This window comes from Zingiber officinale, chromosome 8A, assembly GCF_018446385.1.
Source record: "Zingiber officinale cultivar Zhangliang chromosome 8A, Zo_v1.1, whole genome shotgun sequence".
NCBI lineage: Eukaryota > Viridiplantae > Streptophyta > Magnoliopsida > Zingiberales > Zingiberaceae > Zingiber > Zingiber officinale.
Window position 1 is genome coordinate 30521370 of NC_056000.1, and position 59897 is coordinate 30581266.

The window sequence follows — 59897 nt, forward strand, 5'->3', positions numbered from 1 at the left end:
ATAGAATATTTATCTTTAGTAAGAATCAAATTTGATTCTCTTAATTGTTCATCTGTATTATCACTACACCACACTGTTTGAAATATTTTTTATTTCCATTTATCTCAAATCACTAATTTAAAATATCTTTTATTTTTAAAGATTTTTTTTCCTTTATAAATTTGTATTGAATTTATTTTCTTCACGATTATTTTTTTCTGGCATTATTTATTTCTTTATTTATTTGTATTATTTACGCTATAGTAATTTTGATAAGCATTCGACCAATTTTAATTAAATTAGACCTATTTTAACTAAATTAAAACAGTTTTTGTCAATATTTATGTAATTTTAATCAATATCAAATAATTTTAACTATAATTATTTAATAATTTTAGTATATTATAGCAGTTTTGGAAAACTGTAATAGGAGCATTAAAATAAGAGCATTTTGGGATATAAGAAATAAAGGCATTTTTGGAATAAATGAATTATTCTTTAAATAATAATAAAAATAAAGAATGCTTAATTCTTTTCCAACCCAATATACTAAATTTCAACCATCATCTTTTTCTGTAATTACTACTGATGGAAGGGTAAAAAGTGGAACAAACAAAGTCAGGAGGCGTCGGCGACCTCGCTCTCTTCCCGTGTACAACCCGCTGCCTGCTCAGCAAAGCTAACCATAACCAAATTTGTTCCTTTTCTACCTAAACCTACTGATCCATTGCAGCTTTACAACAAATTTTGTTCCTTTTCAGACTGATCCCTACCCATGTCGGTATTTCACGTCTGTTTTCTATCATTTAGGGTTTCATCTGTTTAGGGAATGATAAGCCACTGGAGAAAGGACGTGTTAATCCTTAGTTTCTTATTTATCGCCTGCATGATTGAAAATCCGTTGATTGATTTGTATCTCTCTATTTGTTCTTTTGATCCCTTCTTTTTGAATGTGATATGCATGATTCTGTTTGTCTGTTAACTTTTGATGCTCCATCACATCACATCACATCACATGCTTAAGTGTTGATGCTAGTTGAGTTTGTGAATCGTGGGCATGGTCACTGTCCTGTTTGCATCCGCTAAAGAAAATTTGCAGGATCCGACCGCAGTTCTTCCCTCCCAGATAACACGGTATGGATGAATGTGTAGGTCGTCCGTGGAGTTGACTCAATGCCTTTGACTTTAAGTTTTTTGTGAACTAGCAATTAATTCATCAAGAGAATCTCATGGCCCCTTTAAATATTATGGAATGTTCACAATTTCACATCCAGCGTCAACAAAGGAGTCACAAGTTTGAAACCTTGAAAAATTGCAATGAGGGAGAGATGTAATTGATCCTTATCCTACCTGATGAAAGTTATATTTACCGACTGAGGGCTGCCGTGCTGATTCGGGTTATGGCCGGCGCACAGGCTGTGAGAAACTCCTGGCTTTTAGCTCTTCCTCAGGTGAAGGATGCGTGGTGGAGAACCTCAGCAGTCTTGGAGCCTACCCGGTCGGCTCCTCCAATCGTCATGGTCTCCAATATTTTGGGTATCTGTTTTCTCCCTTTCTCTCAATTTTACCTCTGGCATGGACAGGAAGCTCAATATGATTTGAAATTATAAAAAATCATCCATTTGCAGAATTTGAAGCACCAAACTTGAGGTATGCAGCAGAAAATTTTCTTAATCAGCAAACCTTGTGAATTGTGAATGAAGAATCTTGAAGTTGTGTATTACTTACCGGCTCCATTCACTAGCTATGTCATCATTTTAGCTCTAAAATTTTGTAAGCTCAACTTGAACAAATCAGCTTTTCGATAGGAAACTAGCTGACAAAGTTGCTGCTGCTGGATTCTCGGTGGTAGTTCCTAACTTTTTCATGGTGATCCCTATATACCTAATCCTAACAAACCTGCAACAGCATTGGGCAGTATGTTTATCATCATCATGCTTTTATGCGATTTGAGTTTCACCATTGTATTTTCTCGCCGTCCCTTCTTGATGTGATATCTAGGACAAAGGTCTTAAAGATGTTAAATCTGTAATCAAACATTGGTAAAGGCACCTCTGTATTTGGGGCTGCAGGATTTAGCTGGGGTGGTGTGTTTTTCTCGCGTGCTACTTCCCTGTATGAGCCTTCTTTTTTCTACTATTTTCTTTCAATCTTATTGGGCAAGGTAGTTGTTAAACTAGCAAAGACTGATTATGTCACGGCTGTAGTAATGCTGCACCCATCATTAGTAACAACTGATGATATCAGTTCTATTGGTGTTCTTTCTTTATAGAGGTCAATCTAAATCCCATTGAATCAATTCTTTTGACTACAAAACTGATTATTGATTACAATTTAGAGAAATGATTTGACTTTCATTTTCAGTAAGTTATTGCATTTTTTTTCATATATGTAACTAAAATTTGACATGGAAATCAACAACTGAAGTTTCCTTCAGAGATTAAATGCCCCGCAGCGATACATGCTGCTGAGAATGACAGCATCACTCCCCCTGAGCTAGTGAAGCAGTTTGAGGAAATTCTATCTGACAAAATTGAGATAGTCTCCCTTTGAAATCGTCACTGGAATGCAAGAGATGAAAAACACTAAGATTCTTTGGTTTTGGCTTTGAAACTAATTGAAATACGACAAATGAATTGATGTAAATGAGTTTCTTGGGTCCAAGTTTAAATGATATTAGCAGTCAGGAAAAAAATGATATGTGATGCTTTCATGGAATGTTGCCTCAGGTGGACAGTTTTGAGAAGATCTTTGCTGGTGTTTCTCATGGATGGACTGCTCCATATGATGCTGCTGACGATGAAGCGGCAGTAAAGAAAGTTGAAGAATCTCATCAGGACATGTTGGATTGGTTCCTTAAGTATCTTAAGTGAATTCTCATAGTGAATTTACGGCAAGAAAATAGAATTTTAGAGAAAAAAAATCCATCTCTAATAGTATTTTTTCCATCTTTAAAGAAAGTTTGAGATGGGAATATTTTGTCTCAAAAATTCATTAATGAAAGTCCTATTGTTAGTTTTGAGATAAAAATATTTCGTCTCTAATTTCATAAATAAATTAGAAAATTATTTATAAATTTATTTTTAAATGTGACCAAATAAAATTAATTTTAAATATAAATTTTATCTCTAGTTTTTATTAATCTATTTCAAATAATATATCAAATATAATTTAAACCTATTTATAATTTTGTTTATACATCTTTTAAATACATATATAATTTTATTTTTAAATTTATCACTAATTTGTTATTATATTTTATTTCTATATTTCTCATATACATATCACTTTACAAAACAATTATCCATTTCAAATAAATTAAAAATATTTAAAACAACAAATTTTACCTCTAAAAGTATAATATAATTAATATTTAGATAAATAAATATTCACATCATCCAAATAAATTTAATCATTAATCAAATTATAAATAACTAATAAAATTTTAAATTTCATCACAAATAATTTAATCTTTATTTCATCTATCACAACGCTGATAGAACTAGACCCTTTTGAATATAAATATTTTGTATATCCTACTTTTTGAATCATTTTATAAATTATCATTTAGATTTTCTTTTCTTTATGTACCCTCCTCAATAAGTTTATCTTCCAATTGTCTATTTTTTATAACAAATTTTAATTTATTTTTTACTTTTAATAATTTCTTCTTTTATCCTCTTGTTAATAACACATATGTTTTCAATTTCTTGTGATAGTTTTTGTTCTTTTCATTAGAGCACATTTTATTGGAATTTTCATTGTATAATCTTTCAAAGTGTTGATTATATATATTCAAATTCATACACCCTCTCTTTACAAGCGCACCCACTACATCATACCATATTTTGATATTGAATGAAGGCTAAATAGAGTGATCGTCAACATTGTGTTTCTCTCTATATTATTTCTATTCAAATAACTTATATTAATCTAATAAATATAAAAATAAACAAGTGAGATGTCAATACAATATAAAAAAATTAATGAACAATTAATTATGTTGAGTTAAACTAACTTGAGTCAATTTATTGTTCACAAATTCTCTAGTACCTTGTTTCATTTTATGCATTCGTTCAAAAACCTCAAATTCATTAATTTCTCGTCTCAAATCTATTTTCTACAATAATACATAACTTTTGTCAATATAAAACAAAACAAATGAAATGCATTGAATTTAGATCTAAATATAAAATTTTAATAAATGTGATATGTAAATTATTGGGATAAATACAGAAAAGGAGGTTTGCCAACTTATCATGGTGTGCTCCAAGAGAAATTAAATCCTAATATATTTGGTAATAGATTCATCCTTTATTATCATTTTATTTTTACTTGAAATTTCATGATCTTCTTTATTTTAATGATTTTTAACCAAGCCATTGCATATATTAGCTTCCATCCATTTAGGTTCCCTACCTATTATATCTAATATATTAAGTTCCCTTCCTAAATCTTCTTAATTATTATCATATATCTCTCACTTACATTTTGTATTATATCTTTTTTATTTCTCTATCTATAAAATTATCTCATTTATATCTCAAATGTCTCAAATCCAATAAACAATCAATGGTTATAGATAATAACAAAGATGAATTAATTTATACAAAATGATATAATTTTTTTAGAACATAAAATATATTATTTATCTTAAAATTTTTCCAAAGCAACTCCTTAATATCATTAGGCATATTTTTCTATGTTGGTCATTTTCTTTAATCACTCCTGTAATATCATTTATAATGTTACTAGGAACCTCAATTTCAGTAATCTAAAGACAACAAAATTAACAATATTATAGCATGAAAAATAATTTATTACACAATTATTAAGACAAATTAAATTTAAAAGGTTGACTTATTTATAACCCCATCTATTTTGGTGTCTTCATCAATATTCGATGCAACCTGAGACCCTTGGTTAGGCCTTCTTCATCAAACTATTAATGAACTATCTTTTTCATATTTAGTATTATTAGAGTAATAGGTGATATTGTTCACCTTAAGTAGCATAGTATCACCAGTCTCACAGTGAAATATAGGCAAGTAAATCACGGAGGGTATTTTACCTTAGCGTAGTGACCCTTTGCATGGAGAGGTCAAACAGCCAACAAGGTATTTTGCACCCATTAAAAATTAACATTAAAATCTATTAAAGTAAATGCACATGCAAATATCAACTACGCTAACCTATTGGAGCATCATTGATCACATACATCATTTTCTAAAATTTTTCTTCCCTCCTCATTACTTATTCAAGTCCAATCAAAATCTTAATTAGAACCCTTAATCATCATAGTTCTATAATGACATCCTTCTACTCCGAGGGTTTAGCTGAGTTGGTACTCAAGTGATAAATTTATTGTAAGTATCACGGATTAGTTTTCATGCAATCAACCGAGTTAAGTTCAACAGCATAGCCAGAATTTGCATTCAGGGGGGCGAATTCAAGTTGACCATGGCACGCTGCTGAGGTCGCGTTGACCTTGCAACCTCGCTGCAAGGCCGCGACCAAAGTGAGACCTTGCTGTGATGCCACCGCCAAGCCGTCACTAAGAGAGGAGAGGGAAGGAGAGAAGATCGAGCATACCAGTGGGATGCATGCCGGTGCTAAAGATCGAAGAAGAGAGGAGAGGAGTGTGCTAAAGATCGGAGAGGAGGTCGATCAAGGAGTAAGATTTTAGGACGCTTAAAAGAAAATTCGAGAATGAAAACTTTAATTAGAAAATCAATTAGTAACGAAAATTTAATTTAATCTCTAAAATAGAGATGGAAACTTATTCCGTTGCTAAAATAGTGACGGAAGTAAATTTTCGTAGCTAATTAAATAGTCTAAATAAGTATAGAGATGGAATTGACAACGAAATTTAGTTTTGTTGTTAGATTACTGACCATAATTTATTTCAGTCGCTAATTAGAGATGAAACTTAAATTTCGTCGCTAATTATGAGTTTTCTTGTAGTGAATTATATGATTAGTTTGAATAAATAATATGAATTAATTGATTAAATTTTAAATGATCGTCAATGAAATTGATCACCGTCATATAATAAATCAACCATTAAATGCAATAGAAGATCTCAATATCTGTAAATATTTGACATACTTGACTAGCAAACAAAATTATAAATATATAAACAATTAACACTATATGCTTTTTCTAACACTTAAATTCATAATCGAAAGAGATAAAACAAGAAAATTTTACCTCAATCAAAAAGCGTTTGTTGTGGAGCGTCGACGAAGTGACGACGGGAATGCTAGCAGCAAACGACAATGGTGCTAGTGACAGCGACGTGCGGCATAACAACGTGGACGACGACGACGACATTAATGTGTGTTGGAGGGTTTTCGGGCTAAAATTAAGGTTAGGGAAAAAATAATAAGGGGATTATGAGGGGAAGAAGACAACAGGAGAGGAAAAAATGAGAGGAGATTAGGAGGAAGAAGAAAACATAGGAGGGGAGAGGGGAAAAAAGTATGAGCAATTGGAGAGAGAAAAAAATATGGAAAGAGAAAAAAAAAGGTTGGCGGAGAGAGAAAAAAAGGTTCTGGTTCATTTTAATTGAATATTTTGTGAAAAAATCCTTAAATTTTTAAAATTTATAACTAAATCCTTTTAAAAAAAAATTCACAGTATTAATTTTCCCCCCTAAATTTTAGGGGGGCGGTCGCACCCCCTCAACCCCATGTAGCTACGCCCCTGGTTAAATTAGACTATGTAATTGTTGATGTCTTGTGTCTAAGTGTGTAGGAACTTAGGAATACAAGAAATCGAGTGGAAGGCGCAGCGAGCGAGAAAGATGACACGGGAAACGAGTTGACATACTTAGTGCATCCGAGGGATGAGGATCTATAGAAGAGTAAACCGGTGGATAAGAAGGGCGCACGTGAAACATTCGAGTGATGAGAAATTAGAAGGAAGCCTGCACGAGGAAAAGATTGAAGTTGGGATCGGGTGAGCTCAACTTTTGGATGACCAGAACATCATCCACGTGAAGAAAGTTGACTTTGGATCTGCCAGCCACCAGAGCGAGTGCACCTCAAGAAGGAGGCGCCTTGCTGGATCATGGAGGCATCCTCGTGCCTCCCTTGGAGGCGTCCTCGCGCCTCCCTTGGAGGCATCCTCGCGCCTCCCTTGGAGGCACCCTAGATCGACTGGGCCACCCTGGATTGACTGAGTCGCCTCCCATTGACCAAAGCCATTGGCTGACCATTGAAGTTCGGATAAAGTTTTATCCACACTAAAGGCGCCTCTACCTTATTTGAGGCGCCTCCAGGCCATGTCAGCACAACGATAACAACTTCTAAGAGGTTATAAAAGGTCCCATAGAGCTAGGTATTAAACATCAATGATTGTATTTATCTTCCTAACTATTTTTGAGCTTTTAAAAACTGTAAGAGGTTACTCTGCCTTCACGAAGAAGATTTTTAATGGAGTTTTTAACTGTCTTGGATTAACAACCACCTAAATTATATCCAAGTAAATTTTTTTATCCACTTACTTATTTGTTTATGTTTTTGTTTTTGTTTAATTAATATTATGTCTTTGCTTTGTTCAAAAGCAAGAGATTATTCTAACTTCTTTTTAGGACTATTCACCTCTGCCCCCTCTAGCCGGCCTCACCTGGACCTATAATTGGTATCAAAGTAAGGTACGCTTCAGAAGGTGTTACGTCCTGAGAGTAAGGTTGTCCGACGAAAATTAAACAACACCTCCCCTATAGCAATGAGAAATAAAACATGTATACAATGCCACAAGACAACTCACAAGCCATCAACAACAGTCCACAAGGCTAAAACATATATAACCACATAGTTATATATATAGCTCATACGATTGGAACAAAAAGAACATAACCACGTAGTTGTATAATAAGCAACTCATACGACTGTAACAAAATATAGCGGAAGTCATAAAATAACAAACACCACACCACAAAACTGTTGGAACCCCAAGGTTATTTTGGTGTGATCAACAAGTTAAGTTAGGTCCTATGGTATTTTAACCTTGTGTCTAAGTATGCAGGAGCTTAGGAGTACAGGGAGTCAAGCGAAAAACGCAGCTAGCGAGAAGGACGGCACGGGAAAGTGCGTCTGAGGGACGAGGCGCTGCGGAAGAGTACACCGACCGAGGAGAATGAAGTGTGTAGTGTTTTCGAGGGACGAAAAGCCGGAGCAGAAGATTGCTCGAGGAGCAAGAGACGTAACTAGCAAGAAGGTCGGCACGGGGTGTGACCGAGGAGTGAAGAGCTGCGGATGAGTACGCTGGCGGACAAGATGGAAGCACGTAACGATTCCGAGGGACGAGAAATCATAGCGGAAGCCTGCTCGAGAAGGCCGAAATTGGGTTCGGGTGAGCCTTATTTCGGTTGGCTGAAATCACCCAAGCGAGCCGGAGCGGAAGATCTGGACCGAGGCAAACGGAACCGGAGCAAAGGCTCAGACCAGAAAAAGTCGACTCTATTGGCTTTCCTGGTCCGAGCGCCTGGACCAGTCTGGGGCGCCCGGAACCCTTCCGGGTGCCCAGATTTGAAGTTTATCAAGATCGCGGTCAAACGCGATCTATGCGAGAAGGGATAAAGTTTTATCCCCTCCCAGGCGCCTGAAATCCTTCCAGGCGCCCCGACCAAGGCTATAAATATAGCCTTGGTCCAAGAAGTTGAATCAACTCAAGCAAACAACATTTCCAACACTTGTACACTTTCTATAGAGTTTAGCTTCTATTTTTCTGTGCGTCATTACTGTAAGAGGCTTCTCCGCCTGAAGGAGATACTAATGCGACACATTCTTTAGATTAACAACCTCCCCGGTTGTAACCAAGTCAAATCCGGTGCCTCTTCTTTTTGTTATCTTCTGTTTATTTATTTTATGCAAGTGTTATTCTGAGAGTTCGAGAAGGGTAGTTTTCTTTTACTTTTGTAGGGTTATTCAACCCCCCCTCTAGCCGGTCAACGCGGTCCAACAAGTAGTATCAGAGCGAGGATGCCTCAGAAGGACTAATCGTCGACTGAAGCAACGGGATGGCCGGAACGAACATCTACCCACCAACGTTCGAGAGGGAGTTCGCTTTTTGGAAGTGACGAATGCAGGTTTTTTTAAAAAAAATTGATTTTAATATGTTATTAATAATGACGTATGGTTATGAAGCTCCAAAGGATACAAAAGGAGAAGAACTTGAGGAGCATCAATGGACTGACGAGCAGCGCGATGAATTCATGACAAACGGTAAGGCTGAATCCCGCCTTCTGAGTGTACTACCTACCCAGGATCTCGAAAGAGTCGGAAAATATAGAAGCACAAAAGAAATTTGGGAAAAGTTCTTGAAGCTCTATGAAGAACCATTTGAAGTCGACTCCTCGATGGACATTGAGTCATCGTCAGAAGAATCTAAGACTGAGAAAATTATTAGGACAACTCTAACAGCCGAATTCCATCCCGAGGACACAGAAAACTCATCTCAGATAAGCATCAATGAAAGGGAAGAGTCTTCGGAAGAAAGCAACTCAACAGGGGGAGCATCAAAAGTCGACAAGGTAAGTCATGTACGGTCTCCACCTCCTGACCAATTGCTTAATTCGGTTAAAATACTGTCGAAAGATTTTTTCGAGTTAAAAATTATATTATCGAAACATTTTTACGAATTAAAAATTAAAAATAAAGCAAAGAATAGTGAGTTTAAAGAAACTCTAGCAACAGATTGTCGATTAAAGAATCTCGATGAACTAACAAGAGAAAATGACATTTTAAAGGAACAAATACAATTTTCTGCATGTTCAAAATTCCTTGCTTTAAATTTGAGAAATTATGGCAAACTAAAATGGAAATTTAAACATCACTAACATAAACTATGAATTAGACTTAGCGCTTTCAGCAAAAAAATTAAACAGCTAATTTCCTTATGAGGCTTTGTCTAAGAAAGTGGTTATTGCTCCAATAACCAAGAAGGCCTAGTGCCTCACTACCGCCTAGAAGTTAAAATATTTAGATGAAATGTTTAATTAACTTTCTGATAAAGCATTAAAGTTAAAATTAAATAATGCTTTAGAAAGTCTTTCAAATATTTTTTTTGGAAATTAAAAAAATGTGTGTGTGTGTGTGTATATATATATATATTATGCTTAGAAAAAATTTCTTGTGTAAGTTTTCTACTTAGAAAATTCTCAAAAACAATTTTGATTGCAAAAACTTAGAAATTTTCTTTGAGATTTTCTTTTACTTAGAAATGTTTTCTAAAAATCATTGAAATCATTTTCAAAATTTTCTAAGTTTAACCCTTAGATTTTTTTTTAACCCCAATTTTTATGTGATCAAAGGGGGAGAAGGCAAAGTATAAGTCTAGGGGGAAGTAGACCAATTTTTTTCTACAATTCTTCTATCTTTTTGTACTTTATTGTAATATTAGTTATTTTATTTTTATATCTATTTACCCTAGCTTAACTTGGGTTGCTCACATCAAAAAGGGGGAGATTGTTGGAACCCCAAGGTTGTTTTGGTGTGATCAATAAGTTAAGTTAGGTCCTGTGGTGTTTTAACCTTGTGTCTAAGCGTGCAGGAGTTTATGAGTACAGGGACTCGAGCGGAAAACACAGCTAGCGAGAAGGACGACACGGGAGAGTGTGTCTGAGGGACGAGGCACTGCAGAAGAGTACATCGGCGGAGGAGAATGAAACGTGCGATGTTTTCGAGAGACGAGAAGCCGGAGCGGAAGATTGCTCGGGGAGCAAGAGACGCAGCTAGCGAGAAGGTCGGTACGGGGTGTGATCGAGGGACGAAGAGCTGTGAATGACTATGCTGGCGGACTAGAAGGAAACACACGACGATCCCGAAGAACGAGAAGCCGGAGCGGAAGCCTGCTCGAGAAGGTCGAAATTGGATTTGGGTGAGCCTTATTTCGGATGGCTGAAATCACCCAAGCGAGCCGGAGCGGAAGATCTGGACCGAGGCGAATGGAACCGGAGCAGAGGGCTCGAACCAGAAAAAGGATCAAGATTGTGGTCAAACGCGATCTATACGAGAAGGGATAAAGTTTTATCCCCTCCCAGACGTCCGAAACCCTTTCAAGTGCCCCGACCAAGGCTATAAATATAGCCATGGTCCAAGAAGCTGAATCAACTCAAGCAATCAGCATTTCCAACACTTGTAAGCTTTCTATAGAGTTTAGCTTCTATTTTTCTGTGCGTCATTACTGTAAGAGGCTTCTCCGCCTGAAGGAGATACTAGTGCGACACATTCCTTGGATTAACAACCCCCCTCCTCCGTTGTAACCAAGTCAAATCCGGTGCCTCTTCTTTTTGTTATCTTCTATTTATTTATTTTATGCAAGTGTTATTCTGAGAGTTCAAGAATGGTAGTTTTCTTTTACTTTTGCAGGGCTATCCAACCCCCCTTCTAGCCGGCCAACGTAGTCCAACAAAAATAACTAACTGCGAGCCGGCTCGGCTTGACACAACAGCAACAAACCAAAATACACACAACCACAAGACTAAACTCCAAGTCCACATCGAGTTATTACAATGCCAAGTTCACAAATTCAAAACACAAATAACATAGGAAACAAAACCAGAAAACCATCCTCGGATGTGACATGAGACCAGCAATCAGGATCCTCCAAGTGTCCTTGCATCATCTACCTGTTCTCTGGTGAAAGAAAAGCCAGATCAAGGGGTGATGAGTGTTGGGACTCAGCAGGTAATAGACAAATAGTGCATGAGCATAATATATGTATAGGGAGCTAAAAGGTATACAGTCTTATAAGGAAAAGTATCATGAACTACAGAGACATCATAATGAATGTCCATACCTGAATCCATATACTAAGCTAGTAATAGAAGGTCAGGGGTAGTGAGGAACTGCAATAGTACCGCTTCTAACTACAAGGGTAACATATGAGGTATATACATAGTACCAATAAGTAAGCCAGTGTATAACACATGCAACAAATATATAACTCAATATATGTAAGCATATCACATGGATATAATAAAATAACAGCATAAGTAAGCAAACAACAACATAAGCAAGCATAATGATAAAAGCATATGCACGGATGGTCACTCCTGCCCACCCTTCTGTACCACGACCCCTGTATGGTCAAGAGACCGGGATAATGACAATCGTACACATTTCAGTTACCACTACTCTCGAGTGGCCGAGTGGACTGGTGCTGAGTAGCTAACTAGCTACGTAGCAATGGGGTCTCTATTACTCGCAACTCCAGCTACCACTACCCATGAGTGGTCGAGTGAGGGCACAACAGGACAAGCGACACATACTCCAGCTACCACTACTCATGAGTGACCGAGTGTGCGACTCTAGTCAATGACTCTCTCGACCACAAGAGAGAATTTATCGTTGACATGCATGCAATGCTATGTGTGTGTGTGTGTATATATATATATATATATATATATATATAAACAGAAATCAGGTATGCTACAGTAAGTTAACATTCTCAATAAGGTATGTAAATAAACAACAATTAAAGTAAGTAAATATGGTATCTAGTATCTGTTGGATCGTGAATTTCGCTAGGGGGGGTGAATAGCGATTAAAAATTTAGAAAGAGTACACAGCGAAAAGAATAAACAAAAAGAAAAAACAATGCTAACAAAAGTTGTTTTTTACTTGGTTCGGAGTCTGTGTCGACTCCTACTCCAAGGCCCGCACGCAAGAGTGCTTTCGATAGACAATCCACTAGCAATTCGAAATATTACAGATGAAGTTACAATTGCTTTTAAAGGAAAATAATACCGACAAAAACTAAGGAATGACAAGAAAAGCCCGTTGTCGGAGGAGCGTCGTAGGAGTGTAGCACGGCAGAGCAAGCAGTGGAAGATCTTCTTGTTGTTGTCTTGACTCCAGCCTTTACCCTCCTTATATAAGAGGTTCGGGGCACCTGGAACCTCCAAGGCGCCCTGAATATGATGTAGCCGAGCCAACCAGGGCGCTCCGCGTGGAGAGATAACGTTGTGGATAAAAGTTCACCTCCGGGCGCCCTGATCCCTCCCGGGCGCCCAGACTCATTTTTTAGCAGATTCCTTCCTGCAAGAAAACGTTAGTCCGGAGGCAAATATAAGATATATCCTGCAACACAGAGTATTAACACATTTTAAAATTAAGCAGAATATTAATTAGATTTCGTCTCCTCGAGACCAGAATCTAGTCACGATCTCGACTTAGATATCCGAAATAGATCTAAATCGGATCGACGCCTAATGTTCCCTTCCCAGGAACGCGTCCTCACAGTTACTTTCGTCTAGTGACTTACCTTCACTTACCTGCCAGACGATCGGTCAGCCCTTCGACCCGTCTGGACTTCGTGTCAGCTACTTGATCAGCCCGTCGACTTAGCTAAGCTTCCCTGCAACACTGAGTTAGCACAGTATTAACAGAATTCAAGTATAACCTAAAGTTAGCTAACCTCCTACAGTTGCCTAGCTTCACTCACTAGGACTTCCATTGTCTGGCTTCACTCTCCAGGACTTCCTTCACCTAGCTTCACTCACTAGGGTCTGGCTTCACTCATCAGGACTTCCTTCACCTAGTTTCACTCACTACACCCCAGCTTCACTCACCGGGACTTCCACTGCCTAGCTTCACTCACTAAGGCCCGACTTCACTCACCGGGACTTCCACTTTGCCTGACCTTTGGTTATGACTTACCTTTGCTAGTCACCTAGTCTTGACTAGACTTCTCTCTCCCAAACATCAAGTCATATTTGGGTCAACCCTTGGTCATATTGTCAAACATCGAAACCCTAGAGGTCAATTGCACCAACAGTATCTATTAAATATCATGGATGGCAACGAAAGACTGTATAGACCATCAAAACGATCAACTCAAAGATTGAGTGGATAAATATCAAACTCAGGAAAAATATGAGTGGAGTCAAGGTAAATACAGCAACTCTCCGAATATAACTCATACACTAAGGTCAAAGTATTAATGAATCAAGGTAAGAAGTAAATGAATTTATCTATCGATCATGATAAACCAATCTCACGTCGAGATGCTCATCTCGAATCAACGTCTTACAAATCATATATTGTACAGTTTAGCTAATCACATAAGTAATAACTAGCTAAACCTAAAGATCCAAACCCATAGGAAAAATCCTATTCAAATCGATCATTCATTATCCTTAATCAATGATTAGCTTCAATTACTCTCATCCATGAATCCTTAATTATAATCCATTCAATACTGCCAATAAGAAACCATATAAATCCAACCCATCACCACTAATCATAATATCAATATAATGATTATGATAACGATCATGTACTCTTCTAAATCAAACAATCCACTAATCAATCCAAGTTAATCAACTAAGTATAAATTAATCAATTCAACACAAACTAATCAAACACCATAATCAATTAGATTAAATACTTCTAACTATTCCACCTCTATATAGGATTTATTTCAGGCACAATCAATCCAAAACTCACCCAATTCTAGAAATGGATCAATTCTCCATTCAACCATAAACATTCATCTCAATAACAATCAATCCACATGATAATCAAACACAAACCCAAATCCACTTAAGCAACAGTTCACAATTAAATAGAATTAGGACCCCCTAACCATTCCATAACTAGAACAAATCTAGTTCATATACAAAATTATCTTCACAACTTATCCAAATTTGATTCACTGTTTGATTAAGAAATCCAATCATAACAACAATAGAAGTAGAGCTCTCCTTTCAGATCCGATAAGAGGATGGTATCACGGTGATAACTGGAGTTAGTTGAAGGTGTTGCCCTCCAAATCAAATAACCCTAAATCAGCAATACGTATAGATTCCATACCTAAATCATCTACTAGAGGTAATTGGTTATCTTGAGTGTGACCATTGGCAACAAGAAAGACTCCAGCAGCCACTGAGTGCTGAGACGATGGCCACAGTAGCTACGACTGAGTGCTGGAGATGATGGCCACAGTAGTTGCGGTTGCTGAGTATTGGAGACGATGATCGCGATACAACTCCAACAAAGGGAAACAACATGGTGGAGATAGGAAATCCAAGGACTCACTGCTCCAGTTAGGTTCCCAAGTCGGAGGAGGTTAGCTCAGCCCTTCCTACACCAATTCCCCCTTCCGGCACCGGCGACACCTAGCAATCAACCGACAATGAGATCGAGAGAGAGAGAGAGAGAGAGAGTGGCAATGTCTGGTAGATCAAGGCAGCGATGGTGACACGAGGCAAAAAGATCAGCTGGGAATCGGGATGGCTTCCTACTCGTGGTCGGAGAGAAGCCGGTGGCGCACGGGAGTCTAGTGATCAGGCAAAGCAACGTGGACGACTATCAACATAGGGAACAGGTGCAACGCGATAAGGATCAGAAATGAGTGGAGAAGAGGAATAGGGGGAAAAGAGCACGATAACATTAATATAATTAAACCCTTAATTCCTCAATCAACTCCCTCTTAATTGGGTACTCTAAACAATCTTCCCCTAAGCCCAATAGATTTATCCTCTTAAACGTGTCATACGAACTCCGTTTAAATTCTGAAAAATTTCTAAAAATTTTTAAAAAATCTAGTAAGATTATTACTCTAATAACACTTATTATTAAATTTGTCATATCTTACAGGACTAATTGTCAACTAAAGTAATAAGAAGATGGTCGGAGCAAACATTTTGTAGGCCCCTTGTGACCGGCAAGAGGGGAGTGAATTGTCCTACATAATAACAACAACAAATTCCTTTCTTAAACTATCGGGCTTTAAACAATTACATACTTAAAGAAATAATAGAAGTAAGAAGAGTACGAGATAAATAATTTACTTGGTTTGCAATCAGAAGATTGCTACTCCAAGGAAAGTCAGCTTACTATTAAGATCTCCTTCTTGAGCAAAACGTCGGGGGCGGAGAACTCTCGTACACAAAAATGAAAAATAGAATGAATTTCAAAGTACACAATGTATTGTTTTTCAAATGAAGAAGATCATGACTCTATTTATTGTCCACTGGGCGAATTTGACCTTTTACTGACATAGCACAATTCGGGCTCCCGGACCCTCTTCGGGTGCCCCCAGCGTGGTAAAACTCTATCTCCACATAACGGCTACGCAACAACCAAGTGATAACGTTTCATCCATTTCTAGATGCCTGGATCCGCTCTGGGTGCCTAGACCTTTACTGATATGGATCCAAAAGTTGATTCACAGTATCAAAGCACCTTTTTGAGCACCCTAGTGGTCCGAGCGCTTGGACCAGCTGGTCCAGGCACTCTGACCAGCTGGTCCGAGCGCTTGGATAGTCAAGTTTTGCTGAATGATCCGAGAGCCCGGATCAGTCAACTTTGGCTGACTGATCCGATGCCTTCTCTTGTCACTTGGGTAATTTTGACTATCCAGAATTAAGCTCACCCAAATCCATCTTCCAACCTTCTTCTCGAACAATCTTCTACTCTGGCTTCTCGTCCCTCGAAAATGTAGTGCGCTTTCTTCTCGTTTACCTGCGTACTCTTCCACAACACCTCATCTCTCAGACGCACCAAGCCCGTCGACTCTTTCCCATGACATCCTTCTTGCTAGATGGGTCTTTCGCTCGACTTCTTGTGCTCCTAAGTTCTTGCACACTTAGACACAAGAATCAAAACACAACAGGACCTAACCTAACTTGGTTGATCAAATCAAAACTATCATGGGGTACATACACATTCATCCACCGAAGTTTGAGGGAGATTTCGCCATATATGGAAAAAGAAGATGGAGGTATTTTTTAAGACTGATTTTAAAATCTTACTAACCATTACATATGATTTTGTAGCACCCAGATATCAGCATAGAGAGAAGGAAGAACACATATGGAACAGGAAAGAGCATAGCAACTTCGTGGCCAACGAAAAAGCATAATTTCATCTACTAACTATACTACCATCTCAAGAAGTCAATCACATTGGAAGCTACAACTCGACCAAAGAACTCTGGGAGAAGTTCCTGGAGCTTCATGAAGGCACATCGAAAGTAAAGCTAACAAAATGGACATCATTCGAAGTATGTTAACAAACTTCTGTATGGAAAAAGGAGAAACGGTGGTTCAACTACACGTGAAGATCAAGGAGCTAATCACCGGACTTATCAACCTCAATGAATCAGCAACAAATTAGGACTCAATTCGTTATGCACTTAATGCTTTTCCGAGAACTCTAGAGTGGACATCAATAGTAGATACCTATTGTTGGATCGAAAGCGCTAGGGGGGGTGAATAGCGTTCGTGACTTTCACTTTCGTTTCGGAAGATTAAGAGTAAAATGCAGCGAAAAAGTAAATAATAATGCAAACACGCAAACATAAAATTTTTACTTGGTTCAGAGCCTGGGGTGACTCCTACTCCAAGGCCCACGCTCGTTGAGCGTTTACTTTAGGCAATATAATCACTATCAATCCAAAAATATTACAGTTTATAGTACAACGATTAAGTACAGTAAAATCGTAATGAAAGTTATACCGACAATGAAAATAGTAGACTTTAAAGCTTCGGGTTGTTGGTGTCTTGTCACAGCTTTATCAGAACATTTTTCTAGCAGCACACGGAAGAAAGATCACATATTTGAGTTGTACCTTGCTACTACTCGAACCTGCCTTATAAAGCCTGTTGAGGGCGTCTCCAACACCATAGAGGGCGCCCTCATCCGCACTGAATACGCAGCGTGGATGAGCTCTGACCACTTCGTCGCTTATCCGCCCGAGGGCGCCTCTAACCACATGGAGGGCGCCCTCCACCTGCGTCCAAGGCACCCTCAGCTCCATAGAGGGCGCCCTCAAGCTCCATGAGGGTGCCCTCGTGCCTTGCTGCGAGGAGGTCTGCGCATGCGACCCGAGGTGCCTCCAAGCTCCAAGGAGGGCGCCTCGGGTTCTATTCATCCGAGGGAAGGATGTCCAATTCGCTTCCTGCAAAATATGTTAGTCCAACATATCCTGCAAAACAAAATTAGCACAATATAGATATGTAAAATAAAGTATTTGACAGTCATAGAATTGCCCGGTTCTGATTTCGAATTCCTGACCGAAAACCCTAGATCGAACCGATGTCTACTGTTCCCTCACCAGGGAACGCATCCTCACCTACTCCACTTAGGATAATATACATGTTCCCAGACCGGTCCTCCAAACCGACTGTACTTTTGCTCAGCGCTCGAGGCTCCAGGACTTTCCGTTGGACGTCCGCTTCACGACCTGCCCAGTCTTTCACATGATTCGCGACACCAGAACTTTCCACCTAGAGTCCTCGACTCTAGGACTTTTGCCCCAAGCCCTCGACTAGCCAAGACTTTCCGCCTAGGGTTATCACCCCCTACGACCTAAGGTTTTCCACCTGCCTAACCGCAGCTAAGACATTTGCCTAAGTACACTTGGAACTTTTCTGCAAACTCATTTAAACATGTTAGATCACAAATGACCTTAACTTTGAACCCTTTGCCATTATCCAAACTTAGGTTCGATCGTTGGATGCTTACCACACCAACACCTACTACATCTCAAATGACTTGGAGATAAGTACTTTAGAAAATTTATTGTTTTACATTAGAATTACATGAGTCTAGATGTGCAGGTATAAGAAAAGAAAAGAAGCCAAGTTAAAATTTAGCGTTGAAAGCCAACAAGAAAGACAAACCAGAGTTAGATTCTTCACTCAATAAAGACGGAGAATCGTTTATGGTTAGAAAGCTAAGTAAGTTTTTTAAAACTAATAGATTGAATAAGTCGCAGGCTAAAAAAAAATTTTTAAGAAAGAGGAAATCAGATGTTATAGCTACCAAGAAGAAAGGCATATCAAGAATAACCGCTCGAAGCTGAAAAGTAAAGAAAAGACAAAGGGCCAAGACAATCAAAGCACAAAAATCTAAAAGTCACATAGTACAAAACATTATTGAATCCGACATCGAAACTTACATCGAACTTGCACTAATGGCAAATCATCAAGCAGAGGAAGACAATGAAACTTCGTCCGAGATGAGCATTAATGAAGGGAGAGTTTCGAATTATGAGTCAGACACAATAAGTGAGGTATAACTCTTGCCTCTTGATCGGTTGTATGAAAGTATAAAAATACTAATTAGGTCATTATGCAAACTACGAACTAAATGAATGAATTTAAAAATAGAAAACAATAAGTTAAAGATAAACTTAACTAATACATGTCTATTATAACTTTTTGACAAAAATAAAAATAAACAATTAAAAAAACATAGATTTGTTGAAAAAAAAAGGATACGTGCTCAAATTTAAATATTTCTCATGTTAAATATGATAGTAGCTTAACTGGTATTTATGAAATCACATGGGCCAAATTGTAAACATTATTAAATAAAGTATTTTCCTAAAAATTACTTGATAAATTTAGTAGGTAAAAATTTTTATTGGATTCTTAAATCATGCTTAACTTACTTTTTATCAACTCAAAGAAATCTTTTTGACATTTTCTTACAGTTGTATTATTTTTTAAAATCACTCTTTCAAAAAACAAATTTCAACAATTAAAAATATTTTTAAAATTTATTTTTAACATTTTTCAGCAACTTAATTTTTTTTGTGATACTGAATTAGGTTTTCTATTAGAATAAAAAAATCTGAGATTTTTCGATAATCATCTTATTTTTATGAATTTTTTTATCCAAAAATGTAATTTTTATTTTTTAATTTTTTTAAGATAAATTTTTAAAAACAAGATTTTTCAACTAAAGAATATTATATTTTGAATACTTACAAAAATTATTCAAACTTTTAGGACTCTAAATCTATTTTTAATTATTTAAATTTAAAAATATTATTTCTAGTCAAAATAAATATTTGTTTGTCAGTGATTTTTTATTGTTTTTATTTAACCATGAAAAATATTTTCAACATATTTTGAACTTAAACATATTTTTTAAAATTATTTTATAAAAATAGAGAATTAATTAGTAAAAATTTCTGTCTTGAAAAATAATCTTGATAAAATATAAATTTTTATATACTCTCTTTAAACTTTTAGAAAATTTTCCAATATTTTTTATAACTATTTTTCATATTTCCCCTAATATTTTTAATGTGATCAAATAGAAAAATAAGAAATTAAGTTAAGGGAAGGTACAAATTTTAATAGTTTATTGTAAATTTATTTCTAATACTAAATTGTATATTTATTTGTTTTAGAACATAAACTACTTTTATTGTTTATTTTAAACCCTAAATTAACTTAGGTTGATACAAATAAAAAATGGGAGATTATAAATATCTCGGATTGATTTTGATGTGATCAACCAAGTTAAGTTAGACTTTACATATTTTTATGTCTTATGTATAAGTGTTCAGAGATTTAGGAACACAAGAAATCAAACAGAAGATGCAGTAAACGAGAATGATGGTACGGGAAATAAGTCGACTGGCTTGGTGCATCCGAGGGACGAGGAGCTACGAAAGAATACATTGACAAATAAAAAGGACACGTGATGAGTGTTCAAGGGATGAGAAGCTGAAAGAAAGCCTACTGGAGGAGAAGGTCAGAGTTGGATTCGGGTGAACTCAACTTCGGATGACCAGAGCATCACACACACGAAGAAAGTTGACTTTGGATATTCTAGTCACCGGAATGAAGGTGCCTCCAAGGAGCATGGAGGTGCCCTCACGCCTCAAGAATGAGGTGTCCTCGTGCCTCAAGGAGGCACCCTGCTGGTTCATAGAGGCACCCTCGTGCCTCCCTTGGAGGCATGCTAGATCGACCAAGGCTCCTCCCATTGACCAGAGCTGTTGGCTGATTGTTGGAGTTTGGATATATTTTTATCCACACTGAAGGCGCCTTCACCTGATCTGAGTTGCTTCCAGGCTATGTCAACACAACGGTAACAACTTCCCAGAGGCTATAAAAAACCCCCTAAAGATAGAAATTAAATATCAATCATTGCATTTATCTTCGTAGTTATTTTTGAGCTTTCAAAGACATAAGAGGCTACTCCGCCTTCACAAAGGAGATTTTTAATGGACCTTTCAACTGCCTAAGATTAACAACCATTTACGTTGTAACCAAATAAAATTCTTTTATCCTTTTACTTTTTTGTTTATGGTTATTTTTTTTGTTTGTGTTTAATTAATATTATGTCCTTGCTATGTTCAAAAGCAAGAGATTATTTTAATTTCTTTTCAAGACTATTCATTCTCCTCTAGCCGGCCTCACATAGACCTATACTTACATCAATGGGCAAAAGTTCGAGTCACGGCTACGACAAATAACTTTCCCATTTAAAGGTCACTCAGTACCTGATTTACTTCTCTTTATTTCACCATGGGCTGATGATGAGGACTAATTGACATGAGTAATATCATATTATCTTTTACATTTGTAACGATATCCTTCTTCATTATTAACTTTTTGAAAATCAATATAATCATTAGTTTTCTTTAATGGTTCAACATATATATGTCATTGCTCATAGCATAGAATATTAGAAAATAATTATTATAAGTAAATAGTTATTTGTTTCTTAGTTATTAAAGAATAATTATTATTAAAAAATAATTATTTGTTTCTTAATTATTAGAAAATAATTATTATTAGAAAATATTTATTATTTTCTTAATTTATATAATTTTTTTATTTTCACTTCTAATGATATTTATATATACCGTATGTTATCATTAATAATATATAAATTCTACACACTCTAAATTTAATAGTAACTTTTGATAAGAAGAGACGTCAGATTATATCGTCAATATAGAATGCATTCATTTTCAATAAACTCATCTAGAAAATAATCTCTATCATCTTTTTTACGTCAAATCCAATTATGATTATGTAAACGTATTTTTTTCATATTTAGAAAATATACCAACATTTTTCATAAAACAAAATCAGATGACTTTATAACATTGTAAAACTATAATTTTATTATTACATAACCATTCACTAACGTATATTAAAAGACTAATTTTATAAATTCAATACCTGAAATATTTTAACAATCAATCAATGATGACATGTCAAATTTAAGGTTCATCATACATCTTCAAATACAAAATAATAAAACAACAATAATCAAGTATATTGAATATTAGATCTCGACATGCATTGCAATAATATTCATTCTGAATAAATAATTGTATTAATAAAATAGTAAATATTCAAAAAAAACTTATTAAATTAACACATCTGCTGATGGGCAAAAGCCTGAAATCAAATCTCCTCTCCCCAATATCACATGTCCTCATATCTCATACATCATCCCAGCCCACCGTCACCAGTCTTTGACCACCGCTCCGATCAACACTATAATTCTTAGAGAAGGTGAACCTAAGGGGGTCGTCATCGGTACGATCGGCGCCGGAATCCAGCCGGATCTGAGCAGACTTTCCTTTGTCATCGATCTGAGCCCCTACTCAGATCCGGCTGGATTCCGACGCCGATGACAACCTCCTTGGGTTCACCTTTCCCAAGGGTTATAGTGTTGATCGGGATGACGGCCGGAGGCCGCCAGCGGTGGGTTGGAACGATGTGTGAGACACGGGGACAGAGAGATTTGGGGATAGAAAATTTTAACTACAAAGGCCACGCCAACAACCGCACGAGTCGCACAGTAGTGCTAGGTTACTGATGTGGCAGTCGCGACAGTGGTCAAGGATGCGCTCACGGCCAAGGCCGACGGCCGCCACGGGAATTGATTGCTTGCGCGGCTAAGGCAGCGGCCGCCGTGGGATTTGGTTGCTCGCACGGCAACGGTAGCATCTGCACAATAAGATTAAACCGGCGGATGACACCCGTGGCAGTTGCAAGAGCATGCGGGATTATTGTCCTTGTCATCCTCATAGATAAGAACGGAGTTACGTTCATAGCTACCCGGGCTACAGCCTGTATAGCCAATGACAATGAGAAAGGAATTACAATGGAAGAAAGGGAAAAAATAATCAAATGGGCGGCTAGCCCGGGGCAGTAACATTGGCTTCGACGGCTAGCCTAGCGTGGCAACGTCGGCATCGGTGGCTAGCTCGGAACATGACGTTGACGATGATCTACATCAATGCTTATAATCCACATCTTGAGATTAGCCCGAATAATTCATCCGGACTGACTGGGCCATTGCTCATCAAGATCTGTAAATCCATGTGACCTTTTCTTATTATTTTTAGTGATGAGAACCTACAATTGAAATTGATTCCTTCTATTTTTAAGAACACATAGCTAGTTTTAATGTGTGATTTGGTGTTGATTTAGTTCATAAATGAATTATAGAAATTAAAATACTATGTAATAATATATTTAATGAATACTAATTATATACACAGACAAATAATGCAAAAAAGTTAACTAAATTAATTTTATAAAAATCTACATAGAGACAAAAACCTCTATAACTGCAAAGTATGTGCATGTTTATATACTTGAGAAAATAATTCAATTTAATTTTTTGACGTCTATATTGAAATTTTTTGGGAGGCAACTACCAAAGTACCACAGCATAATTCAATTATCATTTTTAGCATGATCATCTCAAACTAGTCTATCTTATCTATACAGTTTATGTTCTCTTATTTAGTAGAGGTGATGGAAATTATTTATTAGATTTTAGTAAAGTGGCAAGACTTTAAGTTAATAGACTAAAGTTAAATATCTTCTTGGTTAGAGTTACAGACTTGACATGTTAACATGTACTTACCGTCATGAGTTTTTCAGGAGAGGTCATGTTTCAATTGGTATCCTGACAAATTGTTTATTAGATTTTAATGAAGTAGTAGGACTTCAAGTTAATAGGTTAAAGTTAAATATTTTCTTGGTTAGAGTTACAGACTTGACATGTTAACAAGTACTTTTATGTCTATATTGAAATTTTTGGGAGGCAACTACAAAGGTCCCAGAGCATAATTCAATTATCATTTTTGGCATGGTCATGTCAGACTAGTCAATCTTACCTATACAGATGATGTTCTTATATTTAGTAGAGGAGATGGAGTTTCTCTTGGTATCCTGACAAATTGTTTATTAGATTTCAGTGAAGCGACAGGACTTCAATTTAATAGGCTAAAGTCTTCTATCTTCTTAGTTAGAGTTGCAGACTTGACATGTTAAGAAGTACTTACCATCACGAGTTTTTCAGGAGGGGTTATGTCTTTCAAATATATGGGGATTCTACTGGTGGTGGTGCATCTTTGACTTTCTAATTACAACTCACTACTTGACACCCTGAAATGATGGATTAATGTTTTGCCACAAAAGACTTGTCTTACACTAGCAAGGCACAGTTGATCACATTTGTTCTACAGGGGTTAAGTATTTTTGGCTTTCAATACTTTATATCCCCACGGGTATCATTGATCGAATTTACTGTTGGTGCAGTTAGCACTAACGGTCTAACTTAGATTTTGATGAATGACAAAGTATGTTAAGTTAGTTTTGTTGTGATCTAACACTTTGACTGAGTGTGCAGAAGAAATCCAGCTAAGTCAACAGGCCGACCAGATAGCTGGTGTGAAGTCCAGATAGGTCGACGAGCTGACCGGATATCTGGCACGAAGCTCAGCTAGGTCGACGGGCCGACCAGATAGTTGGCATAAAGCCCATCTAGGTCGACGGTTTGACCGGATAGCTGGCACGAAATCCAAACAGGTCGACAGGCTGACCTGATGTCTAGCAGGTAAGTTAAGGTAAGTCACCGGAGGGGAGTGACTTAGTGAGGACGCGTTCCCAGTTAGGGAACTTAGGCGTCGATCCAACTTAGAACCATTTCGGTAATCTAAGTTGAGATCGTGACTAGATTCTGGTCTCGATGAGACGAAATCTAATTAACTATAATTGTGCTAACACTTTGTTTTGCAGGGTAATATAAGTTTTATTTGCCTTGGACTAACTTTGTCTTGCAGGAAAGCAGCCTGCCAGAAAAGAAGGTTCAGGCGCCTGGAAGGTAAATTTTATCTCGATAGCTTGGAGAGCGCCAATTGGTTGGCTGACATCACGGTCCAGGCGCCCGAAGCACTCCTATAAAAGGAGTCTTCCATCATAGCTTCAAAACCTACCTTCTCTCTATGATTGCTCTCGTGCGCGTTGCTTTCAAGATGTTCTTGCTACGCTGCGAAGCTTCTCTAACAACCAACGATTCAGTCCTTATTTTCTTATTGTCGGTAATTTCATTTTACAAGTTCTTGTACTTAATCTGTAATCTTTTTGCGAACTACTAGTGATTGCCCAACGAAAACACTTTCACGTGCGGGCCTTGGATTAGGAGTCGACGAAAGCTCCTAATCAAGTAAAATTGGTTTTGTTAGCGTTGTGCTTGTTATTTCTGCTGCGTACTCGATTTGATTTTTGAATTCTCAACAATCGCTATTCACCTCCCCCCTCCATCTAGCGAACTCTATGATCTAACATTTACAACATCTGCAAGTCTTTTATATGGATGTCAAAACAACCATTAGTGTCATGAACAGATATGTGCAGGCCTAAAGATAAGGGTGATCGTGTGGATGTTGGAGATCGACTACGTTGCAAATGATTTGCAACGTTTACGTTGAGGAGATGATTGATTCATCTTCCTCAACGTATGCTGCAATAAAATGAGTCATCAAAGCATCAGTTGCAGACCGATGCTTTCATCTGAGAAATAGGCGTCCAAGAAATCTCGAGGAGGGAGTGAGGTGATCGTGAGCGAGCAAAGAGAAGAGCATTCAGGAGCAGCAGAGGTTCTGGTTTGTGGATCTTGAGAAGAGTTTTTCTAATCAGTTTTGTGATCACTCTTCCGATGGCAAACGCTTAAAGATCGATGACCAAGCTCTTCTCGGGAGATCACTGCAAGTTGTTGTCGATTTTATTCTGTGTTTGTTTCATGCTATCGAATATACAACAATGGTATCAGAGCCATTTTTGAAAGTGTGGAGAAATTGCGATGTTGCAATTTCAGCGATCTCTACCAAAATCGCATCCCGAATCGCGATTTCCACCCGGCTACATGGAAATAGTGTAGTCCTCAGCGGCATTGAGTCGCGGTAGAGGAGCGCCGACAATCGTGTTTAAATACCGGTGAAATTTGACCGAGGGAAGCCTCGCGTTTGTCGTGAGATAGAACATGAACAGTGCTATTTGAAGGCACAAATTTTTTTCTGTTTTAATCGATTACTCAATCGATTAATTTAGTTGAATCGATTGATCGAAAAATTGAATCGATTAAATTCACGACATAGTAATTCATGTACTTAATCGATTTATCAATCGATTGAATTCATTTTAATCGATTAAATTCATTTTAATCGATTAATCAATCAATTCAATTGAATCTTAATTGATTCAAAAGAAAAAAAAAGAGATGAAGAGTGAAGTGTTGTTGGCGAAGCACAGTAAAAAAACAAAGGTTTTACATGCAGTGCTTGTTTAAAATTTAATTAAATATATTTATTAATTAATTAAACAATATATTATTAATTAATAAATATATATATTTAATTAATTTATGATTCAATTAATTAAAAATTGAACTAGATCAACTTGTTCAATCAAACCCAGGTCTGGTTTAAATCATTAGTTGATTTACGTATACCAATGTAAAATACCGGAAAATAGGCGAATATTAATAAGGGAATTTTTCGAAATTTTTGGAAATTTTTCGGGAATTTTTCGGAGCTCGTATGGACGAGTTAACGGGGACGAGAACGGGGCCGGGAAAAAGCCTGTTTAGGCTACCCGATTTAAGTGAGGAAAAGATTATATTTATATATATCCTTTTCCTTTTATTTCCTTTATTTCTTTTCATTTTCTTTTGTCACCGTTTCTTCCCTGCCGAGCCACCCGCGCGCCCCTCTTCTCTCCCTGTCGCAATCTTTGCCCTAACCGCCGGCCACGGCAGTTCCTCCGCCTCCACCTCTTCTTCTCTTCTCCCAAGTGCCGGCAACACTTCCGCCCAGCCGTGCCCTAGAACGAGCGTCGGAGCCGATCCTTAGCCGCGTCGCTGCCACTCCTTCCCGACGCCTTCCTCTCCTCTGCCCGACGCCGACGACGCCAGGGAATAGAGAGCAGACGATTGAGTGTCTTCTCGTCCCCCTGTGCTCGCATACCACCGACCGCCCCATGCCCTAGCTTCACTGCCCGACGCTTACTTCGATCGCCGATGCCCTAGCCGTCTCCACTGCCGATCCTCTGCCCTATTTGTAAGCCGAGGCTTTTGGATTTGGGTCTTCTTCTTCCTTTTCCTCCCTGTTCAAGCACTGCCGACGCTGTGCCCTAGTCGAGCCCCGCTGAAGTTGTGCCCTTGCACTGCCGCCGGCCACAGGTTCGTTTCATCACAGGACTTAGGCTCTGTACCCTAACTGTGATTGGAATTAGGTTGTGGTTCTGTTCTCAGATTTTGTTGTGGAGGAATTGATAAGTGTTTTGGATTTGGTTTATATGGCAGAATAAGGTTTTTAATCTGCTGCGGCTAAATTGGTTTTCTGATCAGTTGAGCGTCAACAGGAGCTTGGGATTTAGGTATGAAATGTTGGGCTTCAATTTGATTCATCTTGCAATCTTGAGATGTTGATGCAGTGTATTAGCATAACATGTGTTGTTTGGGCAGTAACTTTGTGATCCCCAGCAGCGGCTCTGATCTTGTTTCGGCAGCCAACATCTTTGATTTTTAGATCAACAGTGATACATACGAATTGAGGTATTGTGTAGGGCTTTGATTACATGATCATGTGTAGATTTGAATTAGGGTAATGGATCCTTGTTGTAGATTGGGTTGGTTTAAAATTTATCTAATGGAATGATTAGGGTTAAGACAATTAACCATAGTCAATTGTTAGATTTAATTTAGGTAGGCAAATGATTATGTGGATTATGGTTTTCCCTAATTTAGTCTCGTGGATTTTATTTAGCTATTTAAATTCTTATGAATTTTAGCTAAATAAAAATATATATATTGATTGGTACAGGACTTTGATTCGAGACGGTGTCTCGACGAGGGATCTATTCCAGATTGGACTTTTCTTATCGGAGGCGGGTACTTTTGACTTATTGTCTTTGATATGCTTAGTAATGAAAATAATATGTTGCATTAATTGTGTTTCCTATTTGTTTCGGTTAATCACTGCCCAATACATGTTACCTGTTTGATTGATTGTTTGTTTGCATCTCGTATTAATCTTGTACCTAATCTATCATGCTCATGGGTAGTGATATAACCATGTTTCACATGTTCAGGACCTAGGTTTGATACCTTTTTGATCAGTATGTCTTGATTTGATCTATTCACTATGGTGCCCATTGTTATATGCCCAGAGGTTGGTTTAGTATATTACCATGCTTAGTGACATGCACCATTTGCATGATCGCTGCGCGATAGATTGCTCCATTATCGCCGAACACTTTGCCGCTTTCATCATCGGTGCTCCGTGACGCCTCGGGTAGTGTGACACGCGTAGACGTCGGTTTGACTCTTCCGGTGCTCCGTTGATCCGCTCGGGGGATAGTGTGTAGCACGTTAGAGATTCCTCCCCGTCACAGGGAGATGAGAGCATTAAGCTCCCCCATTTATGATTTGGGGTAGGAGTATGTATGTACTCACAAGATCCCGCCCACTCGATCACTCATCAGGAGTAGTGACGGTAGTCACAGCCCTACCCACTGGTCCCACTTTTGTTGTGAGTGGGGTGACTGGCGATGACATTGGCATCATATGCATGATGCATTTATTGTTTGTGATTGTGTTTGCTGCATATAATTTGGATACCTATGTTTGACATGCATACAGGTCTTCTATACCTTTCGGACTGTTTGTCCTTATACTGGGTCCTGGTTAGTACAGATTCTCTCCTGTCTTCTTCGGTTTACATTTACCTTTATCTTTATCAGGAGACTGTACGCATGATTAGTGCTAGGTGTTATTTCTTTACTTTGCATATCAACTGTACCTGCTGAGTGTTGGACTCACCCCACCTCCATTGTTGTTATATTTCAGGATGATGCTGTCAGGAGAGAGTTCTAGTTGCTGGTCCCCTGAAGACCCGAAGACTTACGGATCTACTGGTTTTGTTGTTTTCTTTTTGACTATGTTATAGACTTGGTTTGTTTGGATACTTGGACTTTGTATGGATTTTGAGATGTTGATGGATTTTTGGTATGATTTGGATTTTATTCTACTACATGTTCGTCGGATTTGAGTTTTACGAGTGTAGTGGAGTAGGGTGGATTTCGAGTCAGGGTATTATCTTTCTGTTTACTTATATAAACTGGGTGATGGTTTATTTTGTTGTTATTATTCCATCCGCATGTGGCTGAGGTATTTAGTGCTTGTAGAAAGTTTCAGATTGTCCACCGTACAGGGGAGATGCTGACGAAATTTTCTCGGACAGGGACTCCTCTGGGGCGTGACAACCAATTTGATTCAATGATACATAGATCTGGATCAAATCATTTATAAGTTTAACCAATTCGGTTTATTATTAAATTAATTGGGGTGATTTTGATTACATAAGTTGAGATGATCGAATATGACCAGATTAGTTCTATTACGTCGAATTTGACCAAAAAGATTAGATTTGTTCTAATAGATCAGACTTAATCAAATGGGCATTGGATTAATCAAATGGACTTGAGTTTGATCAATAAGTCTGAATTGACTTAAATGAGCTTAAATTAAAATAATAACAGAACATAGGTCAGAAATTCCTGTCCAATTAGATTAGTTCTAATGAGGACAATAGACTAAGCTTAGGATCCGGATTCCTGATCGACCAGTCCAATCGGTCAGTTGACTTAAACTCCTGAAAATCGAGAAGATTTATTTTTCTTGATTTATAATGATGGTTCTATATCTGTATAAATTGAATTAAACTGGTTTTGTACTGGTTAGTCGATTTTGTACTGACTTATTTAAATTCAATTTTTCAGATGGCGCGGATGTTTACCACATTGACTCGTCGCGAAGTATGACGAAACCAACTCTGGGAGGAGATTCAAGAGATAGAGTATAAGTCTACTTATGGAGTCGACAGACATGTTAGAAGGCTTGATAGACTATTTTGGAAACTTAGCAAGAAGAGTTTCCAGTCTTAGACAGTTATAGGATCTGGGCATTAATGCATTTATTGCCAGAGTATCTTAGGGTAATAGCAGACTATGTATGGAGACGTCATGAAGGACGCGTCACATATTTTGAACTGTGTGAGGAACTACTTCACTATATGGGTGAAGAAGAGCCTGAAGAGTTTGAAGAGGACCAGGAAATATTCGAGGAAGATCCAGAAATGAATCTGATGGAGAATCCTGAAGCTGCCTCATTTGAGATTATCCCAAATGAGTCCAGGTTAATAGGAATAATGATGGTCGCTGCACTAGTATTTGTCCTAGTGGGAGCGGTATTGGCCTATCTAATTTACTAGTGTTCTGTTTACTACGTTATGTACGAACAATGTTAGCCCATTCAATGAATAAAGTAATTTCTGTTATGTATAAACAGATTTATAAAAGTTATGTTATATGTTAACAAACTTGAAAATGATTAATTCATTTCATGATTCGTTCATGTTAAATAATATGATTAGTTTATATATATATGATTCGTTAATATTAAATGATTCGTTCATTAGATGGGATGTGTGTAATATAATTAATCAATGTTGATTAGATTAGAACATACAAATGATGAGTGGAAACAAAATTATCACTTGATGTTATAAACTAATTCTAATTTATACTGAGTCAATAATTAATTGCATACATATGAATTATATTGAAATAAATAATGTGTTTATTTATGTAGATCATGAAAATTGAAAACATCATAGCTGAATTCAATAAAGGAGAAAAATTATATGGGGATAACTACAAAATCTAGCACCTCAAGATACAATACATTCTTGAGAAATAAGAAGTTCTAGAGGCAGTAAATCAATTCATGGATGAACCAGCTAATGGTTTAACAGCACAACACAGACGTTACCTTAATGCCTATAAGGCATGGAAAAGGAAGAACTCCATTACTTAGAGAATATTGATTAGTTCAATGGTGGATAACCTGATATTTGAGTATTAGCCATTAACATCGGCTCATGTTATCTGGGCAACCCTTAGAGAGAAGTATAGTGGAGTAAGTCTGAGTAAGTTCCGTCAGCTAATTATCAAGTTTGATAGTTGTAAAAAACGCTCGAATGTTACCATGACCCAACATCTTAGGGAGATGGGTAACATAATTCAAGAGCTTAATACTGTTGGTCATGAGTTGACTAATGAATAACAGGTTCAGACAGTTATCCGTTCCCTTCCTGATTCTTAGGAAACAATGAAACAGAATCTGACTCACAGTGAGAGTATCAAGACTTTCACTGATATCTCACGCCGTGTAGAACTTGAGGCGGAAAGGATTGAATATGTAAGGATTTCTGGTCAAGCTTTTGTAGTTAAAGGTTCTGGTTCCAAGAATAAGAAATTATGGGTTCGAAATGATTAATGAGAATCATTGTGTTTACCTAAGAAAGAAAAAAGAAAAGTTTTTCATTTTATTATTATATGTTGATGATATGATAATAGCTGGAAGTAAGATAAAGTGTGTGATAGAAGTCAAATCCCAGCTTTTATCACAATTTGACATAATAGACATGAGAGAAGTATAGTACATCTTAGCAATGAAGATCATTAGAGATCATTCTAAAAGGCTTTTGGGTTTATCTTAAGAAGCTTATATCACTAAGGGGGCGTTTGGTTAAATGATGGGAATTACTATGGGTATGAGTTTGATAGTAGGGTGGAATGGAAATAGGAATGGAAATGAAACTCATCAAATTATATGGGTTTGGTTGATTCCCATAAATCTAGTAATCATTCTCAAAATGTCATTCCCAAACTTACAATCCAAACACTATCTTTTACTATCATTCCATTCCCTCATTCCCAAACCCATCAACCAAACACTCCCTAAGATGCTACAACACTTCAATATGTCATATTGCAATATTGAACAAACACATGTAGCGAAAGGTACTGTTTTGAGTAAAAGTATGTATCCCAAAACTCCTGAGAAAATAGCCGAAATGAAAAAAAAAATCATATGTCAGTGCTATTGGTAGTTTAATGTATATTATGCTATATACTCATCCTGATATAAGGTATGATGTTGGCTTAGTTAGTCATTTCCAGTCAAACCAAGATCGAGACATTGGAAAAGAAGATATTCAGATATCTCAAAGGAACAACAGATTATTACCTCTGTTTCCAAGGATCATATATCCACTTCTGACTATATACCTTCTTGTTGAATGGTGATGTCATCTCATGGAACAACAAGAAGTAGGCTTGTGTAGCCTTGTCGATAATGGAAGCTGAGTTTGTGGCTTATGCAGTGGCTGTGCAAGAGATTGTCTGGCTAAGAAGGTTCTTGAAGCATCTGAAGATTGTTGAGGACAGTGGAAGTCCTATTACAGTGTACTGTGACAGTCAAACTGTAATAGCTTTTTCCAAGGATCCCGAATATCACATCAAAGGTAAGCATATAGAAATTAAGTATAATTTTGTAAGGGATATTGTTGATAAGAAAAAAATAATTTTTTAGTACATCCTTACACGAAATATGCTTATTGATCCTTTTACCAAGCCATTGACTAAAGAGTCATTTCATGGACATGTGAAGTCTTTGGGACTTCGAAGAATGTAACTTATTGTAAAGACATTTTGATAAATGAAAAATGTCATAATCTATTCAGTGTATATATATTTGTTACATTTGAATAAAAAATCTCGATAAGCATGTTGGCAGATTGAGATTGGTCTACTCACATGGACAATCATCTCTATTTGTTAAGTATAAATAAAGGTAAGACCGTTGCTTATGGGACAACTTATGTAGCTGTGAATAGAGGCATACCCATAAGTTAAGATTACCTTGATAATTGTATCAAGATGAGATAATTTATGTAATGATTGGAGTAAATGCACCTACCATTTACTGAATCTGCTTAAAGCTATATTAGAATTCATATGTTGAATTCAGGATTATACATTATGTATGTCTAGATTGAAATATATACGATGTTAAATTTGAGGGAAAACATGCGCTCTTTTTAGTAAAGAGAATAACATCGTAGCATGTGATTCATACCACATATGCTATGGCGATAAGAACGGTAGTAGGAGAATGAATCCTTGCTTCTCTACTATGTAAGATCCTTGAGATTATAAGTTAATCTCATTCTTACCCTAAGTGACTATTTAGCTGTCTACTTGAAGCTCTGATAAGTATCTGCTACTTTAGCATGTTTCCTATTGGCTATGGATGATTCGGTCTATGGAATATAACTAAGAAAGTGACTGATTAGAATGAATAGATTCTAGCAAAAAAGGGAGATTAAGATTGATTTACATATGTGACATTTATTCACTGGTACCAGTTACATTTTTAGTTCAGTACATAAAATGTAATTGTGAATAATATGTTTGATTGGAGATGGTGAACATACTCTTGACATAATAGTCAATATGAGGGATTAGAGATGTTCATATTAATGTAAATAATTTAATCTAGGATAAAGGAAAAGTATGATGTCTCTGATTCATTCTATGGAGCAGCTAAGTAAGGTGTGACAATCTTCTTAGCATTTGAATGCTCAGTGTGCTTGTTGTCGTACAAACTATTTACCCTAATGTATGGAATGGATGTTCTTATTTAGTCTTTATGACTAATTAATTTTGCTCTGGTCTTTGTGACTTGATCACTTTGTAGTCTATGTGATTGACATGGTCTATATGACCAGATAACCTTTATGGATTGACTTGGATGAGTGGGAGATGTTGGAGATCGGCTACGTTGCAAATGATTTGCAACGTTTACGTTGAGAAGATGATTGATTCATCTTCCTCAACGTATGCTGCAATAAAATGAGCCATCAAAGCATCGGTTGCAAACCGATGCTTTTATTTGATAAATAGGCGTCCAAGAAATCTCGAGGAGGGAGTGAGGTGGTCGTGAGCGAGCAAAGAGAAGAGCATTCGGGAGCAGCGGAGGTTTTGGTTTGTGGATCTTGAGAAGAGTTTTTCGAATCAGTTTCGTGATCACTCTTCCGACGGCAAACGCTTAAAGATCGGTGACCAAGTTCTTTTCGGAAAATCATTGTAAGTTGTTGTCGGTTTTATTCTGTGTGTGTTTCATGCTATCAAATATACACCAGTGGAAGCCCTACATTCAACCCAGTCATGCAATTATGCTTTGGATATTGGCATAGAGGTGTCTTCCAATTAGAGGTAAACAAGACTATATGGAGGGTTGACGGTGTGCTTTTTATAAGCAAGTGTTGAAGTGGATGACTATTGACAAATGTGAGGTATCTTACTTTGTCTTCTTTGATCCACCTTGTATGGAGGACATGTAATAGTAGTTTCATTTTTAGTGAAGACTAGTCGGATTGTTAGAAAAAAGATGATTAACTAGGTCAGGTAATGTTGAACCTGAGTGACTAATTTAGCTCCACAGAAGTTTCCAACTAACCGCCAAGGTTAATTGGGAAGCGCTCTTGGTAGGTCGCCCAGAAGCCCGACATCCCTTGGTTACGTGCCCCATTTGAAGAAAAAAAAATCTCTGTAAATGTGTTGTAGCTAAGGATTGAACCGTGGATGCTTGAGTGACAACTAGACGTCATTCCATTATACCATAGGCCCGGGGGTTATTTGGATTGTAAGAGAATTTATAGAAGTGTGCAAATTCATGTATCCAAGACATTAAAAGTATATTTAGATATGATACTTTATCATATATAAATCGCTTTTAACACTTGATTATTATGTGCACTTAGACTTATAATATACTATTTTGATATATTGCATGTCATTTTAGTCCATTACTGGGGCGTCTAGATCAAATCCAGACACCCTAATGTTAAGCAATGATCTTTTTATTTTTTATTTTAAAAAAAAATTAGCTTGGAGTTAAGTCAATAATATTTTATCTTTAGGGTTTAGAGATTAGACTATAGTTTTCAAGCTAAAAAATTTTAAAAAATTAGGTGGGGTGTAAAACATTTAAGGTATAATATTTCGGAATTGATATTTAAGAAATTTATTATTATTATTATTATTATTATTATTATTATTATTATTATATAAAGTCATTAATGTTTTTCACACTTTTGCTCTTTAATTACTCTTTAAGTAATATTATCATTATTATTTGATTTTTCTTGTGAATTTTATTTAATCGATATATATTATATATTACTTGCTAAATGATGCATCTGATAAAGAATCCACAATCTACTTAGTAAAAAAAAAAATCTATCTCATCTAAAAGGATAAATAACCTGTAATTTATTATCAAGATTTTGATTTTTTTCTAAGTATCCAAATTTTATAATCCGATTAATACTGAAAGTAATTGGTCATATCCTATAGAAACTTTTATATATCGATCACCTATATAGATGTCCAAGGCCCAACAGTCCAATGCCACCGAAGTACAACAAACGTTTGGGAATGTGCTACGTAAAAATTAAACTCTTGCTGTATGGATTGCCTACTTTTCCGCTAATCCCGTGCCCCCGGGATATCCATCCAGAATACTTGAAGCCTAAATAATGTGCAAATGGACCCTAAGTTACCAATTATCACTAACAATCCTACCACAACATCAAATCATAATATCAATATTTTAATCAATCTAAAATTATGGCTCGTTTTTAATAAAACAGTTAAAAAAATATATATTCATGTTTTATTTAGCATTAAAATAACATTTCATCCCATCTCATCATATTTTTATTTTCAAAATACTCCCATCTACTTATAACAGTTATAATTTATAATTATTATAATATATGTGACAATCCCCTATATCTTTACCATTGCGCAATAGCTGTTATATTATGATCATATAATTGCTACATCTCTGTACTAAAAATAAATATATTTTTAAAAATAAAAATAGAAAGTTACCAATCATTACTAATAATCCTACCACAAGATCGAATCAACGGTCGAAAATTGATATTACAATATCAATATTTTAATCAATCTCAAAGTATCGCCCGTTTTTAATAGAATAGTAAAAAAAATCATTTTTTATTTATCATTAAAATAAATTTTCATCCCATCTCATTATATTTTTATTTTGAAAAATACTCTTATTAGATATTGTTATAACAGCTATCATAACTATTATAACATAACACTTAACTCTAGTCAATAATTACGAAATGCGTAGCAATTACAATGGTGGAATTGTAATAATTATCATCATATAATTGCTAAGTAGTAAAGATATTTTTTAAAATAAAAAAAAATTAAGATGAGATGAAATATAATTTTTGATAATAAATAAAATGTTTTTTTACAACCATTCATTAAATAATAATAAAAGTATCATCACTAATAAATAAATAAATATATCTAAAAGATAATAATAATCACTCATTTTATATATCACTCATCTCAAACGGCTAAACATCTAGAAGATTTAAACAGATAAATCATAAATATTTTAATCTTTTATATGAAAAAATCAAGTATCTAATAAAATATTTGTATCTATTAAAAATTAATCTCAATATTTATTTAACTAAATATCTATAAAAATACCAACTAGGCAGGACGAGATTCATTCTGTAATATCATATTATGGTAAAAGATGAATACGTTTACTTCCAACGTCCCCGTCAATCCGTCCCAAGATCAATACGGAGGAGGTAAATTACGGACGTCATTCTATAATATCACATGATCTAATACTAAAAAGACATTTTCAGATCGTCCAATTTGATCATTAATAACATTGAAACTGCTGTACCTCCTATACATCTTATGGTCATTGATAGGCAACACCTTAATGTTTGTTGCGACAATTATAATTAACAAACTACAATTGAAGTTTCAATATTTGTAATTGAGAAATATTTATAAGATATAGAATATGATCTAAGAATTCATCAATGAGAGTAGATTAAGAAGTACTCATATTGTTTATTTTTAATAAATAATTTTTATATTTTCTATTAAAATATAATTATCATAATAAAAAAGTCTGAATGGACGTATAATCAAAGGAAAATAAAAGAAAATCAAAAGGGATTTTTTTGGCCTTTAAACTCTGAATGGACGTATAATATAAAATATAGGATAATAAGATAAAATCTATAAATAATTAAGTCTTGATGTTGATATGGTAATAAATTTTCAAATGCCACGGGTGATTTTTGGGAAAGTGGTTGGTTTGGTAATAAATTAATTAATAATTAAAAGAAACTAATTAATTAATTACTTACAAATGCATAAAAATTAAGTGGTTGATTTGGTAATAAATTAATTAGCAATTAAGAGAAATTTATTAATTATTATTAATAAATGAATTGAATCAAGACGTCCACGAAATGAAATGAAGTTTGTCAATGTCGCATTAAATATGAAATTATATTTTTAAATTCTAAAGGTATCGTATTATTGAATTAAAAGCTGAAATCGTCGTAACATCTCTCCCAACGACCCCACACATAATGATAAGTTTCGAGGAAGATTTAACTTATATTATTATTATTATTATTATTATTATTAGTTTATTTTAAGTCGAACTTTTACTAATTAATTTTGATAAAATCTAAAATTAAATTAAATTAATATTTTTTCTTTTCATATGAAAATAATTTTAAAATTTATTAATAATTTTTTATGATTATTTTTTATATAAAAAAATACACTGTCATAATTTTTTTAGTCGCACATTAATTGACAACATCAAAAGCAATAACATTTCTATAAATATCTTGGGCTATTGACGTTAAAAAGTATATCTTTTTCAATCTTTTGGTTAAAATCAGGTGTCGAATTTGCTTTTAATATTTTATAAAAAAATTAAAATAATTTTTTATAAGAAAAAGTCCGTTATAATAATTTGTTGTTAAAATTTTTTAGTATTACTAAGTTTATTTATGTATTATATTACACATGCAATAACTAGTTTAGATTATGGATGATAATTTTATGTAATTTGCTGTTATATTTTTTTTTTTATATATTTAGAGTAGATTATATAGATGTTTAATATATTTTTTAATTCTAATATTTAAATAATGATAATTAGATAAAAAATATTAATATAAAAGATATTTAAATATTTAATGAATATGAGTATGAATATAGATATTAATATCCGAAAATACTAAAACGAAGGATATAAAATCCAATCAAATCGGACCCTGTTTTATACGGAAAAATTATACATCAGGGAGACATTTTTCACTAATCCTAGAAACCACCTGCCCCAATGTGAGGACAAAATTAGTTTGGTCACGATTTGTGGAATAAAACATTTGGAATTGGCTCTTTTAAATAGTCAAGCCGGTATTTAAGCTGCTGACTTAAGCAGTGACGTTTGATTCATCTCTCCTTGTCAATTTTTTGAGGCCAGATCCCATGGTAAAAAAACAGAAAACCAAAATGTAGGATGGACCATTAAAATTATGGTCGTGGTCCGATTATATTTGATTATCATCCTTATTTATATTCATCATTCTTTCATGTTATAATTTACGTCGGGATTGATAGCCGGAAGTTATTATGATCTTTGATCATCTATCCTTTTTTTTTTTTTTTGAATTTAATTTTTATTATGCAAAGAAAAGGGGCCAACAACCATAGTCGATGCAAACGCGCTTCGCCTTTCATCCGTCAATCGACGGCTGATACAAGAATTGCATGGTTTGATCTGGAAATTAATCTACGATGAATCATCTCCCCTTCGAATAAACAAGTCCAGTATTTAAGTGAGGGCTCTCCTAGGATTCCGCCGAACGCTCGACGGCAGCAATCCCCTATCTCCCCTCCGAATCGGCGATGGCTGGTGCCCAGTGCTGCGAGAACCCCCCGGTGTTGAGCTCTGTCTTCGGTGAAGGATCTGTCGTGGAGAGCCTCGGAGGTCTCAAGGCCTACACCGTTGGCTCCCCCAGTAGCAACGCCGCCGTCGTGCTGGTCTCTGATATCTTCGGTATGTCTTCGCCCCGTTCTCCCTCTCGTTTTCTTGTTTATGAGAAAACTTGTTTATAAGATATGTCATATCGGTCGTGTGTGGAGCAAGATTTCATTATGTAGATGATTAGGAGAAGATCAACTCATAGTCTCTGTCAGTAGACTAATAAGTAGGCAAACGGATGATGGAGAGAAAGTTAACTCACTGTACTGTTATACATATGCATGCTTATATAATCCTTGTTGCTAGTGTTTTCATGTGTTTGCATTTGACCAAATATGTAGGATGTCTTCCCTAACAAATTTCATCTTTTTGCAGGGTATGAAGCGCCAAACTTGAGGTATGTGGCAGAAAGTTGAGTTAATCTGCAAGTTAATAACTAACCGGCCAGGATGGGCCAATACGATTAATCACAGGCTGCTTACGACCTGACTTTATTTACACCATTAATTAGCATCTGGTTTCTATTAATATACATAATTTTTCCCCTTTCTTGGAAGTAGTAGTTTTTTGCCTGCAATATTATAAATCCATAATCGACCTGTTTCTGATTTCTTTTTGTCAACTATGCTCCATTAGAACTTAGAACCTTTGAAATCATCAGAATGGCTTTCTATTTCATTCAATCTATGGAGTTTTCTGTAATCTATGGAGTCTTCACAATCAGGATGATTCAAAATGTGAACTTGTCTCTATGAACTTGAATAGTGCACGTTGACAAGTGCACTACTTGGAAATGTTGCAGCCTGAGAGGCCCTTTAGCATATTAGTGTGGGTGGTAATTTAGCAGGAAGCATGCAGTCTAGATGGACATTGTTTCTCGACCAGTATCCTTTTCTGGTTCATCACTCATTATTGATGATGATTTGATGCTCTTTTCACAGATAAAAGGTTCTACATAATAGTTAATGCTCTAAACTTTGAAATTTTAGTATGTTCAAGTTGACATACATCTACTTCTGTTTGAAGGAAACTAGCTGATAAAGTTGCAGCTGCTGGATTCTTGGTGGTAGTTCCTGATTTTTTCTATGGGGATCCATATGTACCAAATCCGGAGAAACCCTTAATGGCATGGTTGGAAGACCATGGGACGGTATGTTGCTACTCCTTTTGGCAAAGAAATAACTGTAACTTTTATTTAGGAATGAGATGGGATCTACAATCTCTCCATTGAATATTTAGTTCACATACAATTTTCATCCTTTTTTTTGTGTTTGTAACTCTGTAGCCTTAAAGAGCAGTGATTGCATGATAGAAGATGCATGGCATGCAATATTTGGTTATTGGACCAATGTCACAAATCCTTTTGGTTGGTCTGACCACTAACAACAAGTTTATATGAATTCTGCTGTTATTGGTCTGTAGTTGTTGCATGGCGAAATTCTTAACTGATTCAAGAGATTGATAGCCCATTTTATCATGCATTTTATGGGGAAGCGACTGTTCTTGAGTTAGATATTTTGTCCTTAAATTTGAAATTTCTTTAACACACTTCTCCTGGTCTCTCAATTTGTTAGCATACTTTTGATTTTGCTAAGGGTGCAATGTTTACTGTCATTCTCTTGAACACTTATAGTTAACAATCTAATTTCTCGAACATTTTTTCCCTTTCTGTGCGATAGCCTTTGATTTCACATCTACTATTCTTTTTTTTTGGAACGGTTATTTCCAATTTTTTGGTACCTCAGCTACTATTATAATTAGATAGCTAGTCTTTGATGTAGCTATACTCAACTTTTACCTTGTGCAGGACAAAGGTTTTGAAGATGCAAAATCTGTAATTGAATATTTGAAAAGTAAAGGCAAAACTCTAATTGGGGCTGCTGGATTTTGCTGGGGTGGTGTGTTCTTTTATCCCTTTTCTAATTATAGAGTCTCCATTGGCAGAGTACCTCTTCTTATTTCCTATAAACAATGTCAAACAATTATTTATTCCAATAAATGAGGTTAGCTATATAGATCCTCCTGTGCTATTAGACTCGATCCCCTATTATATTATCATTTATATTTAATAAGAATTTTATCTTGTTTTATTGTTGCTAATCTAATTTTTTTTATCTCTCTCTTCCTTGATGTATAGATTCTTATTTCCTATAAATTCTTCAAAGTGGTCACTGAACTTGATCCCCTACTGCCATTTTGTCAGGCAAAGTGGTCACCGAACTTGCAAAGACTGATTATGTCAATGCCGTGGTAATGCTACACCCATCACTTGTAAAACTTGATGATATAAATGGTACTTAACCTACTGCTCACAATTCTTCTACTTGTTCCAGTTAGTCAATTTGTAATTTGTATGTGACTGAAGTATCACGTGCATCATATATCACTGCTTGTATGGTTTTTTACATGCAAGTAAACTTGACATGGAATTAAAATTGAAAATGCCTGCAGAGATAAAACGCCCCACTTCAATACTAGCAGCTGAGAATGATAGCATCACTCCACTGGAAATAATAAAGCAATTTGAGGAAATCTTATGTACCAGAACTGAGGTATATTTCTTACGGATATTGATTATAAGTTTGAGTTTCATTTACCTTTCTGCTTTTAGAAATCAAATTGCATTTCCATTCGCTGAAACAAGTTTCCTTTCTCTGGAAACATGATGGATTTTCAAGTTTAACTCAAATGGTAATTTCTGTTGATTTCATGGCCCAGAAACTCTTTGTCAACCAATTTTTTTTATTCACTGTATTATAAGAATCAAGATTTTTTCTGATCTATAAGTTTTAAAAAATCAAATCAGGTGGATTTCAGTTAACTGTTTAATATATAAACTAAATATTTTTCATTTGTAATCTAAATTTAAATGTGATGGGCCTGTTAGACAAGAGATAACTCGTATCACCTCTTCATCCCAGGTGGACAGTTTTGTGAAGGTTTTTCCTGGTGTTGCTCATGGATGGACTGTTCGGTATGGCACTGATGATGAAGCAGCAGTCGAAAAAGCTGAAGAAGCGCACAAGGATTTGTTGGATTGGTTTGAAAAATATCTTAAGTAGATGTTTGTTATGAACTCATTGGAAGCACACATGAGACGTCCCTAAAATTATAATCTATACCTAGGCTTTTGTTTAAAGCTTGCTTGTGTAGGTGCAGCAGTAATAAATAAAGAATTTATACACATTATTGATCCCTTGACAAAATTTGAATGGACCTTATCAAATCATCCATCCAAATTCAGTTCTATACTAAGCTCAGCAACGCACAGTGAGCACACAGAGGTCTGTTGCATATCTCATAGTCAGTCTCATCTATTTGAGGTCAATAATCTAGTTCTCCCTTGCTCGAACAGTGTGCATGTCTGGCTCAGAATAAGCATATCGACAATGCCAAAGCTAAATCGGAAGGAATTGATGCATTATTTAAACAAATGTGTTTACCAGTGAAACCTGTTTATGAGGAGTAAAGAAAATGAGATAACAAAGAACCTAGAAATAATTAATTACCTAGTCAGTTTAGCACTCAGCAGCCCGCAGCCCGTCAGATTTGGATTGGATGATACAGCAACCGCTCAAACTACCTGCAACGTTTCAAAATTACTCCCCCTCCCATCCTTTTTCCACTTTTTGAAGCCATGGCTTTCTCCTTCGATTCCTCCCCCTCCACCATCAACGTCCCGGCGCTACCTCCGCCGCCGCAGCAGCCGCGTCCTCCGCAGCAGCAGCAGCCGTCTCCTCCTCCTCCGCAGCAGCCGCGGCCGCCGACTCTGCAGCAGCCGCCGCCGACTCCGCCTCCTCCTCCTCCGCAGCCGCCGCCGCCGACTCCGCCTCCTCCTCCTCCGCAGCCGCCGCCGCCTCCGCCACCTCATTGCTTTCCTCCATCCCGCCACCACCTCACTCCTTCACATGCATTTCCTCGGAGCACCCACGTGACTCTGCCTCACTACAAGCGCCCCCACGGGCTCTCTCATTTCCAGCACTCCTCACCCGGCTCTTTCGCCGCCAGCACCCCGCCGCCGAAGCCCAAGGCGCCCCGCAGAAAGCCAGACCTCGCCTCTGCCGCAGGCACGGCCACCCCACCATGCACCGAGTGCGGCAAGCGCTTCTCGTCCTGGAAGGCCCTCTTCGGCCACATGCGCTGCCACCCAGAGAGGCAGTGGCGCGGCATCAACCCCCCGCCGCACCTCCGCCGTCCGCCCCCACCAGACCAATACTTCACTGCCGAGGAGCACGAGGTCGCTGCAAGTCTCCTCTTGCTCTCCCGCAGCCCTCCCGGAGGCGCCACGGATGAGCGTGGGAGCATTTGGGAGAGGACGTGCGGGGAGGGCAGTCGCCACGAGTGCAACGTCTGCTCCAGGGCCTTCTCCTCCGGCCAAGCGCTGGGAGGGCATAAGAGGTGTCACTCGGAGATGGATTGCCAAGAACTAGTGGGCCCTTCGGTGGCCGGTCCCTCATCGAGTAGCTACATATTCGACCTCAACCTCCCGCCGCCTCCCGAAAGCTCCGACAACAATAACCCGGCCGACGTCTTGGACCTTAAATTAGGCATGTAACTGGTGCTCTTCGCCTGGCCTCGTTCTTGTTGGTTTATTCAGTAACTTTAAAGGTTCGACGTGACTTGTTTTTTAATTCAAACCGTCGGAAGTGGGACACTTCTGAAGGTTGATTCTATTTAAAGATTCCTCTTCATTTAATATAATAATTATAAATTGTTGTGAAAATTGATCCATCCCGTCTGGTATTTGATGCAGCAACATTCAATGAAAAAGGATATGTCAGCCGGCGAGTCCATCCATACAGAAAGGTCTTAATGAATGAATGAGAATGACCAAAAAAAAATCCAAACTGTGACAATATGGAAAGCGCAAACTGTGACAAGGAGCAAAAGAAGGCTAATTGCCGCGTGCATGTCCACATTCATTAATGAAACTGATATGTAAGCTAAAGAGGATCACATAAAAGGTTCAACAACCACGCACATAAGTGTGATACAGTTAAGTTTCATATTTTCCAACGCTAGAATAAAGATAATCCAAGTGGATCATTAATAATTTAATAGTCTTCTTGCTTGCCACATCACAAAAGCCTCGAACGCGCAGCTTTCACAGAAGCTACGATTACTGGAAAAAAAATGTGTTTGTAAGCACGTAATGATATTATTGACTAGATCATGGAGTTCGACAACTGATCAAAGACTAGATACCTTGCTGGCAATGTTGCTAGAGAGCCAATCAAGTCCTTCGTACAAGCCCTCGCCAGATGTAGCACATGTGCTTTGTATATACCTGGGAACAAATGTGTCCAAAAAAGCCAGTCAACAGAAATAACAACGCAATGAAAAGCTCCTGAGCAATCAATCATCTGCTAGGTTTACATTGTAGATTTAACTCGTGCAATCAGATTCACTGGCAAATGCTGACTGGTTATTTCTTTGATGATGAGCATTAAGCATAGCATATATCGAAATAATACAGCAAAATTATACCAAAACTTTGCAAACAAATGTGCCCAAATTATGGCAATAATCAAGTGTTCAACAAATCACTGACGCAAGCATAAACACTTGAAATCAGTATGCCTATGATGCCTAGCAAAGTAGAAATGAAGATTGCTAAACTTCTGAGTTAAGTACAAGGTCAGCCAAAAGGATAGTGAAAAAATAAATCTCAATATCCAAATATCAATGTAGCCAACTTCAGGAGGTGAGAAAAATAACATTATGATACTTTGCATCATCGGGAAGGTGAGAATTGAACTAAAGAAACTAATGATAAATCAAACAGACCATAAGATGAACTTCACAGGTCAGATGGCATAAGCAGCAACAATTGGTTCCAGATCATTCTCATGGGTTTATACATATAAGAGAATGCAAGCCATATTAATCCTAGAGTAGATAAAATCAGTTTACCCAACTAGATTTGATTGCTCTTTCTAGAGCAGACTGCAGAATGAACAGGAAAATTGATTTGTGTGTTGCTGTAAGCTGGGATGAGAATCAGCATACGCCACTTCAAAATTATTGATCTTGAAAAGAATACCATCTGTGCTAATTATCTGACTTACATCAGCCTCTCTTATAAAAAGACAAGCAGAGGACTTATTCAACTACATATATTACGCAGAAGCCCACAAGGAGGTTATGAATCTGATGGGAGATGATATTTTTTCCTCGTGCCTTCTCTAGAGAAAAGAAAGGAGGACCAATAATCTGGGTTTCTATTCTAGGAGCAAATTCTTGTTCTAATTGGATTAACAATCTGGGTTTCTATTCTAACAGCAGATTCCAAAGGCAAATTTTTGAAAAGATTATAATCAACTTCTAATTAGATTAAAATCTGGGTTTCTAGAAGCAGATTCCAAAGGCAAATTTTTGAAAAGATTATAATCAATTTCTAATTAGATTAACAATCTGGGTTTCTAGAAGCAGATTCCAAAGGCAAATTTGCAGAGGCAATAACCAACTTCTAAACCTTGAACAGACAATAGATGATCCTTGAAAAAAAAGGAACAAAATGTCATCTAGCATACATCGTATCTAATGTGATTATGTAACCATCTAATAGAATGATCCTATTATTGCTCAACTAAACACAATAACACAGAAAACCTGCATATGCTAATTGGTAAGTAAACAGACAATTATGCCATTTAACTGTGATAGCACAAAATCAAATTGTAAACAGATAGGGAAACAAGTATATATATCCTACCAATGGCGCTGACGGAGAGAATGAAGGCCAAGCTTATCGGTTATTTCAGCAGCATTCATTGCATTTGGAAGGTCTTGTTTGTTGGCGAACACAAGTAGGACAGCATCCCTTAACTCATCCTATCAGTTCCAGTTCACATAAAAATCAGATTTAGTTGCTAGTAAAGAAACTTGTGCAGGTTGTTAATAGTAAATAACACAATTCAGGAGCTTTCCACTTGATCTAAACACACTCCAGAAAGAAACATGTCAAGCAAAGACCACTCAGCATTTTCCCACAATAAGTTTTCTTAACTTACACTGAATTTACGCCATAAATTCAAAACTTGGAAAAAAAACTTGTAGAGAAATACAAGAAAAGAAAATTGCAATGATATGAAACATCTTGTGGCCATGATGGGCAGATGTTTGACCCTTTACCTCAACGAGTTAATAAAAGAAATATTAAGTTGTATGAGAAATGTCACCTCATTTAGCATCCTGTGGAGTTCATCCCTTGCCTCCACAACACGATCACGGTCATTGCTATCAACAACAAAAATAAGCCCCTGGGTGTTCTGAAAGTAATGCCTCCACAGAGGTCTGATCTGTTAATCACCGGAAACTAGGTGTTTAGCAAGAGGCAATCTAGATAATTATTAAAAGACTATTCATAATGAGACAATCAAGCCAGTTTTGAACTTAATACTCATAGCATCTATTGTGACATTTATTGAGATACCACGGCAGATGGTAGCAACTTTTTTGTTTCATTACCCCAAGTAAACCCTCAGGAAACTCTCATTAAATAGTTGGCATCATAAGAACATTTTTTTCCAAAATAACATTGTTCAGATAAGAAATGTCGGCTAACACAAATGGAGCAGTACCTTGTCCTGACCACCGACATCCCATACAGTGAAACTAATGTTCTTGTATTCAACAGTCTCCACATTGAATCCTGCATAAAGACCCATATCATTATCATATAGCATCTACATCCATACTGCTCCAAACATCATGAAACCTTCAAATAATTTCCATTTTTCAAATATAAACGTTAAATGCTGATGCAAGAAGTAACTAATTGCCCATGTCTGGACTATCTGTTAGTACATTTTGAATTATTGTGACTGTCACAAAAAACAATTATCAACAATTCAAATGAACCAATTGTAGAAGTGCTCCTTTCTAATAAAGGTCATATGTTTTAAAAAAAAACAAAGAAAAATAATTGGAAGTACAGCTATATCAAGTAATCCGCCAGTATTTGGCTGACACCCAAATTTAGAAACATTAAAATCAAATTGAGCAATCCTAAAAAACATTTCTATGTTTTTAACTAATGTTTGACAATATTTCATAATAGACTAACAATCATCTCGAGAGTTTTGTTCATATAATTGAAAAGATTGCCTTTAAGGAAAGACATGTCATACATTGGAGTCATTTCCTAAGGTTTCAACTGTCCATGTAATACAAAGCCCTTTCCTAATACCTCATTTCAACACAAGAAATAAAAGTAAAATGATTGTGCATCAAACAACTCTTTCAACTGTAATTTTTGAAAAATCAGCTACTATCATGGTATAAAAACTGATGGGAACAAATGCTTATGCATCAGAAATAAGAGCATGTCTTATAATACAAGAATAAACATTACGAGATAGGGACAATAAATCATTTTTCTTTTCATCTTTTTAACTTTGGGCATAAAATGCAATTTTCATTTAGTTTGATGTTTGTCAGGTTGCATGTAGGGAAATCTGGCACTGTAAATTGGTCATGTGAGATTGGGACAGGTGACAACTTGGTCAAAATTTGATATTGACCTGATTCATAACTCCAACTCTTGCATCAATTAATCCATGGTCAGATTTGTATGCATGAACCAATCCCATGCGTCTGAACATTGGTTCCAAGTTATAGTACTGCAATTTATTAGACCCAGTACTATATGGAAATCAATTGAGGCATCCAATGGTCAACGTGTACATACATTTGGAGCCTCTTGAGTCCATAGTCTGTTTAGTAGTGCCTTAATTGAACCTAAGCCTGTGTCTTCAAGGAAGCTGTGCCTGGTGAGTGATGTTGCCGATGTATCCAACACATACAGGCAGGTGAGACCTGAACCTGCATACTCTTGTATAAATACTGGCTTCCAATAGGGACGGCAAGTAAAAAAAGAGCAGAGAGAAGTTTCTAGCATCCGCAGGTGACAGTGACAAAAGGGGCGAGGTCCACCAACTGAAGCTCCTTTTCCAGTGAACCAATCCTCCCCCTTTCTTCCTTCCTCCATCCTTCTCTTCTCTTTGAGTAAACACCATTTAAAACCTTTGAAATTTTTTTATGGATGTTATATAATTGTTATAGGAAAGTGTCAATTCCATGAATACATCACAATAATCTGATCTGTTGTTGCTATCAGGTAATTGTTGATATTCTGAGCATAGATCAAAGAATCATAATAGGTAGCTCGTGTTCTATTCCTTATTCTTCTACTGATCTCCATGGTGGCTCTTGAGATGTTTTAGCTATTCGAGACATAGATGCCATCATGACTACATGATAGACAATTGACTTTCACAAGTTACAACTACAAACTATCTCTGTAAAATACTAATCCAGTACTTAAATAACGCAGATCGCTACCAATACAACACCGATTAAAAAATTTAAAACATTAGGCAAAAGAGCACTCTTGTTCCCAAACAAATCTAACAACCATCACAGACAACTAATATAGTTTAAGCACGAACAAAGATGAATGATGCTCACCAATTGTTGGAATGGTGGTGACGATCTCTCCAAGCTTGAGCTTGTACAGGATGGTCGTCTTACCAGCAGCATCAAGCCCCACCATCAGGATCCTCATCTCCTTCTTCGCAAACAGGCGGCTAAATAGCTTTGCGAAAGTGAGCCCCATCTTTCCCTCAGCTATAATGAACAAAACATAAAATTAACAAAGCATAAAGTGATTAGATCTGCAACACAAGAATCGAAGATCCAACAACAAAGCTACAGATTCGAAGCAGAAACAAGCATGGCGTGAAATTTGAGCATGAAACCAAAAAAAAACATCTAGATCAAGACAAGGCGCTACGGAGAAACTAGATCTGCAAGAATCCGATGCCGATCCGAGCTTCAGCACGAGAAAAGAAGATCGATCTAAATTTTAAGACAATAAAAGAGATCGAGCATCTCGTGATCCAAAACGACGGAGATCGAGGATAAAAAAGGAGAGGATAAGAATTACCTAGGAATCAAGGATAAGCGTAGACCGGAGAAGACGGGTCGATTAAAAGAGTTGAGGACGAGAGAGGTATTCGCTTCCTCTCTTCCTCCTCTCTTACGCTTGGAGAAATGGAAAAAGCGAAAATGGAATCGGAATAAATATTGAGCAGGAGAAACCGTTACAAAAGTGGTAAAATGTACCTGTCCGAAATAGCAGCGTTATCACGTACCGGCTTGTCCGAAGATACGCATATGTGATACAACGATTTAAAACGTTGCATTGTTATAATTCCATAATTTTGATGTATTCGAAGAATATTTCAATATCCTCCGATATACGCTTCTAATCTCACCCAATCTGACCACACGGTCATCCGAAATGATAAGTACTGACATTTGTTATATGTGGTTGCAGGATTGAACCATAGGTCTGTCGGGTATAAATCTCCGGATCCTGTGCAACTCATCCCATCTCTCGAGTCTCGACTGCCATAATTTATGTCCCTTGTGATTGCCTGGGTCGAGTGCGGCGGAGGCACTAGGGCGATTGGCGAGCGATTTCGTGATCTCACCCAATCTACAAAACCCTATCTAGAACTCCATGCCTTCATATTTCAGGCTTCGAATTCTCTACACTACTCACTTCTCTTCTGTCACAAAGTTCCAGTTTCAGCCTATTTTATCCTCTCTTTTTTTGTCGGTTTAACGGAACCTAGATCGCGACAGACTATTAGCTGCTTCTGCGGCTGCTCCCTACAGAGAACATAGGTCAGATCATAGCTTTGTTATTCAGCTTATTTTTTGTTTGATCAAGTAGGGGAAAACTGTAAGTTTGACTGCATTTTGACAAGAAGCTACATTAAGATTTTCCTTCGACTGAAAATCTTCTTTTCCATCTACTTTGTGCCGTAAAAGCTTTTTCTTGACCTGAGCCATAAGGTGCGATTTTGTGGGCATCTTGTGAGAAAGAAGAGAGCTTGTCTGTTTAGTTATTTATAGGAAGGTTCTTTGAAGGATCGAATAAAGCTTCAATCTTTTCAAGGATTTCGTTGTTCATCAAAAAAAAAAAAAAAACAGTTCTAGCTCTGTGGCATGAGGACTATGAGATGCTTAAAACTTTGGCATCTATTAAAACTTTTTGATTAGTAACCTGTTACTTGCTTATTCTGTAGAAATTAAATTATGAAATCTATGTGTTCTAGTAGCAGGAGTTGGTGCCTGAAATTTTTGTGACTTTAGTTTTAGATAATATGTTGTTTGTTAATCTCCTCTAGTGGACACATGTCTATAATAATTCATATGTCATTTCATTTCGCTACACGTGGGATGTATTTTCTTTGAAAATTGTTGAGGATCCAACGGATGCACTTCATGGGCGTTGCTCTACTTACATTCTGTGGCAGTAACATATGATAAGTACTTACTAATTCATTTGAATAGATAGAACCTCTTCCACCTTGTTTGTGTCAGTTTTCTGATGTAAATACCAATATAATGCATATACGAGGACCTCAATAATAATTCTTTGTTGTCTTACAGTAAAGTATTGCATGATCAATCTTTTTTTGATCTTTATGCTGAGACCCAATTTGTATTTGCAGGTTTTCTGGTTTGAAAGAGTCCGCTTCCTTTCACAGGAAGGTACAGAGCTTCCATGGCGCATTTTGCCATAGCCCATTGCAACATGAATTCTTTTCTAGCAGCCAAAAGCTTTGTTAGAAATACTGGTTCATGTTATTCCATCTGCCACAACTCTGTTCCGTTCCAAACCAACAGATGTTCCAAAGGATTCCTTAGATTGTGTAAGGGTAGGCATCAAAATCAATCAATTGTACGAGCTACTGCCACCCCCATGAGCCGAGAACTTGAGAAGAGAACATTGTCGGGGTCACTTCATAGTGATTCATTCTCCAAACCCAAAAAGGTTATGATTATTGGTGGTGATGGTTATTGTGGTTGGGCAACTGCCCTGTACCTCTCGAATAAGGGCTATGAGGTTGCTATAGTTGATAATCTTGTGCGTCGCCTATTTGATCACCAGCTTGGTATTGACTCCCTTACACCAATCTCTTCCATCCAGAATCGTATTCATCGATGGAAATCAATTGTGGGCAAAAACATCCAGCTCTATATTGGTGATATATGTGACTTTGAGTTCCTTGCTGAAGCTTTTAAAGCTTTTGAACCTGAATCTGTTGTTCACTTTGGTGAGCAAAGATCTGCTCCTTATTCTATGATTGACCGGTCCAGAGCTGTGTATACACAACATAACAATGTGATTGGAACTCTTAATGTTCTCTTTGCTATCAAGGAATTTAGCCCAGACTGTCACCTGGTAAAGCTTGGGACGATGGGAGAGTATGGAACTCCTAATATTGATATCGAGGAAGGCTATATTACCATAACTCACAATGGAAGAACTGATACATTACCTTATCCCAAGCAAGCAAGCTCTTTTTACCACTTAAGCAAGGTGCATGATTCTCATAATATTGCTTTTACTTGCAAGGCCTGGGGGATCCGGGCTACAGATTTGAACCAGGGTGTCGTTTATGGAGTTCTGACAGATGAAACTGAGATGCATGAAGAGCTATACAACAGATTCGATTATGATGGGGTGTTTGGAACAGCACTTAATCGCTTCTGTGTGCAAGCAGCCGTGGGACACCCTCTTACTGTATATGGCAAGGGTGGTCAGGTCAGATGACATATCTCTAACATTGCAAGTCATAATATAGTTCTTTGTTGTCTTAGCCATTTGAATATCAATTTGCAGACACGAGGATATCTGGATATTAGGGATACAGTGCAGTGTGTTGAGTTGGCGATTGCAAATCCAGCCAAGCAAGGTGAGTTTCGAGTGTTTAACCAGTTCACAGAACAATTCTCTGTCAACGACCTTGCCAAGTTGGTTACGACAGCTGGAAAGAAGCTCGGACTGGATGTGCAGACAATTAGTGTGCCAAACCCGCGAGTGGAGGCAGAAGAACACTACTACAATGCCAAGCACAGTAAACTAATTGAGCTAGGCCTTCAACCGCACTTGCTTTCTGATTCACTTTTGGATTCATTGCTCAATTTTGCCATCAAATTTAAGGATCGAGTGGACACAGCTCAGATAATGCCCACTGTTTCATGGAAGAAGATTGGAGTGAAACCAGTTACAGTATAGCTAACTTGGCTAAAGAACGCTAATGTAATACCAAATACATGAGTCTATCCTTCAGAGACAAACTAAGCAAAGGAACGATCTGTTGTAGGCTTGTTGCAATACATTTCTCAGTTGTCCTGTCGCTTTGAATTATTCTTCGCAAATAAATAGTGCTTATGTAACGCTGGATACTGCAAATTGTATCAAAGTTGTAATAAAAAAATTTGATAACTTGCCAAAACACATGATAGTTTGTTTGTGGATTCAAAAGGAATTTGATTGAGGTTATAACACAACACAGGCACACACAGAAAATCCTTAGCACACTATTTCATAGAGACATCAACATTTGTGCATCCCTAGTGGGGACAATGCCGTCCCAAGATATAGCGCAAATGATAGACAACATCTTGACCTAATAATTAGGGATCAATTTTTAAGAATTGACGATTTGAATTTATCCGATCACGATCATGCGCCTAATACCTATGTATTTATATATACTTTTCTCCATATCTACGGGTGTATATATATATATATATATATATATATATATATATATATATATATATATATATATCGGCCTATATAGAGTCCTATATTAAAAAAATCATGGGTTTAAAAGGATGTAAGATATTTCCATTGTTATGAGACATTTTGGGTAGTACCTAAGAGCAAAGTCATGAGGGTCTAGGCCCAAAGTAGACAATATCATGCTATTAAGGAGATATGTAAATATCATTTGGACACAACAATTGATATCAAAGTCATGGTCCGGATCAGATGTCATGTGGGTTGGCCTTGAACTACGTTGAGGGGAGTCCTGGAGTAGGTCAATGTAACCAAGTGTTCACCGGAGGCCCGAAGCAGGTCAGGGTGACCGAATGCTTACACGGGGAGGCCCGAAGCAGGTCAAGCGTGATCAGATACAGGGGGAGGGGCGGATCATAAGAGTAATTATGATCCTTTATTTGAGGGGAGAATTGTTGGGATTCAATCAAAGTCCCACATTTGAAAGATTTGGGAAAGATCATGAGTTTAAAAGGATGTAAGATATCTCCATTGATATGAGGCCTTTTGGGTATGACACAAGAGCAAAGTCATGAGGGCTTAGGCTTAAAGTAGACAATATCATACCATTGTGGAGATATATGAACATCCTTTGAGCACAACAAAAATTACTCGAATAACTCCTATCTGGAATCGAGGGAGTTAGGAAGCTTGAATTAAATTTATTTGGTAGACGAACTAAGGGGCGAGGTTGCCTACTTCCACGTTTAATTAGGTGAAGTCTAGACACCTAAATTATAAAAAATATATATTATATCATTATTTTATTTATAGAGAATTTTAATACTCAATTAAATTTAAATAAGAAATTAGTAGTAATCACATTTGTTGAGATTGTGAGGATCACTAGAGAGGGAGGGGGTGAATAGCTTTTTCTATGATATTAGTGTTTTATGCAAGAATAAAATACAATAAAAATAGAAAATGTAAAATAGAAAAGCAAACTAGATGACCTCGAGATTTACGTGGTTCATAGCCCCTAAGCTCTAAGCTGCTACGTCCATGATAGAGACAGATCTAAGATCGAGTTATCCTGGCTCTAGCCTAGTAAAAAAACCTTACATAGGTAGATTTTATAGTGTACAATGTTACCAAGGAAAATTGATGTGTTCTTTTTTCCCCCTTTTTTCTTTATTCATTTTGTTTTGGTACTTAGCCCACCTCTTCCACACCCAAAGTTTAGTACACCGTTAATTCCTGAAATTGTCCCTAGTCCACGGCTTATGCACATGAAGTCCACAAACTCTCTTCTCTTCCGTCAAGTACCAAACGTGGAGAAATTTTTTAAAATAATCAACAAATACAAGAAATAAAGAACACAATGAAGATTTGGAGAAAGAGAAATATGGTTGTGATTACACTAAGTGGAATATTTATATTACAATCCCTTCGACCCTTTTTATAGCTTTCATATCTAATCTTGTTATTTGCTAATTTGATGAGTATCAGTCGATTGAGTGGCGCCCATTAGTCCAATGCTCCCTAGATCTTATTGAATCATGGCATTAGAACTTCCATCCTCAACTCTATTTGAATTAATTATTGAAATATTAGGGAGTGTTTGGTTTAGGGGAATAGGAGTGGGGAATGGAAATGGAAATCATTGATTGCCATTGTTAATGTTTGGATTATAGAAATAGGAATACAAATAAGGAAATGAATCATTGAAATTGGGTAATAACTCATTCCCATGTACCTCCCCTTCAATGAGTCATTACCCTATTTTCATCAATCAAAATATTCCCTTATTCCAAAAATATCCTTGACCTAAAACTAAAATTTTCTCCCTTAATATCAAATATCAAAATATATTTATTTATTTTTTCTTTCATGTCACTTCTCTCTTCTTGTTCTCTCTCATCATATTTTCTCTCTCATAATTTTATCACACACTTTCTCTCTCCTTAATCTCTCCTATCACACTCTCTTTCCTTTTTTTCTCATTACATTTTCTCTCTCATCATACTTTCTCTCTCCTCAAACTCTTCCATTGCACCCTCTTCCTTCTTTTTTTCATCATACTTTCTCTTTCATCATACTTTCTCTCTCCTCAATCTCTCCCATCGCACTCTCTTTTCTTTTTTTTTTCTCATCACACTTTCTCTCTCCTCAATCTCTCTTGTCACACTCCCTCTTTTTTTTCCTCAACACACTTTCTCTCTCATTATATTTTTCCCTCATCATACTTTCTCTCTCCTCAATCTCTCCCATCACTAGGGATGGCAATGGGTCGGGTTCGGGTCGGATTCTATATCCTCCGTCCCCATACCCATCGGGTATAGGATCTCCGATGGGTATACCCATACCCATTAAAGGATCGGATATCTTCTATAGTTTTAATTTTTCTTCTTTTTATCCAACTATTATCATTCAACAGAAACATATCAAAATTAACATCCTATTAAAAAATATATATATAATTAAAAAAATAGATTAAACATCTATATAGTCTCCTCCAAATATCAACAAAAATAGCAAGTTGATTTTGGAAAAAGAAAATTTTCTTTAATATATGTATATATATTATTTAATCTGGTATTCGGGTCGGGTATCGGGTATTGATAGTCCCTCCATACCCTCCTCCATTAGGGTCGGATATCGGATCCTCCATCGGGTTCGGGTGGAATTGCCATCCCTACCCATCACACTCACTGGTCTATTTTTTCTCATCACACTTTCTCTCTCATCATACTTTCTCTCTCCTCAATATATCTCATCACACGCTCTCTCTTAATTTTTGCTCATTATATTTTCTCTCTCTTCATCCTCTCTCATCATACTTTTTATCACATCATATTTTCTCTCTCATCATGTTCTCTCCTATCACACTCTCTTTTCTCATTTTCTCTCATCACGCTTTCTCTCTCTTCATTCTTTATCATCACACTTTCTCTCTCATCATATTTTCCTCTCACATTTATCTTTCTCTCACATCTAATTTTTTCTCTTATTTTCCTTTAAAGGTAAAAAAGAAAATTTTAATTTATTTCGATAGAAAAAATGCAACTAACCAAACATTGCTTTTAAGAGTGATATCCATGCTCATACTCATTCCATTCCACAATACATTGATTCTCATTCTGATTCCTATTCCTAGGAAAGAATCAAACGCCTCCTTAGTTGTCTCTTGGATATTGCCTACTCTTCCATCAAAATCTAATCAATTGCTCCAGTATGCTATTTCTTCAAACAAGCCTTATTGACTCAACTCTCAACTAGGCTACTGGACAACCCTATGTTGTTTGAAAAGGATTCATACCAATAGTTGATTGATCCTTATCCACCAATCAACTGATCCAATCATAATCCCTCAAATAGAAGTATCTTAGGTTATATAGACATATGAATCACCAATTGACTAAATTCAATCATAAGTGCATTGATATCTTGACTTTGATCCGCTCTAAAGTCAAGTTGGCCTAACTCTGCTATCAACCTTACACCCTATGTATACAAGTCACTCCACTCACATCTTATGTGATGTTTCTGTTAGACTTAAAGCATGAACAATTGTTATTTCAATAATTTAATTCAATAACGAAAAAGATAAACTCACTTGAGATTGATGTGTAGTCTTCTTATGTTTGTGTCTGCCATCACTGGAAATATTATGATAAATCACCCCTAGATCTCACAAGCCAAATTCCTCTTCGAGAGAATGTTCTTCTCTCGCAAAACTTCAAGCATTTCTCTACTTTTTACTTGGATGCTTTTATAAAGGGATGAATGGGAAGTTTTCCAAAACTGAACATAGTAGCGGCTTTTTTTATTAAAAAAAAAAAACTTCATATACAATTGCATGGCAATTGCACGCCCACTATCAATATTTTTCACTCGTCCAAGTTAAGCCATAGAACTAAATAAGAACATTCAATTCAAACTTGAGAAAAATTGGTTTGTCCGATAGCAAACATACTAAACAATTAAAGCTAAAAAAATTGTCATACTTTACATAGCCGCTCTTCAAAATAAATTAGAGACATCAATATCTCGTACTTACCCTAAATTAAATAATTTACATAAATATGAGTATTACTAATCCCTTATAATGACTATTATGTTAAGAGCATATTTAATATCTTCAATCATTACAATTATTCTTAATTATATTTTTAGTACTAAATAAAAAATGTAATTGGTCGACTAATGAATAAATGTCAAATATGTAATCTATTTTACTCTTCCTTTTTAGCTAGAATTCATTAATTTTAATCAATCATTTTCTTAGTAATATTTCATAAACTGAATCAATCATACTTATTAGAATACATACTAAAGTAGCAAACACTGATTCAAACTTCAAGTAAATAAATAAAAAATCATTGAGAGTAAAACTGAGATTATCTTATAATCTCAAAGGTCTCACATAGTAGAGAAATATAAATATATTTTCCTACTAACTTATTGTCGCTATAGCATATATGGTATGAATCATATACTACAATGTTATTCTCTTTACTAATAAAGAGAACATGTTTTTCACAAATGCAACATCGTATAGATTTTAATCTAGACATAGACAATGTCTAATCTTGATTTAAACTCATGAATTCAAATTTAGCTTCCAGTAGGTATAATAAATGATTAATACATTTACTTTGATCATTATCAATTTACAAATGATTTTATCTTGATACTGTTGGTGCAGCTGGGCCGGCAAAAAGGGGGTGAATTACTTGTTAAAAACAAAGTGAACCTTTCTCGTTCTTTAAACTCTAGTTAGTAGCACAAGTATACTAAACAGAATAATAAAACTGAACAAAAGTAAGAAGACAAATCTATTTACTTGATTACAACATAGGTGGTTGTTAATCCAAGGTGTTAAAGAAAACTCCACTAAAAAAACTCCTTTGTTGAAGGCGAAGTAGCCTCTTACAAACGTTTACAGCTCACAGAATGACTAGGAAGTGAATATAAAATTTGTAGTTCAGTTATTATATTTTTCTTAGATCCAGGAGTTTTTTTATAGCTCTTGGAAAATCTAATCCGAGGCTAGAAGGCTCCTTCCACTACAAAAAAACAGGGCTTCATAAACCGATTTTTAAAACGGAATTAAAATCCGTTTTAAATTTTAGTAAATCAAAAACGGATTTACTACGGAATTATTATTCTAGTGCACTTAAATGAAATAAAAAAATATATAAAAATATTTAAGACCGAATTTAAAATGAACTAAAAATAAATTTATAAAATAAATCTTTATAAACAAAAATAAATACAGATTTAAAATTGAATCTAATACGAAATTTTATTTGTCACAAATTCTGTTTATACAATTTTAAACAGAAATAAATTCGGTTTTAATTTATATAAATTATAAAGAAAATTATTATTATTATTATATTTTATTTTAATAAATTAAAACCCTAACGCTAAATCTTTCTTTTGTTTTCATTTTCGTTTATCTCGCCACTTCGTGTATCTCGCCGACTTCTTTTACTGTGTATCTCCCCACTTCATGTGTCTCGTCGACTTCTGCTACTCTCTCTTAGAAGAAAATCCCTAATTTCTTCTTCTTCCTCTTGCTATGATTTCCATGCTGCACGTCCTTGCTCCTGTCCGCGTCCACTGCCACATACGCGTGTGCGGCCAGATAATCTCTTGAGGCAGCGGTCACCTTGGACGCGCGAGCGACCGACCACCTCCTTGGCAACGTGCCCTACCAAATGGCGCGACGGTCGCTACATGGGTCGTTGCCTCGACATCCCTGCCTTGGTTGTGGCTGCCTTGCCTTTGTCGTGGCTACCAACAGCATCCCTGCCTTTCACAGCTTCTACCCATCCTTGGCCACGGTGATTGCTATTTGGGCCGCTGCCACAGAATTCTGCCGTGGCCGCTAGCAGCAACCCTGCCTTGGGCAGCCGCCGCCCTTCCTTGGTCGTGGTTATATGTCATATCTGTCACAACAAGCATTGCTTCTGAAAGGGGTGAAAGTAATGTAGAAACAGTTGGTTACCAGATTCCTTTAGAAGCAAAATCTTCTATGCAAAACATGTCTATTGTTTGTACAACAGGAGTCCTACTCCGAAGGCTGGCACTTCCTATCAATCATAAATGGATTCTTATCTTATATCTAGAATTTATTTCCATTTTAAGCTTCCAAGCATGTTCTCCAGTTAAGTAAATATTTCAGTAGCCTTGCAAGTTCTCACTTTAGAAATTCATTTAATTGTCAAAAGTAGAACATTTATCAAAATAATTTAGATGACTAACCCAAGATCAGATTCTACATATTCTTCTTAATTTAGTTTATTTGACCAATGCCAATATTGCCGAATGTACATATGAGTATTATCTATTTATCTAGTTTTGTGTCAACATGTGGGAAATGTTGTTTTACAAACTGCATTATGCTTGCCATCATATAGAGAAGTTTTTCATGTTTTCTTCTATTGGTGTTACCATGTTACATATCAAAATGTGATAGATGGAAACCAATGTAGAATTTTGTTTTACAGTTTTTGTATGGATTTGATTTTTTATAAAATTTTGTGGTCGGTTTAGTTGATATGAAAAATGCTAATATCTAGAATGGCAAATAATATTTTTTTAGTTTTAGATGGAGTTAGTAGAAAGCTTTTAGAGAACAAGCGATTTAGGCAATTCATTCTTGTTTTGCCATCTAGATATCTCAAGTCTCAAATTTCCATTTGAAATCTACTATATCGCAATGTATTTCTTAAATCAAGACAAATTTGGGAGAGTTAGGCAAGAACCTGATGGAGCTTTGGAGGTTAGTTTTTGTTGTATGATAACTTTAAGAATGTAGATCTTCATCAAAATTACCTACTAGCATGTCAGTTTTGGATTTTTCTTTTTTACATTGTCTATGTATTTTGCTTCTTGGTCTTTGACATGAAAACATGTGGTTTACATAGAACATGATTCTCCAAGTAGGTTGCATTAAGTATGTTTACTGCAAGTCTCTTTTGCTGAAATTTATTTAATATTAACTGTAGAAATTTTTTGTTTGTTGTTTACGCCAGGATAGTTCTACAGAAATTGTGTTTGCTGAATTTTATTTGTTATTTACTGCAGTTCTCTTTTACTGAATTTTATTTATTATTTACTATAGGAATTATTTTTTGTTGTTTATTGCAAGAAAGTCCTACAAGAATTTTTGTTTGCTGAATTTTGTTTGTTGTTTACTGCAATTCTCTTTTGCTGAATTTTTTCTTGTATTCTCTTTTGCTGAATTTTTAATTTATGCGATGCAGATGTCAAAAAGAGGGACGAAGGATATTGGTTCCAACAAAGAAAGATAAGGAGGAGAAGACGACAGAGATGATAATCTCTTACGATACAAGATGAGTATGTATATTTAATTCTTATTAATGGTATACAATTTGAAGAAACCATTGAGTGACATAATATTTACTTTAATGATGATGTATGTAGGCAACATGATACCATGCTTGAACTTAATAATATGC

At 36.3% G+C, this 59897-nt stretch overlaps 4 protein-coding genes, 1 long non-coding RNA gene and 1 pseudogene across 6 annotated transcripts; 5 read left to right on the forward strand and 1 right to left on the reverse strand.

Annotated features, from left to right (window-relative positions):
* The first annotated feature begins 569 nt into the window (after window positions 1-569).
* On the forward strand, window positions 570-2980 carry LOC122010661 (annotated as a pseudogene).
* A 23725-nt stretch (window positions 2981-26705) lies between these two features.
* LOC122011473 lies at window positions 26706-27931 on the forward strand. The gene is made up of 4 exons (XR_006119952.1): window positions 26706-27227; window positions 27351-27424; window positions 27513-27602; window positions 27871-27931. It is a non-coding gene; the product is annotated as an uncharacterized LOC122011473 (long non-coding RNA).
* Window positions 27932-38669: 10738 nt separating this feature from the next.
* LOC122008279 (endo-1,3;1,4-beta-D-glucanase-like) lies at window positions 38670-42005 on the forward strand. The gene is made up of 7 exons (XM_042563961.1): window positions 38670-38891; window positions 39192-39213; window positions 39843-39966; window positions 40624-40714; window positions 41020-41109; window positions 41268-41368; window positions 41738-42005. The coding sequence occupies exons 1-7, from the start codon at window positions 38741-38743 to the stop codon at window positions 41876-41878; spliced, it is 720 nt and encodes a 239-aa protein (XP_042419895.1). The 5' UTR covers window positions 38670-38740; the 3' UTR covers window positions 41879-42005.
* Window positions 42006-42453: 448 nt separating this feature from the next.
* Window positions 42454-43371, forward strand: LOC122010662 (zinc finger protein ZAT3-like). Its single transcript, XM_042567170.1, has 2 exons — window positions 42454-42623; window positions 42741-43371. Exons 1-2 carry the CDS (start codon window positions 42454-42456, stop codon window positions 43369-43371), a joined length of 801 nt encoding a protein of 266 aa, XP_042423104.1.
* A 334-nt stretch (window positions 43372-43705) lies between these two features.
* Window positions 43706-48918, reverse strand: LOC122008281 (ADP-ribosylation factor 1-like). Of its 2 annotated transcripts, XM_042563964.1 has the most exons (7): window positions 48766-48918; window positions 48288-48446; window positions 46400-46470; window positions 45998-46117; window positions 45532-45650; window positions 44022-44103; window positions 43706-43938 (listed from the first exon to the last, which is right to left on the reverse strand). In XM_042563964.1, the coding sequence occupies exons 2-7, from the start codon at window positions 48433-48435 to the stop codon at window positions 43936-43938; spliced, it is 543 nt and encodes a 180-aa protein (XP_042419898.1). In that variant the 5' UTR covers window positions 48436-48446; window positions 48766-48918; the 3' UTR covers window positions 43706-43935. The 2 variants fall into 2 exon arrangements, with proteins under 2 accessions (XP_042419898.1, XP_042419897.1); XM_042563963.1 differs by lacking the exon at window positions 43706-43938 and having other exon boundaries at window positions 44007-44103.
* Window positions 48919-49199: 281 nt separating this feature from the next.
* Window positions 49200-52137, forward strand: LOC122008280 (UDP-sulfoquinovose synthase, chloroplastic-like). The gene is made up of 3 exons (XM_042563962.1): window positions 49200-49511; window positions 50345-51441; window positions 51520-52137. Exons 2-3 carry the CDS (start codon window positions 50398-50400, stop codon window positions 51913-51915), a joined length of 1440 nt encoding a protein of 479 aa, XP_042419896.1. The 5' UTR covers window positions 49200-49511; window positions 50345-50397; the 3' UTR covers window positions 51916-52137.
* The last annotated feature ends 7760 nt before the right edge of the window (window positions 52138-59897 follow it).

Excerpts from the sequence above, each read along its gene's own strand:
- LOC122010662 (XM_042567170.1), top strand. The coding sequence starts at position 42,454 with ATGGCTTTCTCCTTCGATTCCTCCCCCTCCACCATCAACGTCCCGGCG. Across the intron at positions 42,624-42,740 it reads ACTCCGCCTCCTCCTCCTCC|CACCCACGTGACTCTGCCTC; the intron begins GCAGCCGCCGCC and ends ATTTCCTCGGAG.
- LOC122008280 (XM_042563962.1), top strand. The coding sequence starts at position 50,398 with ATGGCGCATTTTGCCATAGCCCATTGCAACATGAATTCTTTTCTAGCA. Across the intron at positions 51,442-51,519 it reads TATATGGCAAGGGTGGTCAG|ACACGAGGATATCTGGATAT; the intron begins GTCAGATGACAT and ends ATCAATTTGCAG.
- LOC122008279 (XM_042563961.1), top strand. The coding sequence starts at position 38,741 with ATGGCTGGTGCCCAGTGCTGCGAGAACCCCCCGGTGTTGAGCTCTGTC. Across the intron at positions 38,892-39,191 it reads GCTGGTCTCTGATATCTTCG|GGTATGAAGCGCCAAACTTG; the intron begins GTATGTCTTCGC and ends ATCTTTTTGCAG. Across the intron at positions 40,715-41,019 it reads TGCTGGATTTTGCTGGGGTG|GCAAAGTGGTCACCGAACTT; the intron begins GTGTGTTCTTTT and ends CCATTTTGTCAG.
- LOC122008281 (XM_042563963.1), bottom strand. The coding sequence starts at position 48,435 with ATGGGGCTCACTTTCGCAAAGCTATTTAGCCGCCTGTTTGCGAAGAAG. Across the intron at positions 46,471-48,287 it reads CACCACCATTCCAACAATTG|GATTCAATGTGGAGACTGTT; the intron begins GTGAGCATCATT and ends GTCTTTATGCAG. Across the intron at positions 44,104-45,531 it reads TCTCTCCGTCAGCGCCATTG|GTATATACAAAGCACATGTG; the intron begins GTAGGATATATA and ends ATTTGTTCCCAG.